The sequence below is a fragment of the Coregonus lavaretus genome (assembly GCF_964263955.1).
Source record: "Coregonus lavaretus genome assembly, chromosome: 27".
Lineage (NCBI taxonomy): Eukaryota > Metazoa > Chordata > Actinopteri > Salmoniformes > Salmonidae > Coregonus > Coregonus lavaretus.
This window is the reverse complement of record NC_140014.1, coordinates 3,005,120-3,077,208: the sequence shown is the minus strand read 5'-3', so window position 1 is coordinate 3,077,208 and position 72,089 is coordinate 3,005,120. Positions and strand designations below refer to the sequence as shown.

The window sequence follows — 72,089 nt, the reverse complement described above, 5'->3', positions numbered from 1 at the left end:
ATAAACTCTAATATGGGTATGGGTGTTTTGAATTAATCATCACCTTAGAAAGCGCTGTCCATTTTGTTGTGTTAGGCTTTGAAACAACATCCACAATGACCATGTTTTACACTCAGTTTCAACCTGCTGTTGAACTTCTTTCTTCAGATTGATCATCACAGTGAGGTGAGTTTTAAAAGCAGGATACTCTTTTGATGATGTGTTTGATGTGGTTTTCAATTGTATTTGCATTGATATCAGAGTGGTTAGGGACAATAGAGCCCTGGGTACCAGGCCATTAGGAGCTGATGGACATTAGCAACTTGGGTACTACTAAAGCATGTCTAGAGTGCGTAAAGGGAGATTATTGTGACTCAACAGTCATGTGGAATTTTACTGCAGCCATGACTCATGACTGCTGGTTTGGCGGTAATACGGTCACCGCAACAGCCCTAGTATGTATGCTTTTGGATACTTATATAATGTGCCACTGAGGGACACGTTTGGATTCAGTTGCTTCAGTTTCTCAGATGAACTCAATTTAAGCATTCATTGACATTAGGGATTATTTAGAGAGGGGAAAATTAATCACAGCTATTAGCTACCATCCACCAGTCTCACTGGGGAACCAATCATAGAAGGGCACATCTGGAAGAAACAAACACACAAAAACAAATACATTCTCTGGCACAACAGTCAACAGGCACCACAAATTGTAGACACACCAAAGGTCAATCAAAGGTTAATCAACCAGAAAACGTTTATTTTTAACCTCTGCTTGTGTGTGTGTAATTTAATAGATATCACCGTGTGAGATTGAGCCTCCCCCGTGTTGGCCTTTCATATTGTATGGAGAAGCTTTTGTCATGCACCAGTAAGGCTGCGTGTAAAAGGTGGTGCAGTCAAATTAATCACAGTTGGTGGGGGGAGGGGAGTGAGGATAGTGTTTGTCAAGGAGGACTGGTTAGCAGGAGAAGACGATAAACTAGAGGGAAGGAGGGAAGAGCTGTTAATAAAGCTGACCTTTTCCATTGCGGGGGCTTGTTATGAGAACTGCTGTCATAAGCCCTATACGCATGGGACTAGTAATTACTATAGAACATCATTATGCAATTATTACCTCAGCATGTCTGTTTTTCCAGTGGATGATTCGGACGGGATTAGTTTTACCAAACTGCCCCTGTAATATATTTTTTTCCTCATTCAAAATTGACCATTATGACAGAAGCCTGGAGTCTCTTCTAGGCATGAAGATATTTCAAATGTCTAGGGATAGCCTAATATTGGCCTAATGGCCTTCAGTTCGGAGAAAGTTAAAATAGTAATGCATATCAACAAGAACCATGAACTATGCAGACATTTATTTGGTAATATATCAATTCATTGGCACAGTATAGTCCACTTCATATTTTAAAAGAGAAGTATGGCACTAAGAAAGTTGATATGTGACAAAACAGATTATTCATCTGTAGGCTACGTGTATAGCAATTTGTTTTAAGCATCAATTTGTTCCCATGTTCTTACCCAAACTGGGTGCAGCACCTGTTAAACTTTGTAATGTCCCTCAAAACACAGGGATGACGATTCCCGACAGGATAAGTATAATCAGAGGACCTGGGAGTTTGCAGAAAAACTGTAGGTTTCTAGGGCTGGGATAATAACCTTTCTGCCAGGAAAAAATTACTGACATGGCAGATTCGGACGGGACTAAAATTACAGATGTGGTGATTTGTGCTTGTGCACATACTGTAATTACATTACCTGAGCTCCCCCAGTAAAACGTATCCTGTCCAAATAGGGCTATAGCTGATAAATGGAAATCACCAGGATTTTTTTTTACAGTGTTCATAATATGGACAGTCAGACATCCATGGACTTTCGTGACTCTCTCCTAATATGGACACCGTAAACTTTGGTTTGGTGGAAATGTGTGATATAGTACACTGTGGTTGTTGACTATTTTGAAGAACCAAGACATGATAGACTGGTTTGCACTCCATGCTAGCTTGAGGTCAGACATTTTGAATCAACACTTTGAATCAACAATCCATTTATTCTAAACTCAACCTTTAGCTCGAACATGCTCTCAAAAAAAAGTATACCAGTTTCATTTAAGGACCCAAAACTTGACAGCTGTTCCATACAGATTGCATAATAGTTGGGAAGAGATTTTCGATGTACCGATTCCGTGGCACATGGTTTATGAACTGATACACAAAAATGATGGCAAGAACAGCTCAAATAAGCAAAGAGAAATTACAGTCCATCATTACTTTAAGATATGAAGGTCAGTCAATCCGAAAAATTTCAAGAACTTTGAAAGTTTCTTCAAGTGCAGCAAAAACCATCTTCTTGCATTTAAGAATGATGAAGGTGCTATAAATCAAATCAAATCAAATTGTATTGGCCACATGCGCCGAATACAACAGGTGCAGACATTACAGTGAAATGCTTACTTACAGCCCTTAACCAACAGTGCATTTATTTTTAATAAAAAAGTAAAGTAAAACAACAAGAACATTTTTATTGAGAAAAAAAGAGCAGAAGTAAAATAAAATAACAGTAGGGATGCTATATATACAGGGGGGTACCAGTGCAGAGTCAATGTGCAGGGGCACTGGCTAGTTGAGGTAGTTTAAGTAATATGTACATGTGGGTAAAGTGACTATGCATAAATAATTAACAGAATAGCAGCAGCATAAAAAGATGGGGTGGGGGGGCAGTGCAAATAGTCCGGGTAGCCATCATTAGCTGTTCAGGACTGTTATGGCTTGGGGGTAGAAGCTGTTGAGAAGTATTTTGGACTTAGACTTGGCACTCCGGTACCGCTTGCCATGCGGTAGCAGAGAGAACAGTCTATGACTAGGGTGGCTGGACTCTTTGACAATTTTGAGGGCCTACCTCTGACACTGCCTAGTATAGAGGTCCTGGATGGCAGGAAACTTGGCCCCAGTAATGTACTGGGCTGTACGCACTACCCTCTGTAGTGCCTTGCGGTTGGAGGCCGAACAGTTGCCATACCGGGCGGTGATGCAACTAGTCAGGATGCTTTCGATGGTGCAACTGTAGAATTTTTTGAGGATCTGAGGACCCATGCCAAATCTTTTCAATCTCCTGAGGGAGAATAGGCTTTGTCGTGTCCTCTTCACGACTGTCTTGGTATGTTTGGACCATGATAGTTTGTTGGTGATGTGGACACCAAGGAACTTGAAGCTCTCAACCTGTTCCACTACAGCCCGTCGATGAGAATGGGGGCGTGCTCATTCATAAATGAACCATCCAGCGCTATGATGAAACTGGCTCTCATGAGGACCGCCACAGGAATGGAAGACCCAGAGTTACCTCTGACGCAGACGATAAGTTCATTAGAGGTAACTGTACTTCAGATTGCAGCCCAAATAAATGCTTCACAGAGTTCAAGTAACAGACACATCTTAACATCAACTGTTCAGAGGAGACTGCGTGAATTAGGCTGTCATGGTTGAATTGCAGAAAAGAAACTACTACTAAAGGACACCAATAAGAAGAAGAGCCTTGTTGGGCCAAGAAACACGAGCAATGGACATTAGACCGGCGGACATTTGTCCTTTGGTCTGATGAGTCCAAATTTGAGATTTTTGGTTCCAACCGCCATGTCTTTGTGAGACGCAAAGTAGGTGAACGGATGATCTCTGCATGTGTGGTTCCCACAGTGAAGCATGGAGGAGGAGGTGTGATGGTGTGGGGGTGCTTTGCTGTTGACACTCAGATTTATTTAGAATTCAAGGCACACTTAACCAGCATGGCTACAACAGCATTCTGCGATACAGTGCCTTGCAAAAGTATTCATCCCCCTTTGCATTTTTCCTATTTTGTTGCATTACAACCTGTAATTTAAATGGATTTTTATTTGGATTTCATGTAATGGTGAAGTGAAATGAAAAAAAATAACTTATTTCAAAGAATTCTAAAAAATAAATAACCGAAAATTGGTACATGGATATGTATTCGCCCCCTTTGCTATGAAGCACCTAAATAAGATCTGGTGCAACCAATTACCTTCAGAAGTCACATAATTCGTTAAATAAAGTCCACCTGTGTGCAATCTAAGTGTCACATGATCTGTCCCATGATCTCAGTATATATACACCTGTCAAGGCCCCAGAGTCTGCAACACCACTAAGCAAGTGGCACCATGAAGACCAAGGAGCTCTCCAAACAGGTCAGGGACAAAGTTGTGGAGAAGTACAGATCAGGGTTGGGTTATAAAAAAATATCAGAAAATTTGAACATTCCACGGAGCACCATTTAATCCATTATTAAAAAATGGAAAGAATATGGCCTGCAACAACAAACCTGCCAAGAGAGGGCCGCCCACCAAAACTCACGGACCAGGCTGTCAGGTCGTGCTGTAGGTGTTGTGTAGGAATCAAACGCAGGAAGCAGACTGATATTCCAAAAGGCTGTATTACTGCCTAAACACAGGCAACAGGACAAAATAAGCCTGACAGCAAAATACGCACGAAGGCGAAAGAAAATGCGCACACACAGGTGCGACAAAACGAATAAGTGCACATACAAGTGCAACGTAACGCTCCAGCAAACAGTGGAGAAATAACGCTCAACCGAGCAATACACAAACTGACGGTAACAATCACACACAACACAAGACAAACACAACGATAAACTTATAGGACACTAATTACTACAAAACAGAAACAGGTGTAGAAACAAACAGACAAAAGCAAACGAACATGAAACATCTATCGGTGGCAGCTAGAATTCCGGAGACGACGAACGCCGAAGCCTGCCCGAACAAGGGAGAGAGGCAGCCTCGGCCGAAACCGTGACAGTACCCCCCCCTTGACGCGCGGCTCCAGACGCGCACCGACTCCGGCCTTGGGGACGACCCGGAGGCCGCGGCGCAGGGCGCGTCGGATACCCCCGATGGAATTCCGTCAGGAGCGACGGGTCCAAAATGTCTCTCCTCGGCACCCAGCACCGCTCCTCCGGACCGTACCCCTCCCACTCCACTAGATACTGAAGACCCCCTCTCCGACGTCTAGAATCCAAGATGGATCTCACGGTGTACGCCGGTGCCCCCTCGATGTCCAACGGGGGCGGAGGGGTCTCCAAGATCTCATGTTCTTGGAGTGGGCCTGCTACCACCGGCCTGAGAAGGGACACATGGAACGAGGGGTTAATACACTTATACTCAACTGGTAACTGTAATCTATAACATACCTCGTTCAACCTTCTCAGGACTTTAAATGGCCCTACAAACCGCCGACCCAGCTTCCGGCAGGGCAGGCGGAGGGGCAGGTTTCTGGCAGAGAGCCAGACTCGATCTCCAGGTGCGTACACTGGCCCCTCACTGCGGTGTAGGTCGGCGCTCGTCTTCTGTCGACGTATGGCACGCTGCAGATGGACGTGTGCAGCGTCCCACGTCTCCTCCGAGCGCCGCACCCACTCATCCACAGCGGGGGCCTCGATCTGGCTCTCATGCCATGGTGCCAGAACCGGCTGGTACCCTAAAACACACTGAAAAGGGGTTAGTTGGGTGGAGGAGTGGCGGAGAGAGTTCTGTGCCATCTCGGCCCAGGGCACATATCTCGCCCACTCCTCCGGCCGGTCCCGGCAGTATGTTCTGAGAAACCTGCCCACATCCTGGTTTACGCGTTCCACCTGCCCATTACTCTCCGGGTGGTAACCCGAGGTGAGACTCACCGAGACCCCCAACCGCTCCATAAAAGCTCTCCAGACTCTGGAGGTGAATTGGGGACCCCGGTCAGCCACAATGTCCTCGGGCACCCCGTAGTGCCGGAACACATGAGTGAATAGTGCTTCGGCGGTCTGTAGGGCAGTAGGAAGACCCGGCATGGGGAGCAAACGACAGGCCTTAGAGAACCGGTCCACAACGACCAGGAGTGTAGTATTCCCTTGAGAGAGGGGAAGGTCAGTTATAAAATCCACCGAGAGGTGGGACCATGGTCGTTGTGGAACGGGCAGGGGCAGTAACTTACCCCTAGGCAGATGTCTAGGCGCCTTACACTGGGCGCACACCGAGCAGGAGGAAACATAAACCCTCACATCCCTGGCCAACGTGGGCCACCAATATTTGGCACTAAGACAGTGCACTGTCCGGCCGATACCCGGATGTCCAGAGGAGGGTGACGTGTGAGCCCAATAGATCAATCGATCCCGACACTCGAGCGGAACATACCTCCGACCCTCCGGGCATTGTGGTGGACTAGGGTCGGTGCGTAATGCCCGCTCGAGCTCAGAATCGAGCTCCCACACCACCGGTGCCACTAGACACGACTCCGGCAGTATGGGAGTGGGCTCCACGGACCTCTCCTCCCCGTCATACCGCCGAGACAGTGCATCTGCCTTACCGTTTTGTGACCCAGGGATGTAGGTGATCTTAAAAGAGAAACGGGTCAAAAACATACTCCATCTAGCCTGTCGAGGGTTCAGCCTCCTCGCTGCCCGGATGTACTCCAGGTTACGGTGGTCCGTCAAAATGAGGAAAGGGTGTTGAGCCCCCTCAAGCCAGTGCCTCCACACCTTTAGGGCCTGTACCACAGCTAACAGCTCCCTGTCCCCTACGTCATAATTTCGCTCCGCCGGGCTGAGCTTCTTGGAATAGAAGGCACAGGGGCGGAGTTTAGGTGGCGCGCCTGACCGTTGTGAAAGCACGGCGCCAATACCGGCTTCAGACGCGTCCACCTCTACCTGAAATGGTAAAGAGGGATCCGGATGCGCCAGCACCGGAGCCGAGGTGAACAGGTCCTTCAGCTTCTCAAACGCCCTGTCCGCCTCGACTGACCACTGCAGACGCACCGGGCCCCCCCTTAAGAGAGACGTAATGGGAGCTGCCACTTGCCCAAAACCCCGGATAAACCTCCGGTAGTAATTCGCAAACCCCAAAAACTGCTGCACCTCTTTCACAGTGGTTGGTGTTTGCCAATTACGCACGGCTGACACTCGGTCTACCTCCATCTTCACCCCTGACGCAGACAACTGATACCCCAAAAAGGAAATCGACTCCTGGAAAAACAGACACTTCTCTGCCTTCACATACAGGTCGTGCTCCACCAGCCTCCGCAACACCCGGCGCACCAGGGCCACATGCTCGACACGGGTAGGTGAGTACACGAGAATGTCATCTATGTACACAACGACTCCCTGTCCCTGCATGTCCCTGAAGATCTCATCCACGAATGATTGGAAAACCGATGGAGCATTCATCAACCCATATGGCATGACTAGATACTCGTAATGGCCCGAGGTGGTACTAAAGGCTGTTTTCCATTCATCATCCTTCCTGATGCGCACCAAGTTGTACGCGCTCCTGAGATCTAATTTCGTGAAGAAGCGCGCCCCATGCAACGACTCAGTCATGGTCGCAATCAGCGGGAGTGGATAACTATACTTCACCGTAATCTGATTGAGATCACGGTAATCGATGCACGGACGCAAACCACCATCCTTCTTCTTCACGAAAAAGAAACTCGAGGACGCGGGGGAAGTGGACGGCCGTATGTATCCTTGTCTCAGTGATTCGTCTATGTAAATCTCCATAGCTTTCTTCTCCTCCTGAGACAGAGGATACACATGACTCCGTGGGAGCGCAGCTCCTGCCTGAAGGTCTATCGCACAATCCCCCTGCCTATGGGGTGGCAACCGCGTCGCCCTCGCCTTACTAAACGCAATAGCCAAATCCCCATACTCAGGTGGAATGTGCAATGCGGGCACCTGGTTTGGACTCTCCACCGAGGTAGCCCCTAAGGAAACGCCCAAACATCTACCCACACACTGAGCAGACCACTCCATCAGAGCCCTCTCCTGCCACGAAATAGCGGGGTTATGGGTACTCAACCAAGGTAGACCCAGCACCACCGGATACGCAGGAGAGTCAATCAGGAACAGCTGAATCATCTCCTGATGACTCCCCTGCGCACACATCCTAAGTGGCGCCGTGACCTCCCTGATCAAGCCCGTACCCAACGGACGACTATCTAGGGCATGAACGGGAAAAGGAACGTCAACAGGAATACGGGGAATCCCTAACCTTAAACAAAACTTTCTATCAATAAAATTCCCAGCCGCGCCTGAATCTACCAGCGCCTTATGCTGGGATTGAGGTGCTACCTGTGGAAAACTGACAGGTATACAAAAATGGGCAACAGTGAGCTCTGGGTGAGTGGGGCGCCTACTCACCTGGAGGGAATCCCCAGTGCGGGACCTGTCGTCATCTCCCCTAGGAGGCCATCCCCAGCACCTAGCCGCGGTGTGTCCTCCCCGACCACAGTTGGTGCAGTGGATGGACCCCCTAGTCTGCCGACTCCTCCTATCTCTAGCGCCAGCGCCCCCGAGCTCCATAGGACACGGCTCGGATGCGCTGGAGGATGGAATGGACGGACCCCCCTCAGGACGTCCGCGGGTAGCCAATAGGTTATCTAACCTGATTGACATGTCGACCAGCTGGTCGAAAGTGAGACTGGTGTCCCTACAGGCCAGCTCCCGACGGACGTCCTCTCTGAGGCTACATCGGTATAGATCGACGAGGGCCCGCTCATTCCACCCTGCATCTGCCGCTAGAGTACGGAATTCGAGTGCGAATTCCTGGGCACTCCTCCTCCCCTGCCTGAGGAAGACCAGACGCTCCCCCGCCGCTTTCCCCTCCGGGGGATGGTCGAACACCGCCCTAAAGCGGCGGGAGAATTCGGTGTACGTAATCGTCGTGGCGTCGATCTTCCTCCACTCCGCGTTGGCCCACTCCAACGCTTTACCGGCCAGGCAGGAGATCAGGGCGGACACGCTCTCATGCCCTGAAGGTGCCGGATGTACTGTGGCCAGGTACAGGTCTACCTGGAGCAGAAATCCCTGACATCCAGCTGCGGTCCCGTCGTAGGACCTCGGGAGAGACAGTCGGACTCCGCGAGGTTCCGGTGCTGGACTGGGTGGGCTGGCCAATGGTGCTGGCAGGGCGGCTGGCGGTGGAGGCGGACCCCAGCCTCGGATGGTGGTCATCACCTCCTGCAGGGCGGCCCCCATCTGCAGGAGCTGCTCTTGCTGGTCCCGAACCTGGGCTTCCAGTCTTGTCGGTGCTGCTTCGGCTCCTGCTGATTCCATATTGTGGTGTGTGATTCTGTCAGTTCGTGCTGTAGGTGTTGTGTAGGAATCAAACGCAGGAAGCAGACTGATATTCCAAAAGGCTGTATTACTGCCTAAACACAGGCAACAGGACAAGATAAGCCTGACAGCAAAATACGCACGAAGGCGAAAGAAAATGCGCACACACAGGTGCGACAAAACGAATAAGTGCACATACAAGTGCAACGTAACGCTCCAGCAAACAGTGGAGAAATAACGCTCAACCGAGCAATACACAAACTGACGGTAACAATCACACACAACACAAGACAAACACAACGAGAAACTTATAGGACACTAATTACTACAAAACAGAAACAGGTGTAGAAACAAACAGACAAAAGCAAACGAACATGAAACATCTATCGGTGGCAGCTAGAATTCCGGAGACGACGAACGCCGAAGCCTGCCCGAACAAGGGAGAGAGGCAGCCTCGGCCGAAACCGTGACACAGGCAAGGAGGGCATTCATCAGAGAGGCAACAAAGAGACCAAAGATAACCCTGAAGGAGCTGCAAAGCTCCACAGCGGAGATTGGAGTATCTGTCCATAGGACCACTTTAAGCCTTATACTCCACAGAGCTGGGCTTTACAGAAGAGTGGCCAGAAAAAAGCCATTGCTTAAAGAAAAAAATAGGCAAACACGCTTGGTGTTCGCCAAAAGGCATGTGGGAGACTCCCCAAACACATGGGTTAAAGGTACTCTGGTCAGATGAAACTAAAAGTGAGCTTTTTGGCCATCAAGGAAAACACCATCCCCACAGTGAAGCATGGTGGTGGCAGCAACATGCTGTGGGGATGTTTTTCATGGGAAACTGGTCAGAATTGAAGGAATGATGGATGGCGCTAAATACAGGGAAATTCTTGAGAGAAACCTGTTTCAGTCTTTCAGAGATTTGAGACTAGGATGGATGTTCACCTTCCAGCAGGACATTGACCCTAAGCATACTGCTAAAGCAAAACTCGAGTGGCTTAAGGGGAAACATTTAAATGTCTTGGAATGGCCCAGACCTCAATCCAATTGAGAATATGTGGTATGACTTAAAGATTGCTGTACACCAGTTATGCACGCTCAAGTTTTCTGTTTTTTTCTCTTGTTTCTTGTTTGTTTCACAATAAAAATTATTTTTCATCGTCAAATTGGTAGGCATGCTGTGTAAATAAAATGATACAATCCCCCCAAAAATATATTGTAATTCCAGGTTGTAAGGCAACAAAATAGGAAAAATGCCAAGGGTGGTGAATTCTTTCGCAGGCCACTGTATATATGGGGGAAACAACCATCCCAGCTCTGCAGATTTTGCTGCTAGGAGACAGAATCCTTAGGTAATTTGTTTTGTTACTGTCGATATGTAGCTTGCTTTTGGTCGAAGCTTCAGGAATGGCTGAAGAATTGCAACATTTACCTGGAGATAACTCTGCAAACAGCACTGCTGGTAGATTTGAATATTAATAGTCAATCGATCAATAATATAATAAAACTCTTAGCAAAAATTTTTATCTGTAGAAACTTTGAGAATAGAAAGGTTCAGAACTTTTGTGAAACATCACAGCACAGTTGGAAAAAAATATATCAAATATAAATCAAAACTGGATAGTCTTCAAAGATAGATGAGATGGATTGAGGGTATCTGAAGGATGGGACTAAAAATAAACAAAAGATAACTAATATAAAATATACTGTGTCCGTAAAATGTGTATAGTATGTATAAGCTGGAAGATGAAGCCTAAGTGTTGTTGTCCATTAGTTTACTCCAATTAGGGAAGGGGTGGTAGGGTTATGGGAAAATATCTATAAATATTTTTTAAATTATGTATATAATTTTAAAATTATATATATATTTATACAGTGCATTCGGAAAGTATTCAGACGGCTTGACTTTTTCCCCATTTTATTACGTTATTCTTAAATTGATTAAATAGTTTTTTCCCCCTCATCAATATACACACAATACCCCATAATGACAAAGCAAAAACAGTTTTTTTTTTTTTTTTTGCTAATTTCTTAAAAATAAAAAACTGAAGTATGATATTTACATAAGTATTCAGACACTTTACTCAGTACTTTGTTGAAGCACCTTCGGCAGCGATCACAGCCTTGAGTCGTCTTGAGTATGACGCTACAAGCTTGTCACACTTGTATTTGGGGAGTTTCTCCCATTCTTCTCTGCAGATCCTCTCAAGCTCTGTCAGGTTGGATGGGGAGAGTTGCTGCACAGCTAATTTCAGGTCTCTCCAGAGATGTTCGATCAGCTTTAAGTCCGGGCTCTTGCTGGGCCGTTCAAGGACATTCAGAGACTTGTCCCGAAGCCACTCCTGTGTTGTCTTAGCTGTGTGCTTAGGGTCATTGTCCTGTTGGAAGGTGAACCTTTGCCCCAGTCTGAGGTCCTGAGATCTCTTGAGCAGGTTTTCATCTCTCTGTACTTTGCTCCGTTCACTTTTGCCTCGATCCTGACTAGTCTCCCAGTCCCTGCCGCTGAAAAACATCCCACAGCATGTTGCTGCCACCACCATGCTTCACCGTAGGGATGGTGCCAGGTTTCCTCCACACGTGACGCTTGGCATTCAGGCCAAAGAGTTCAATCTTGGTTTCATCAGACCAGAGAATCTTGTTTCTCATGGTCTGAGAGTCTGTAGGTGCGGGCTGTCATGTGCCTTTTACTGAGGAGTGGCTTCCATCTGGCCACTCTACCACAAAGGCCTGATTGGTGTAGTGCTGCAGAGATGGTTGTCCTTCTGGAAGGTTCTCCCATCTCCACAGAGGAACTCTAGAACTTTGTCAGAGTGACCATTGGGTTCTTGGTCACCTCCCTGACCAAGGCCCTTTTCGCCAATTTCTCAGTTTGTCCGGGCGGCCAGCTCTAGGAAGAGTCTTGGTGGTTCCAAACTTCTTCCATTTAAGAGTGATGGAGGCCACTGTGTTCTTGGGGACCTTCAATGCTGCAGAAATGTTTTTGCACCCTTCCCCAGATCTTTGCCTTGACAGAATCCTGTCTCGGGGGTCTACAGACAATTCCTTTGACCTCATGGCTTGGTTTTTGCTCTGACATGCATTGTCAACTGTGGGACCTGATATAGACAGGTCTGTGCCTTTCCAAATCATGTCCAATCAATTGAACTTACCACAGGTGGACTCCAATCAAGTTGTAGAAACATCTCAAGGATGATCAATGGAAACAGGATACACCTGAACTCAATTTCGAGTCTCATAGCAAAGGGTCTGAATTCTTATGTATATAAGTTTATTTATATACACTACCAGTCAAAAGTTTGGACAAACGTATTCATTCAAGTTTTATACAAAAATACATTGTAGAATAATAGAGAAGACATCACAACTATGGAATAACACATATGGAATCATGTAGTAACCAAAAAAGTGTTAAACAAATAAAAATACAGTGGGGAGAACAAGTATTTGATACACTGCAGATTTTGCAGGTTTTCCTACTTACAAAGCATGTAGAGGTCTGTAATTTTTATCATAGGTACACTTCAACTGTGAGAGACGGAATCTAAAACAAAAATCCAGAAAATCACATTGTATGATTTTTAAGTAATTAATTTGCATTTTATTGCATGACATAAGTATTTGATCACCTACCAACCAGTAAGAATTCCGGGCTCTCACAGACCTGTTAGTTTTTCTTTAAGAAGCCCTCCTGTTCTCCACTCATTACCTGTATTAACTGCACCTGTTTGAACTCGTTACCTGTATAAAAGACACCTGTCCACACTCAATCAAACAGACTCCAACCTCTCCACAATGGCCAAGACCAGAGAGCTGTGTAAGGACATCAGGGATAAAATTGTAGACCTGCACAAGGCTGGGATGGGCTAGAGGACAATAGGCAAGCAGCTTGGTGAGAAGGCAACAACTGTTAGCGCAATTATTAGAAAATGGAAGAAGTTCAAGATGACGGTCAATCACCCTCAGTCTGGGGCTCCATGCAAGATCTCACCTCGTGGGGCATCAATGATCATGAGGAAGGTGAGGGATCAGCCCAGAACTACACGGCAGGACCTGGTCAATGACCTGAAGAGAGCTGGGACCACAGTCTCAAAGAAAACCATTAGTAACACACTACGCCGTCATGGATTAAAATCCTGCAGCGCACGCAAGGTCCCCCTGCTCAAGCCAGCGCATGTCCAGGCCCGTCTGAAGTTTGCCAATGACCATCTGGATGATCCAGAGGAGGAATGGGAGAAGGTCATGTGGTCTGATGAGACAAAAAGAGAGCTTTTTGGTCTAAACTCCACTCACCGTGTTTGGAGGAAGAAGAAGGATGAGTACAACCCCAAGAACACCATCCCAACCGTGAAGCATGGAGGTGGAAACATCATTCTTTGGGGATGCTTTTCTGCAAAGGAGACAGGACGACTGCACCGTATTGAGGGGAGGATGGATGGGGCCATGTATCGCGAGATCTTGTAAGGGACGACTGCACCCTCAGTAAGAGCATTGAAGATGGGTCGTGGCTGAGTCTTCCAGCATGACAACGACCCGAAACACACAGCCAGGACAACTAAGGAGTGGCTCCGTAAGAAGCATCTCATGGTCCTGGAGTGGCCTAGCCAGTCTCCAGACCTGAACCCAATAGAAAATCTTTGGAGGGAGCTGAAAGTCCGTATTGCCCAGCAACAGCCCCAAAACCTGAAGGATCTGGAGAAGGTCTGTATGGAGGAGTGGGCCAAAATCCCTGCTGCAGTGTGTGCAAACCTGGTCAAGAACTACAGGAAACGTATGATCTCTGTAATTGCAAACAAAGGTTTCTGTACCAAATATTAAGTTCTGCTTTTCTGATGTATCACATACTTATGTCGTGCAATAAAATGCAAATTAATTACTTAAAAATCATACAATGTGATTTTCTGGATTTTTGTTTTAGATTCCATCTCTCACAGTTGAAGTGTACCTATGATAAAAATTACAGACCTCTACATGCTTTGTAAGTAGGAAAACCTGCAAAATCGGCAGTGTATCAAATACTTGTTCTCCCCACTGTATATATAGACATTTGCATACATTTCATCAAAAAAGTTTTCACTTTGTTATTATGGGGTATTGTGTATTGGTTGTTGAGGAAAGAAAATAATTTATTCAATTTTAGAGTAAGGCTGTAACATAATTTTTTTTGGAAAAAGTCAAGTTGTCTGAATATTTTTACTGAATACTTGGAAATTATGCAGATAATTACATTAATAGAAGCAACAATCTATCTGCAAAATTAAACCAAAAACCAGCAAATGCTAGGCCCTCCATGGAATGAGTGACACCCTGCTTTAGTTGAAATTCATTCATGGGTTTTGTTACTATCTCAAAGAAAGTGGACAGTCAAAGAAAGGGTAAAAAGGAAAATGATAGGTGTTTTGAGCACTGAATGGCTGAAAAGTCTTGGCTGTCAACAGTAAGCGACATACTGTGCTTTGCTAAAACGCCAGAAGTGGAAACACATTATTTCAGTTTCCCCCTAGGAATAGATTGTCTTAGCTGCGATTGAACCTGATCCTCCTGTATTTCTCCAACAAATGCTTGTCAGAAACATGACATTTAATCACTTTTCTGAGAATGTGTCTGGGAGTTGATCGCCTGCCTCATATCACACTAGATGGCAATCCAGTAACTACATGGCTCAGACTGAGCTTGTACCTACTGATGCATAAATGCAGACATATTCTTCTCAGATTAATCAGATACAGTGGCTTCAGCGCAGACCTTGTGTGTATGTGTGTGTGTGTGTGCGTGCGCGTGTGTGAGTTAATGAAAGAGATGATAGCTCTTCTCTCTTCTTGAACAATGTAGAGTTTGCTGTTGTTTCCACATTTGCATGGTCAGTGGTTCCACCCAAAAGTTATCCATGTGATCATTGATGCAATCAAGGTTTCATATATCGAAATGAAGTTTACCATCTCTCATACACCCAACAAAATGATTCATGGGAGAGAGAAGAACGTGAGGGCTGTTGGAAAGAGATAAGGGAAGAGGGATTGGTAAAGTTTAGCACCTCAAATGGTTCACCAGTGTTTGGCGTTGTTCTAGGTGTACTAGTGTGTTTGCAAATCAATGGCTTTGGCCTTGATTGATGGGTGCCACTGATTGGGTGGTGCCAGGGCAGGATGGAACTGTCACTCAATGGCTACCTGAGCCAGAGCTTCATCTAACAGATGGCAATACAGCTGTGCTCAAATGCTCTTCTGAAGGTTACGCTTGGCAAACAAACTCCCTCTCCCTCTCTGGCGGTATTGTTCTCACTCCCTCGCTTCCTTGTTACGGCTCTCTTTCTTTCATTCTCTTTCTCTCTCCGTCTCCCTTTCCTATACTGTCTGTTAGTGACCGTGAGTATTTGTCTGCTGCTTTGCTTTCAAAGCTGCAACCTTCCATCCAAAATAGCAAATACTTCCTTGTTAATGCACTTTTCGCACACAGACATATATTACAATTTGGTGGCTTGTGTGTTGAGATTGCACTGTATGTTTTCAGAGATTTGTATCATTGTTTTAACAAGGGGTAAGCAATGTACACTACCGTTCAAAAGTTTGGGGTCACTTTAGAAATGTCTTTTTTTTTTTAAGAAAAGCCATTTTTGTTTTTGTTAATGATGTAAATGGCTATTGTAGCTGGAAACGGCAGATTTTTTAAACGGATAATCTACATAGGCGTACAGAGGCCCATTATCAGCAACCATCAGTCCTGTGTTTCAACTGGCAGCTTCATTAAATAGTACCCGCAAAACACCAGTCTTAACGTCAACAGTGAAGAGGCAACTCCGGGATGCTGACCTTCTAGGCAGAGTTGCAAAGAAAAAGCCATATCTCAGACTGCCCATCTTAAACTTTTATTTTTATTGGCCAGTGAGTTATGGCTTTTTCTTTGCAACTCTGCCTAGAAGGTCAGCAACCCGGAGTCGCCTCTTCACTGTTGACGTTGAGACTGGTGTTTTGCGGGTACTATTTAATGAAGCTGCCAATTGAGGACCTGTGAGCCGCCTGTTTATCAAACTAGACACTCTAATGTATTTGTCCTCTTGCTCAGTTGTGCACCGGGGCCTCCCACTTCTCTTTCTATTCTGGTTAGAGCCAGTTTGCGCTGTTCTGTGAAGGAAGTAGTACACAGCGTTGTACGTGATTTTCAGTTTCTTGGCAATTTCTCGCATGGAATAGCCTTCATTTCTCAGAACAAGAATAGACTAACGAGTTTCAGAAGAAAGTTATTTGTTTCTGGCCCTTTTGAGCCTGTAATCGAACCCACAATTGCTGATGCTCCAGATACTCAACTAGTCTCAAGAAGGCTAGTGTTATTGCTTCTTTAATCAGCACAACAGTTTTCAGTTGTGCCAACATAATTGCAAAAGGGTTTTCTAATGATCAATTAGCCCTTTAAAATGATAAACTTGGATTAGCAAACACAACGTGCCATTGGAACACAGGACTGATGGTTGCTGATAATGGGCCTCTGTACGACTATGTATATATTCCATTAAAAATCAGCAGTTTCCAGCTACAATAGCCATTTATAACATTAACAATGTCTATACTGTATTTCGGATCAATTTGATGTTATTTTAATGGACAAAAAAAATGCTTTTCTTTCGAAAACAAGGACATTTCCAAGTGACCCCAAACTTTTGAACGGTAGTGTATATTGTAAATATGTGGCTTTGAAATAACATATTTTATGTATAGCGTATTGGCATTCTATAGAACTATAAACCATGAATTCATATTTTCATCAAATGGATAGAAAGGAAATGCATTTGACCTGTAAACCTCCTTGTGTATAACGTTTCATTATTCCCACTGATTAGATACCATTAGATCCTCCAAAGAACTGACCCAGGGTCCCTCATAATAACACAAGATCCAAGAAGTGCAGCCCTCTCACATTTCAGATCCTGTTATCATCCGAGGATGAGACGGTTAGCTAAATGTGTCAGCTAAAAATGGTTGACGGTATTTAAGGGCTACTTTCATTTCACCTTGAATCCAGACATTCACACTGGTTTCAATTAAGGCCTGCGTCTGGCTCTCTCCCGCTCCGGTTCGTTAGACCCTTTGTTCTGAAGGTCCATTTAGGGGTCGCTATAGGGAGCCTGGTGACTCTCTAGGTCTTCAGTAAATTGACTTTGATACCAGGGGCTCCTACTTACCTTCATCCTGTCTCAATGCCTCTGTGATTGTACCCCCTGGCTTTTGCCTCTCTCCTGAAAGGTCACTCTCTCCCTTTCTCTCGCCTGGCTTTCTCTCTATCGGTCTTTCTCCTTCTCTCTTCCTCACTCCCTCCTCTCTTTACTTTACCTCCTATAGTCCTCTTCACCTCCACAGATGAAGGACACTTTTACGGTAATCTGCTTTTCCACTCCTTAGTTCATCAGGGCCACAGCATTATATTTTTCTGCACTTACATCATCACTTTACACCAAGCCAGCCCTCTCCATCCTCCATCTCTTCCTCAGCTCCTTTCACCTTCTGTACTTCAGAGGCTGCCGGATGTACGTATGTTGCAAGCAAACCTGGGTCAAAATAGTATTTATTTTCTTTCAAATACTGAAGGTGCACTTGATTTAGCTCACCCAGTACATTTGAATAGTGCAAACCGCATCAAGCAAGCACATTTAAGTGCACCCAAAGTAATTGAAATAAGAGTATAACTTTCGCTGGTGTGGCACATTGGTTACAAGTGTCATTTGTTTTACTACAGCAGAGAAAGCAAAACAAATGGGCCTCCTTATACCAAAGGGGATAGCAGAGTCATTTCATTGATTTATCATTTACACTCATTTAGCAGACGCTCTTATCCAGAGCAATTAGGGTTAAGTGCCTTGCTCAAGGGCACATCAACACATTTTTCACCTAGTCAGCTCAGGGATTAGAACCAGCGACCTTTCGGTTACTGGCACAATGCTCTTAACCACTAAGCTACCTGCCGAACTGAGAATGAAGGATCAACCCCCCCGGTCAATAATTTTGTTTAGTCATTTCCATCTTTCGTTCTTTCCCTCAGTCTTTTCTGACAACTCTTCATTCTGCAATTGCACCGTGCCAAAATAAAAAGATCAAAGTCAAAATCTTCTCAGTTTTATATAATCTGTTGCAGGCAGATACTGCACGCATCAAACTGACTACTCCAGGTGAGAAGAGGTGTCTGTCATCACAACTGACAGCTCTCACAGCGGGAACCAGTGGGGGGTGAACTACGGTGTTCTGAGAGGGTCACATAGCACGGAGTGGAGTAGGCAATTATCCTGCTAATATTTCTCCAGATTAATGTAGTACCACTAGAATTTAAAATGAGTGCGAAGCGAAAACCCTAATAGGGAACGTGATTGACGGCTGGAGAGGAAAAGGGCTGCCTACTGGGTAAATGGAGGGATTGAGTTAACTTTGATTGGATACATTTTTCCTTGCACATGACAGTCTTGTTAATGAAGGTTCACATACTGTAGAGTTAATGAAGGTTCACATACTGTTCACATACTGTAGACATACCATAGAACGAAATATCTGTATCTGAAAGGCATTTTAGATATTTTAAACCTAATGCTGGATAACACAAGACGTTTTAGATATGGAGAGAGTACTGCACCTTACATCTGTCTGCAGAGATGTGAGTGCCGAAATATTCTACAATGTCAATTTGGAAAAGTGTTCTGGAATGTAAAGTGTAGTAGGAAATATGAGGTCTGAAATGCATTGGTTTATGCAAGTTTAACATTTGTATTTTATGAAGTTACATCTCAAATGTGCTGCCAATTGATTTTATTGAATCTCAAATGCACTTTCTCCCCTTTAGGGTCATCATCAGCTGTATAGTTTAATCATGCAGGTGCCATATGGAGATATGTGAAAACTGCATTCATATAATCTAGCTGTCTACTTGTATATTTCATGTTGGAAACCTTGGCATGCTGGTAGTTGTCATGCTCATTTAAAGGGGGGCTGAACTTCCTGATTTGGCCACATTTTTCATATTGCTCATTAAGAACGCTAGCGGCCATGACTGAAGCAAAATCGGGAGAGACACTTAAGTGTTTTAGTACTATATCTCTTGACACAATGATGAAAATAATCATGGCCTCTAAACCTTCAAGCTGCATACTGGATCCTATTCCTACTAAACTGCTGAAGGAGCTGCTTCCTGTGCTTGGCCCTCCTATGTTGAACATAATAAACAGCTCTCTATCCACCGGATGTGTACCAAACTCACTAAAAGTGGCAGTGATAAAGCCTCTCTTGAAAAAGCCAAACCTTGACCCGGAAAATATAAAAAACTATCGGCCTATATCGAATCTTCCATTCCTCTCAAAAATTTTAGAAAAAGCTGTTGCGCAGCAACTCACTGCCTTTCTGAAGACAAACAATGTATACGAAATGCTTCAGTCTGGTTTTAGACCCCATCATAGCACTGAGACTGCACTTGTGAAGGTGGTAAATGAGCTTTTAATGGCATCAGACCGAGGCTCTGCATCTGTCCTCGTGCTACTAGACCTTAGTGCTGCCTTTGACACCATCGATCACCACATTCTTTTGGAGAGACTGGAAACCCAAATTGGTCTACACGGACAAGTTCTGGCCTGGTTTAGATCTTACCTGTCGGAAAGATATCAGTTTGTCTCTGTGAATGGTCTGTCCTCCGACAAATCAACTGTATATTTCGGTGTTCCTCAAGGTTCCGTTTTAGGACCACTATTGTTTTCACTATATATTTTACCTCTTGGGGATGTTATTCGAAAACATAATGTTAACTTTCACTGCTATGCGGATGACACACAGCTGTACATTTCAATGAAACATGGTGAAGCCCCAAAATTGCCCTCGCTAGAAGCCTGTGTTTCAGACATAAGGAAGTGGATGGCTGAAAGCTTTCTACTTTTAAACTCGGACAAAACAGAGATGCTTGTTCTAGGTCCCAAGAAACAAAGAGATCTTCTGTTAAATCTGACAATTCATCTTGATGGTTGTAAAGTCGTCTCAAATAAAACTGTGAAGGACCTCAGCGTTACTCTTGACCCTGATCTCTCTTTTGACGAACATATCAAGACTGTTTCAAGGACAGCTTTTTTCCATCTACGTAACATTGCAAAAATCAGAAATTTTCTGTCCAAAAATGATGCAGAAAAATTAATCCATGCATTTGTTACTTCTAGGTTAGACTACTGCAATGCTCTACTTTCCGGCTACCCGGATAAAGCACTAAATAAACTTCAGTTAGTGCTAAATACGGCTGCTAGAATCCTGACTAGAACCAAGAAATTTGATCATATTACTCCAGTGCTAGCTTCCCTACACTGGCTTCCTGTTAAGGCAAGGGCTGATTTCAAGGTTTTACTGTTAACCTATAAAGCGTTACATGGGCTTGCTCCTACCTATCTTTCCGAGTTGGTCCTGCCGTACATACCAATACGTACGCTACGGTCACAAGACGCAGGCCTCCTAATTGTCCCTAGAATTTCTAAGCAAACAGCGGGAGGCAGGGCTTTCTCCTATAGATCTCCATTTTTATGGAACAGTCTGCCTACCCATGTGAGAGACGCAGACTCGGTCTCAACCTTTAAGTCTTTACTGAAGACTTATCTCTTCAATAGGTCATATGATTGAGTGTAGTCTGGCCCAGGAGTGTGAAGGTGAACGGAAAGGCTCTGGAGCAACGAACAGCCCTTGCTGTCTCTGCCAGGCCGGTTCCCCTCTCTCCACTGGGGTTCTCTGCCTCTAACCCTGTTACAGGGGCTGAGTCACTGGCTTGCTGGTGCTCTTTCATGCCGTCCCTAGGAGGGGTGCGTCACTTGAGTGGGTTGAGTTACTTACGTGATCTTCCTGTCTGGGTTGGCGCCCCCCCTTGGTTTGTGCTGTGGTGGAGACCTCTGTGGGCTATACTCGGCCTTGTCTCAGGATTGTAAGTTGGTGGTTGAGGATATCCCTCTAGTGGTGCGGGGGCTGTGCTTTGGCAGAGTGGGTGGGGTTATATCCTTCCTGTTTGGCCCTGTCCGGGGGTTTCTTCGGATGGGGCCACAGTGTCTCCGGACCGCTCCTGTCTCAGCCTCCAGTATTTATGCTGCAGTAGTTTATGTGTCGGGGGGCTGGGGTTAGTTGGTTATACCTGGAGTACTTCTCCTGTCTTATCCAGTGTCCTGTGTGAATTTAAGTATGCTCTCTCTAATTCTCTCGTTCTCTCTTTCTCTCTGAGAACCTGAGCCCTAGGACCATACGTCAGGACTACCGGGCATGATGACACCTTGCTGTCCCCAGTCCGCCTGGCCTTGCTGCTATTCCAGTTTCAACTGTTCTGCCTGCGGTTACGAAACCCCTACCTGTCCCAGACCTGCTGTTTTCAACTCTTAATGATCGGCTATGAAAAGCCAACTGAGAGACCTGAGCCCTAGGACCATACGTCGGGACTACCGGCCATGGTGACTCCTTGCTGTCCCCAGTCCGCCTGGCCTTGCTGCTATTCCAGTTTCAACTGTTCTGCCTGCGGTTATGGAACTCCTACCTGTCCCAGACCTGCTGTTTTCAACTCTTAATGATCGGCTATGAAAAGCCAACTGAGATTTATTCCTGATTATTATTTGACCATGCTTGTCACTTATGAACATTTTTGAACATCTTGGCATGGTTCTGTTATAATCTCCACCCGGCACAGCCAGAAGAGGACTGGCCACCCCTCATAGCCTGGTTCCTCTCTAGGTTTCTTCCTAGGTTTTGGCCTTTCTAGGGAGTTTTTCCTAGCCACCGTGCTTCTACACCTGCATTACTAGCTGTTTGGGGTTTTAGGCTGGGTTTCTGTACAGCACTTCGAGATATTAGCTGATGTAAGAAGGGCTATATAAAATAAAATTGATTGATTGAAAACAAGAGTTGTGTTGGGGGTGTGGTTTGATGTGAGTACTGTACACACAGCACTGATTACATTATCAATAGTGGTTAGATGAATTAGAGGACAGATAATATTTTGACCATTAAACCAACCTGATTCAAGTGGCCTCCATTAATCTGAAGCAGGACTGGTGTCTGGCCACTGCCTCACCCTTCTGTAACAGCTCCTGATATGGTAGAGGGTTCGCACGACTTTGCTAAACAACAAATCCGCCAGGTTTTGTACGTAGCCTGTGAATCAAAAATAAATATCAACACTCAATAAACATAGCTATATTTGTAGTAGACAAGTACCATCCTTCATTTATTTTTGCCCTAAAAAATACACGATAACCTTTTATGAGAACAAGCATGTTGTTTTGGGTTAGCAGACGAAGCCCCTGACTGCTAGCTAGCTAGCTAGCTACCTAACGTGCAAATCCAGGTTAGTTATCATCAAAATCTTTGTCCGAGCTGAATTGAGTTGGCTAGCTAGCTAACGTTAGCTAGCCAGTTCGAGTTGAAACATTATTGAACGCAAGCTGGCCATCTATATCTTATGATTGGCTAGCTAGCAAGCAAGTATCCAAATGCATGCCCTCTATTGACCCTAAATGCCAATGGGCTTCAGTTAACTGTTGTTAGCTGGTATCTAGCTAACGTGAGCTAACGTTATGCACATCTTCCTCTGACATGCTACATCTCATTACATGTTAGCTTGATGTATTTAGCTAGCTACAGTATCACTCCCCTTTCATCTGTGGTATCATAGCTAGCCTGGCTTGCTAGCATTATCCCCTGTTGCTCAGTTGGTAGAGCATGGCGCTTGCAACACCAGGGTTGTGGGTCCGTTTCCCACGGGGGGCCAGCATGAAAAATGTATGCACTCACTAACTGTAAGTCGCTCTGGATAAGTGTCTGCTAAAATGACTAAATTATAAAATAATGTTGTATAACCAAAAGTAGCTACTAGCTATCTACTTAGCTAATGTGCTCACCAACACCAGTCACAGTAGTGAACGTGTCAGATGTATTCCATATTGTTGAAATGCATTGGAAGTTGGTACCAACTTTATGGAAGCCCATTTTCACTCATATTTGCCGAGCAAAAAGTTCATGCGTTGCACCCATTTGCAGACTTTACAACATAATGTCCACATGGCAGCTGGGGGCGGACCACAACATGTTGTCTCTGGGCAATTGGGCATCATTGGCAAAAGTGGGCATGTAAGTAATCCATACCCAACCCTCAAGTAAGTCGTGACGAACTCAATTTTGGACAAGACTGACTTTATGACCAAATTATCCTATTTACACTTTGTAGTCAATTTTGACACTAGAATAAATGTTTCTGACTCATCGATGCCACATAGGCTGTTTTCAAAGGGAGACTTTTTGGGTAGTTTCTCTTTTAACAGCTCTCTTCAAAGCTTTTAACTGAAAAAATCAGAGGAAAATATTGGCCAAAAAAGAACCCGTTGCCTAAGCAAGAACCATTTTGAATCCTGTCATTTCTTTGTTTCAAAATAATTGGGCTTGATTACATAGTGTTGCAATAACCATGCCAGCTCTGGCGCATTACTTTGGTGTGAGACAAATCATAGGCTAATGATACTCTTTAGCCAATAGAATTAAAGCTCTGGCATTGCTCCCCTTCTAACAGGATTCTAACAACTGCCTTGTCTTTCCTCTGTGGTTTTCTCTTTGGTAACTGTGGATTCCCCATAATTGAAATGCTCATTCCTTCCTGCTGTCTGCCTCCAATTACCTCCGTGTGACACTCAGTCCAAATGTGGCAGTGCTAAATGGTATAATTTAAAAACTGGTATTGGCAAGAAGCGCGGTTGTCACATATAATGCATCATAATTATGAGTTATGGAAAACCACAGTATACAGGCAAAGGGGGTATTGCAAGAGGTAGATGATAAGGAGTGGTTGTTTGGTGCATAAAAAAATAATAATGGAATAACAGATGATAGTAATGAGTTATGATTTATGCCTTGAATCTAGCAAATTAAGACGACTATCCCTTGTGCCAGAAACTCGAGGCAGGCGACCATGGCAGGCCCCCCTATATGTTCCTCCGAGGGCTGGGCTTGGCAGTAACGAATGGCCCTATTAAAACATATTTAAAGTTTTGCGTGTATTTTGAATTAATTATACAAATGTCAGCGGGAATTAAATGGCGTCAGAGGAAGCTGAATGCGGCCTTACATTTGCTCGAGACTTGGAAGAGTCAGCCCAACAAACTGGGAACATTCCCAGAACATTAGCTAAGATTCCCATTAAGTTCTAGTTAGGGTTTTATCTAACATTAGGATGATAACAAATAGATAAAATGTTTTAGATGAAATATAATTAGAATGTTATCCTAACATTCACTAAAATGTTGTGCACAACATCTGTAAAACATTATCCTGATGTTACAAGAACTTTCCCAGAACATATTTAGTCTGTTCTTTAAAGGTTCCCAGAATGTTTAATTAGGTTGTGGTAACATTGTGAGAACAAACACATGATGAAGAAAGAAAATCATAAAATACAGTGTTACAAGTACACAGCATATGAAGAGGATGGGAACATTTTATTAACTGTTCTGTGTTCTGTGTCCTGATTGACCATATTTGACTGAAAAAAACCCACAAGGCCACAACTATCTCCTGGTGGCGCAGAGGGTTAATGATCCGTCTACAGAATCAAACACTGCAGGTTCACTCCCCACGTGTGCAGATTGACAACATATGAAGTGTAAAATATATGGTTATGTTCGTATGAATAAATGCTGTTCAAATGTCCTGAGAATGAAATTAAAATGCCATATAATATGTTTCTATATCACCTACAAAACAGTCCTCAAATGCAAATTGCCATTACATCTGGAGAGAAACATAATGATTGAGGAACAGTGTTAGGAGAGAGAGATTTGCTATTTGACTCCTGCTGGGTGGAGTAATATTCTAATATTATGCTCCTCAATATTTGACTAGTGTGACCAGTGCAGTTAAAGCTAGAACTACTGTAGTTTCTCCTGCTCAACAACTGTAATTTTAAGACTGATAGATTCGTTTTAAGTGCCTAAACAACATCATATTAGCAATTGGGTCATTGTAAATGTATAAGCCGAACTTAAAACTACTTTGAAAAAGCAATTCACAACGCATCCGGGGGAGAGCATATTGTGACTAGAGACCCGGTTGGTTACCAGGTTTCCAAAGTGAATTAAAAACGCAGTTGTCTTTGCACTGCAAGAATGTACATTAATTGAATGGACTAAATTATGAAATGCTATAATTGTGAAACAAAAGGAGACTTACAGTAACAGTGTATTTATTCAAACATGCTTTCAAACATGTAGGAAGAATATACATTTGTATGTCCTGGTTACTGATTTTGTTTAAATATTCTCTAGGTATGATGTGACTGGGACTCATGCACAGTACATACTGTAAGTTAATAACTATGATGGCCACAGATAAAGCAAATTGCCCATAAACCTGCTTACTAACATAATGCTATTGCAAATTGTCACCAACTGCACATGGTTCCTCACATATTGGTGGTCCTAATGTGTCTTTATTTTACTGAATAAAGGGCTGAGTGTGATGAACTTTCGACCACTGATGAAAGTATGTAATTTAATCATCTGTGCCTCCTTTCTCTGTAAGGTCTTTCGTCATTACTTGGACAAAATTATCTTACCATGCTCTTCTCTTCTCTGTCTTTCGTAGGTCCCTGCATATGATCTATCATGGACAAAGTGCTCAGCAGCCTCCTGCTTCTGGGAACCGCAGTGATGATGGCCCACGCATGCCCCAAGTACTGTGTCTGCCAGAACCTGTCTGAGTCCCTGGGTACCCTCTGCCCATCCAAAGGACTGCTCTTTGTGCCTCTGGACATAGACCGGCGGACCGTGGAGCTCCGCCTGGGCGGAAACTTCATCCTCAAGGTCACACCGCAGGACTTTGCCAACATGACGGGCCTGGTGGACCTCACCTTGTCCCGCAACACCATCAGCGCCATCCAGCCTTTCTCCTTCCTCGACCTGGAGACCCTGCGCTCTTTGCACCTGGACAGTAACCGCCTGACCGAGCTGGGTCCGGATGACCTGCGTGGCCTTGTCAACCTGCAGCACCTCATCCTCAACAACAACCAGCTCAACCGCATCTCCAAGGTGGCCTTTGACGATCTGATGCTGACACTGGAAGACCTGGACCTGTCCTACAATAACTTGCGGGGCGTACCTTGGGAGTCCATCCGCAAGATGGTCAACCTCCACCAGTTGAGTCTTGATCATAACCTCATCTCGCACATCGCAGAGGGGACGTTTACAGACCTGGACAAGCTGGCGCGCCTGGACCTCACATCCAACCGGCTCCAGAAGCTCCCGCCGGACCCTATCTTCGCCCGTTCCCAGACTAACGTAATACTGACCACTCCCTACGCCCCTCAGCTTTCCCTGAGCTTCGGGGGAAACCCACTGCATTGCAACTGTGAAGTGCTTTGGCTCCGGAGGCTGGACCGAGAGGACGATATGGAGACCTGCGCTTCCCCTTCCAATCTAAAGGGACGCTACTTCTGGTATGTGCGGGAAGAGGAGTTTGTTTGTGAACCGCCCCTGATCACCCAACATACGCACAAGTTGTTAGTGCTGGAGGGCCAAACGGCTAGCCTGCGCTGCAAAGCTATCGGTGACCCAATGCCGATCATACACTGGGTCGCCCCAGACGACCGTATGATTAGCAATTCGTCTCGAGCGACTGTGTACGATAATGGCACCCTGGATATTACCATCACCACGTCCAAGGATTACGGCACCTTCACTTGCATCGCAGCCAACGCAGCAGGGGAATCGACCGCCTCTATAGAACTGTCCATCATTCAACTGCCCCACCTCAGCAATGGTACCAACCGCACCGCACAGCCCAAGTCCCGGCTCTCGGACATCACCAGCTCTACCAAGACCAGTAAGGGGGAGTCCAAGCCTGCACCGGAAAAGGTGGTATCCGTATCTGAGGTGTCCGCATCCTCTGCTCTGGTCAAGTGGACTGTTAGCAAAACAGCACCCAAGGTCAAGATGTACCAGCTCCAGTACAACTGCTCCGAAGATGAAGTCCTGATTTACAGGTAAATAACATTACGTGTGACTTTGTTTTTATAGACTTGATGGTTTGATCAGAGGTGGTTGCAAGATCACAATACAGCTTAACAAGTCTCTAGGGTCCCCATTTGTCTTTAGAACTTTAGAACACTTCAGTTGTTCGTAACCAGTCTGTCGCCAATGAATTGCTAAATACATCCGACATGTAGCCTACTGCTCTTAGGTGTTACCCAAACAGTATTGACAGCATGTCCTCTTGACACTTTCCTAAACGTTTGCTTTTGATAACCCAATGCAGACAAGAGATTCTTCAGAGAATAACAATACCTACGCCTGCAATTAACAAGCACTGAGCCAGGCACTTCACCTCACACTTGCAGTGCAAATGTTTCATCAAAGTGAAACCAACCACAACTATTATCCCAATCCTAATGCCCTAGACAATTAGGAATAAATATAATACTTTTTTAGAAATAAATCTGTAGGCTTTGTGACATTCACTCTGTAAAATATCCCTGCCATCCAAACATTTTCCAGCTTAAAAAAAATAAGCACTTGCTTTAGTGATGGAAGAGGTCCAAACAACCACAAATGTTCCCACTACAACAAATGAACAGAAAACACACATGAGTATAATGATAATTAGCCTGGCAGTACAACACTTTACATTTAGGTTGCCTGTGTAGTAACGTTGTAATTACACTAGTAACAGCATGTTCAAACCTAATAGCATTAGAATTGCACTAGGAACAGTTACCCGCCCCTGTATCTGACTCCATCGCTATAAGAAGTTAAGGGAAACACATTTGCAGATCTAGACTAGCAGGCCTGGGAATAAACCATATATCTCCCCTGCCTCCCTATAGCTTGATGTGGTTAAGTATGCTGAGGGACTGTCCCTGGATATTTACTACCGTTATATTAATAAAATAATTGTGCGGGAATTGGTAAAGCGGCCACTGGGCTGTTGCTGAATGCAGTTACAGTAAGTTATGTATAGATCGTAAAACCTTCGTAAACACTTGAAATTGAATACCAATGTACCCCCTTAGCAATACTTTACCTTTTAATGGCCGACGTGCCATAGCCCTGTGAGATTTACCTCTTATGCAAGTCCCGGATTCTGAATTGTTTAACAACGGAGAGTGGACACTATGGAGATCTGCTGTTGCTTATTGGTTTGCTTGGGGAATGCGATATTGAAATCATGCACAGATATTACTTTGCTCAAAAGACTGAATAGAACTCATCGTCTCTTAAGAATACAATAATATAATATAATATGTTTATCTGATTTGCTTACCAGGCACATTCAGTGCTCGTTTTTTCACAGTGCTCTCTTACAGACCAAGAAGTAATATAATTTCCTCAATATAGCTACATCTTTTCTCTGTCCAATGAATGTGGCGGGCGGGTGACTCAACTGTTTTTCCACCCACCCACAATTTATATGAATGCATTCTTATCCCAGCATTTCTGCAAACGTGTTTACATAGACTGGCGCTGAACATATTGCAGTTCCAAGTTATGAATACTGTATACAGTGCCTTCAGAAAGTATTCATACCCCTTGACTTATTCCACATTTTGTTGTGTTACAGCCTGAATTCAAAATTGATTACATTCAATACCCAATAATGACAAACTGAAAACATGTTTTTAGAAATATGTGCACATTGATTGAAAAATTAAATACATAAATGTCAAATGTACATACTGTAAGTATTCACACCCCTGAGTCAATACTTTATAGAAACACCTTTGACACCTTACAGCTGTGAATCTTTCTGGTTAAGTCTAAGAGCTTTGCACACCTGGATTGTAAAATATTTGCCCATTCAATTATTCAAGCTCTGTCAAGCTAGACAGCCATTTTCAAGTCTTGCCATAGATTCTTAAGCCGATTTTAAGTCAAAACTGTAACTAGGCCACTCAGGAACATTCTATGTCATCTTGGTAAGCAACTGCAGTGCAGATTTATCCTTGTGCTTTAGGGTATTGTCCTGCTGAAAGGTGAATTAGTCTCCCAGTGTCTGGTGGAAAGCAGACTGAACCAGGTTTTCCTGTAGGATTATGCCTGTGCTTATAGCTGTATTCTGACCCCTTGACTTTTTCCACATTTTGTTACTTTACAGCCTTATTCTAAAATGTATTCAATTGTTTTTTCCCCTGATCAATCTACACACAATACCACATAATGACAAAGCAAAAACATACATTTTTGCAAATGTATTATAAAATAAAAAATGGAAATATCACTCCCGAGGGCTCCTGAGTGGCGCAGCATCTCAGTGCTTGAGGCGTCACTACAGACCCCCGGTTCGATTCCAGGCTGTATCACAACCGGCCGTGATTGGGAGTCCCATAGGGCGGCGCACAATTGGCCCAGCGTCATCCAGGTTTGGCCGGTGTAGGCCGTCATTGTAAATAAGAATTTGTTCTTAACTGACTTGCCTAGTTAAATAAAGGTAAAATAAAATTAAAATAAAAACAATTACATAAGTATTCAGACCCTTTACTCAGTACTTTGTTGAAGCACCTTTGGCAGTGATTACAGCCTAGAGTCTTCTTGGGTATGACGTTACAAGCTTGGCACACCTGTATTTGGGGAGTTTCTCCCGTTCTTCTCTGCAGATCTTCTCAAGCTCTGTCAGGTTGGATGGGGAGCGTCACTGCACAGCTATTTTCAGGTCTCTCCAGAGATGTTCGATCGGGTTCAAGTCCGGGCTCTGGCTGGGCCACTCAAGGATATTCAGAGACTTGTCCCGAAGCCACTCCTGCCTTGTCTTGGCTGTGTGCAAACATTTCTAAAAACCTGTTTTCGCTTTGTCATTATGGGGTATTGTGTGTATTTCAATTTTATCCATTTTATAATAAGGCTGTAACGTACCAAAATGTGGAAAAGGTCAAGGGGTCTGAATACTTTCCGAATGCACTGTATATACAAGGAGTACCGGTTCTGAATCAATGTGCAGGGGTATGGGTTAGTCGAGGTAATGGAGGTAATATGTGCGTGTAGGTAGGGGTAAAGTGACTATGCATACATAATAAACAGAGAGGAGCAGCAGCCTGTGTGAAGGAATGTGAATGTATGTTTGTGAGTGTGTGTGTGTGTGTGTATGCAAAATGTTTTAATATAATCATAATAAAATAAGGGGGTCAATGTAAATAGTCTGGGTAGCATTTTGATTATCTGTTCAGCAGTCTTATGGCTTGAGGGTATTAGTTGATAAGAGCCTTTTGGTCCCAGACTTGGTGCTCCGGTACCACTTGCCATGCAGTACCACAGAGAACAGCCTATGACTTGGGTGGCTGGAGTCTTTGAAAAGATGTTGGGCCTTCCTCTGACACTGCCTGGTATAGAGGTCCTGGATAGAGGTCCTGGTAGCGTGTTAGTATTTTTCGAGGATCTGAGTACCCATGCCATATCTTTTCAGCCTCCTGAGGGGAAATAGGCATTGACGTGTACTCTTCACGACTGTCTTGGTGTGTTTGGAACATGATGTGGACACCAAGGAACTTGAAGCTCTCGACCTGCTCCACGACAGCCCCGTCGATGTGAATGGGGGTGTGCTCAGTGCGGATGTTGCCTGTAATCCATGGCTTCTGGTTGGGATATGTACGTACGGTCACTGTGGGGACGACGTCGTCAATGCACTTATTAATGAAGCCGGTAACTGATGTGGTATACTCCTCAATGCCATCGGATGAATCTCTGGAACATATTCCAGTCTGTACTAGCAAAACAGTCCTGTAGCTTAGCATCCGCTTCATCGGACCACTTCCATATTGAGCACGTCACTGGTACTTCCTGTTTGAGTTTTTGCTTGTAAGCAGGACTCAGGAGGATAGAGTCATGGTCAGCTTTAGCAAATCTGTGTGTGGAGTAAAGATGATCTAGATTATTATTTTTTTCTAGTTGCTGGTAGAAATGAGGTCAAATGGATTTCAGTTTTCCTGCATTATAGTCCCTGGCCACTAGGAGAGCCGCTTCTGGATGAGCATTTTCTTGTTTGCTCATGGCCTCGTTGAGTGCGGTCTTAGTGCATGCATCGGTTTGTGGTGGTAAATAGACAGCTACGCAGAATATAGATGAAAACTCTCTTGGTAAATAGTGTGGTCTACAGCTTATCACGAGGTACTCTAACTCAGGCGAGCAAAACCTCAAGACTTCCTTAATATTAGAGATTGTGCACCAGCTGTTGTTGACAAAGGGACACACACCACCCCCCTGATCTTACCGGAGGATGCTGTTCTCTCTTGCCAAGGTACGGAAAACCCAGCTAACTGTATATTATCAATTTCCTTGTTCAGTCACGACTTGGTGAAACATATGATATTACAGTTTTTAATGTCCCATTGATAGGATAGTCTCGAACGGAGCTCATCCAGTTTATTCTCCAGTAGAACAGAGGGTAAAGGCGGATTATCCACTCGCCAACGCAGTCTCGCCAGGCATCAGGCTCTACGACCTCTGTAACGGTGTCTCTTCTTCATGCGAATGACGGGGATTTGGGCCTGGTCTGGGAGGAGCAGTATATTCTTTGTGTCCGATTCATTAAAGAAAAAATCCTCATCCAGTTTGAGGTGAGTAATCGCTGTTCTGATGTCCAGAAGTCCTTTTCGGTCACAAGAAACGATGGCGGAAACATGATGTACAGAAAACGAAATATCTGCAAAAAAACACACAAAATAGCACAATTGGTCAGGAGCCCGTAAAACGGCGGCCATCCCCTACGGCACCATTATCTACTTGCCAATTAGAAGCATACCCATAACATGATGCAGCCACCAGCATGCTTGAAAATATGAAGAGTGGTACTCAGTGATGTGTTGTGTTGTGTTGGATTTGCCCCAAACATGTAATGCTTTGTATTATTTGCCACATTATTTGCAGGATTACTTAAGTGCCTTGTTGCAAACAGGATGAATGTTTTGGAATATTTTTACTCTGTACAAGCTTCCTTCTTTTCAGTCTGTCATTTAGGTTAGTATTGTGCTGTAACTACAATATTGTTGATCCATCCTCAGTTTTCTCCTATCACAACAATTAAACTCTGTAACTGTTTTAAAATCACCATTGGCCTCATGGTGAAATACCTGCACAGTTTCCTTCCTCTCCGGCAACTGAGTTAGGAAGGACACCTGTATCTTTGTAGTGACATCCAAAGCCTAATAAATAACTTCAGCATGATCAAAGGGATGTTCAGCATCTGTTTATTTTTATTTTTACACAACTACCAATCTGTGCCCTTCTTTGCGAGGCATTTATGGTTGAATCTGTGCTTGATATTCACTACTCGATTGAGGGACCTTACAGATAATTGTATGTGCGGGGTACAGAGATGGGGTAGTCATTCAGAAATCATGTTAACCACTATTATTGAACACAGAATGAGTCCATGCAACAACTATGCGATTTGTTATGCACATTTTTACTCCTGAACTTGACTCAAGACATTTCAGCTTTTCATTTTTCCTTAATTTCGAAAATGTTCTACAAACATAATTCCACTTTGACATTATGGGGTATTGTGTATAGATCAATGACACAAAATCTAAATGTAATCAATTTTAAATTCAGGCTGTAACACAACAAAATGTGGAAAAAGTAAAGGGGTGTGAATACTTTCTGAAGGCACTGTATAAAGCTCTGGACTTATTCATCTGGAGCAGTGTTGTTGTAAAATGACTGGTTCTTCCATATCTCAGTCGGACAGCTTACATTTCCATTGCTCATTAATTTGCAACAGCAAAGTAATTACCCAGGGAGGATAAATGAATAACATTGAGTATTATTAAGGACTTGTCTTAATGACTTTGCTGTGTTAAAATCTGCTTACCAATATCCATTAAATGATAGTGAAATACAATATCAATGAATTTGAATTTGAACTTGATTGTGTTAAGATTAAGATATGTTCTGATTTGTTGTTTGTGACTTCATGTCCTTTTCCAATGGCCAGTGTTTTCAAAAATACATTTGAGGTGATTCCAGGATGACATTGAGCCCACCAGTGTAGTGTTATCACCAGTAACATGCTTCTAGGAACCGCATCATCTGAGCCACAACTGTCATAGTGAACATTTATTTATTTTCCAACGCACATGAGCCCTCAGCATGTGATGTAAAGCTCTCAACCCTACGGTTTTCATCAGATGCTAATTTTCTTCCTTTCTCAGCTAATAATCCCATAGAGGAAAAAACACACAACCAAATAGACAAGACCCCATGCTTAATTACGCAGTGTGTCGGTCTGTCTCAGGAGGTACCACAGCTCAAACACAAGCAGCCCACACAATGTTATTATATTAATGTGGCCTTTTGTAGCATGAGCCATTTTGAGTCTCTCCTTGGAATTACTATAATGTATTTATTTTTCTATCAGACTACAGAAATGTGTGGATTTATGTGACTAACGTCTCAGCTAAAGAGCCTTAATCAGGGTATGAAATAAGAGATTATTCTTCTATAGTAGCTTTTCATGTGGATATTCCATAATTACTTGGATAAGGAGATTATAGCTTTAGTACTCTTCAGTGATTCACCTTGTTACACATAGGTAATACGTGTATCGTGTTATATGAGCATGGCACATCTATTGTGCAATAGACTAATCAAAGATCTTTCATTACTACCCCGTCTTTATTGATCCCATGATTATTTGTGGTCTATGGAAGGAGATACAGACCATGAAATTCTTGGGTTGCATCTCAATAATATCTATTTTCTCCTGAAGTGTACACTTGGTCGCTACTTTGCACAAATCTAAACGTATTGGATTGGTGGAGGCATGGGCTAGTGGGAGTTTCCACCATATTTCTTATACCAGTTATTTCCTTTCAGATCAGTGAAGGAATGTGAACAAGTGCACACTTTGGGAAGAAGGAAATATAATTGGGAAATAGCCAATGACTATTTATTACCAAAGTTAGCAATCAACCCCCGTTTCTGATCCCAATACCTTTTAGTGTGAAATCCTCATGACATACATTTGACACGTCATTAGTTTGCGGCATGTAGAATGTTTTGTGGAAACTGGCCAACATTCAACTCTTAAATTTAAATCTTGTTTTTGAGTACATCCATAAAACAACCCATTATTTTTATATTGAGCAGGGCCCCTTGGAAAATGACCTCCGTCACCTGAAAAAAACATCTCACTAGTCCCAGAATGGCGTCTCTTAGTTAACTGACATTTCTAGAACGTTCAATTTCTCAGAGAATATCCAAAGTGATGTGTTAACCCGAGGTAGCGCATGATTAAACATTTGATCAGTATATTGTGTGTTGAAAGCCCCTCGTATAGATCTCACGAAGCAACGTGCTGTCCTCCCGGTTATGGAAAAGGCCATTAAGAATGAATAATGAAGTACACCACCAGTGGTGCCTAGTGAAAACGCAAGCCTTCTGCGGTGGAGGTAAACTCTCTGCACTGTATGATCAAAGCTATTTATTTATGTACGGTCACAGTGGGGAAGTATTAAAGTTATTGATGATTGGGGTCTTAGAAAAAGGACAAATAATAACCATGTTTGATTATTAAAGGTGCTTCAACACTTTGAGTATGTGTTTTCTCTCTCTCTCATGTAAAGATGTACCTTTTTTCTGCTATGTTATAATAATTGAATAATATTTGATTGGATTTATTTAGTCCAGTAGCTCAAAGCACTTTGCATGGTAAGAGAGAAGTCACTTCATCCACAACCAATGTGTAGCACCCACCTGGGTGAACCACAGGGATGATTAGGTGGCCATGATGGAATGAGGCCAGGTTGGGAATACAGCCAGGACAACCTTACTGTTACGATAAGTGCCATGGGATCCTAAATGATCAAAGAGAATCAGGAAATCAGTTTAACACTAGCAAGCTGTGATGGTCAATTTCAAGACACTTCTGTGCCATTGGTGAACATTGGAATCAAATATCAGTAGTGCTTGCTTTGTGCTCTTTGAGTCATGATTGTCATTCCATGAACACACAGATCCTCCTAGCTAACTAAGGCGATGAGGCTGAAACAATCAATAATCAATATCATCAATGAACACATCAAATAGAGGGATTTCGAAGTACTCCAACTTCAACAGGGATATTGGGTAATGAAGGTCATCATATACACTACCGGTCAAACATTTTAGAACACCTTTATTTTTACTATTTTCTACATTGTAGAATAATAGTGAAGGCATCAAAACTATGAAATAACACTTATGGAATCATGTAGTAACCAAAAAAGTGTTAAAGAAATCAAAATATATTATATATTTGAGATTCTTCAAATAGCCACTCTTTGCGTTGATGACAGCTTTGCATACTCTTGTCATTCTCTCAACCAGCTTCACCTGGAATGCTTTTCCAACAGTCTTGAAGGAGTTCCCACATATGACCCGATCCTGCAGGTCAGGGGCGGTGTGTTCATTAGGGCGATATGGGCGATGCACTGCCAAACGGGAAAAGGAAGGGATTTTTTTTCTAATCAATTATATCACGGCAACAGTAGTTATCAGTGTTGTAATCTAGACGTCTGATCTGCCACTAAATGTCCAATCAGGCTAAAGTCGTGCTTCAAATGGCCCCGCCCCTTTTGGGGCGATTTCAGTCAGGTTGAAAATCGCCCCAGAAGTCTCTCATAGACTCTCATGTAAAATCTTTTTTTTTTCAAATATCAGCGCTTTCAATACAATCTCTATGGGTTCCGGGAGGGCTTGCACTTACGCGCTTTCGTCATACGTAACATAACCATGAACGTAACTAAGAAAAGAGCGGGTAGCAGCGTCAATCAATTCACGTACAACTGTCAAGATGGCTAGCGTTCAGTGCAACTCAATTGTCTCTTTGAAAGAAGTTCCTTTTTGTCGGCGAACAAATCAAGATAAATTGGCAACGAAACAATTAGGACCTCCCAGACCAAATTTAATAATTCAACAGGTTTCTACTAAAGGGGGAAAGTCCTACACCCGAGGATTTTCCAAAAATTGGTACGAACGAAAAACCTGGCAAGCAGGCTGCGATGTAGCTAATGCAGTCTTTTGCTACCCCTGCTTACTCTTTCACCCTGAAGGCGGCACGGCAGACAGCACCGCTTGGACAGCGACTGGTGTAACGGACATGCACCATCTTTCAGAAAAGATTAAGAAACATGAGCTGTCAAAGACCCACATGGATAGCTGTTTGAGATTGTCTGCTTTGGGGAGAGTGAACATTGCCACTCAACTGGATGAGGGATACAGGCTAGCTCTCCGCCACCACAACGATGAGGTTAGCAAGAACCGCCACATCCTCAGCCGGCTAATCCAGTGTGTGAAGTTTTGCGGAGTGTTTGAGTTAGCTTTGCGAGGCAATGATGAAACTGAGGGCTCCAACAACCCTGGTATTTTTCTTGGACTTTGTGGCACAATTAGATGAGGTGTTTTATGGAAATGCATATTGTTTATGCAGTGTTGAGGAATGTGAAAGAACACCCTTGATTATTTTTACTGTGATAACTTATTTTGCTTTTGTAAGCCAACACTTTTGAGATCAGTCAATAAATGCTTCTGGTATTGACTTATATGCTGCCCCTGTCTTCATGTTGTTGTTGTTGGACATATATTTTTTAAAATGTGTGTAGGTCACCTAAATCATCAGAAAAATTGCCCCCCCTGAGAATTTTTTCAGGAGCCGCCACTGCTGCAGGTTCATGCTCTACAACATTCGTAGATTACGACCCTACCTTACACAGAAAGCGCCACAGGTCCTAATCCAGGCACTTGTCATCTCCCATCTGGATTACTGCAACTCGCTGTTGGCTGGGCTCCCTGCCTGTGCCATTAAACCCCTACAACTTATCCAGAACGCTGCAGCCCGTCTGGTGTTCAACCTTCCCAAGTTCTCGCATGTCACCCCGCTCCTCCGCACACTCCACTGGCTTCCAGTTGAGGCTCGCATCTACTACAAGACCATGGTGCTTGCCTACGGAGCTGTGAGGGGAACGGCACCTCCTTATCGTCAGGCTCTGATCAGACCCTACACCCAAACGAGGGCACTACGTTCATCCACCTCTGGCCTGCTAGCTCCCCTACCTCTACGGAAGCACAGTTCCCGCTCAGCCCAGTGAAAGCTATTCGCTGCTCTGGCACCCCAATGGTGGAACAAGCTCCCCCACCACGCAAGGATAGCGGAGTCACTGACCACCTTCCGGAGACACTTGAAACCCTACCTCTTTAAGGAATACCTGGAATAGTATAAAGTAATCCTTCTTCCCCCACCCCCCCATAAAAAAAAAAAAAAAAAGTGGTTGTCCCACTGGCTATCATAATTTGAATGCACCGATTTGTAAGTCGCTCTGGATAAGAGCGTCTGCTAAATGATGTAAATGTAATGCTGAGCACTTGTTGGCTGCTTTTCCTTCACTCTGCGGTCCGACTCATCCCAAACCATCTCAATTTGTTTGAGGTCGGGGGATTGTGGAGGCCAGGTCATCTGATGCAGCACTCCATCACTCTCCTTCTTGGTAAAATAGCCCTTACACAGCCTGGAGGTGTGTTGGGTCATTGTCCTGTTGAAAAACAAATGATAGTCCCACTAAGCCCAAACCAGATGGGATGGCGTATCTCTGCAGAATGCTGTGGTAGCCAGGCTGGTTAAGTGTGCCTTGAATTCTAAATAAATCACAGACAGTGTCACCAGCAAAGCACCCCCACACCATAACACCTCCTACTCCATGTTTTATGGTGGGAAATACACATGCAGAGATCATCCGTTCACACACACCGCGTCTCACAAAGACTGCAGTTGGAACCAAACATCTCCAATTTGGACTCCAGACCAAAGGACACATTTCCACCGTTCTAATGTCCATTGCTCGTGTTTCTTGGCCCAAGCAACTCTCTTCTTCTTATTGGTGTCCTTTAGTATTGGTTTCTTTGCAGCAATTTGACCATGAAGGCCTGATTCACGCAGTCTCCTCTGAACTGTTGATGTTGAGATGTGTCTGTTACTTCAACTCTGTGAAGCATTTCTTTGGGCTGAAATTTCTGAGGCTGGTAACTCCAATAAACATATCCTCTGCAGCAGAGGTAACTCTGGGTCTTCCATTCCTGTGACGGTCCTCATGAGAGCCAGTTTCATCATAGCGCTTGATGGTTTTTGCGACTGCACTTGAAGAAACTTTCAAAGTTCTTGACATTTTCCGTATTGACTGACTTTCATGTCTTAAAGTAATGATGGACTGTCGTTTCTCTTTGCTTATTTGAGCTGTTCCTGCCATAATAAGGACTTGGTCTTTTACCAAATAGGGCTATCTTCTGTATACCTCCCCTACCTTGTCACAACACAACTGATTGGCTCAAACGCATTAAGAAGGAAAGAAATTCCACAAATTAACTTTTAAGAAGGCACACATGTTAATTGAAATGCATTCCAAGTGACTACCTCATGAAGCTGGTTGAGAGAATGCCAAGAGTGTGCAAAGCTGTCATCAAGGCAAAGGGTGGCTATTTGAAGAATCTCAAATATAATATATATTTTGATTTGTTTAATACTTTTTTGGTTACTACATGATTCCATATGTGTTATTTCATAGTTTTGATGTCTACACTATTATTCTACAATGTAGAAAATAGTAAAAAAAAAAAAAAAAAACCCTTGAATGAGTAGGTATTCTAAAACGTTTTACCGGTAGTGTACTATAGATACACTACATGACCAAAAGTATGGTATGTGGACACCTGCTCGTCGTACATCTCATTCCAAAATCATGGTTATTAATATGGAGTTGGTCACCCCTTTGCTGCTATAACAGCCTCCACTCTTCTGGGAAGGCTTTTCACTAGATGTTGGAACATTGCTACAGGGACTTGCTTCCATTCAGCCACAAGAGCATCAGTGAGGTCGGACACTGATGTTGGGCGATTAGGCTTGGCTCGCAGTCGGCATTCCAATTCATCCCAAAGGTGTTCGATTGGGTTGAGGTCTGTGCTCTGTGCAGGCCATCCACACCGATATCGACAAACCATTTCTGTATGGATCTTGCTTTGTGCACGGGGGCATTGTCATGCTGAAACAGGAAAGGGCCTTCCCCAAACTGTTGCCATAAAGTTGGAAGCACAGAATCGGCTAGAATGTCATTGTATGCTGTAGCGTTAAGATTTCCCTTCACTGGAACTAAGGGGCCTAGCCCGAACCATGAAAAATAGCCTCAGACCATTATTCCTTCTCCACCAAACTTTACAGTTGGCACTATGCTTTCGAGCAGGTAGTGTTCTCCTGGCATCTACCAAACCCAGATTCGTCTGTCAGACTGCCAGATGGTGAAGTGTGATTAATCACTCCAGAGAACGAGTTTCCACTGCTCCAGATTCCAATCGCGGCGAGCTTTACACCAGTCCAGCCAACGCCTGGCATTGCGCATGGTGATCTTAGGCTTTTGTGCGACTGCTCGGCCATGGAAACCCATTTCATGAAGCTCCCGACGAACAGTTCTTGTGCTGAGGTTGCTTCCAGAGGCAGTTTGGAACTCGGTAGTGAGTGTTGCTACTGAGGACAGACGACTTTTAAACGCTACGCACTTCAGCACTCAACGGTCCCATTCTGTGTGGCCTACCACTTTGCGGCTGAGCCGTTGTTGCACCTTGACGTTTCCACTTCACAATAACAGCACTTACAGTTGACCGGGGCAGCTCTAGCAGGGCAGATATTTGACGAACTGACTTGTTGGAAAGGTGGCATCCTCACAGGTGCCACATTGGAAGTCATTGAGGCTTCAGTAAGGCCATTCTACTGCCAATGTTTGTCTCTGGAGATTGCATGACTGTGTGCTTGATTTTATACACCTGTCAGCAACGGGTGTGGCTGAAATAGCCGAATTCACTAATTTGAAGGGGTGTCCACATACCTTTGTATATACAGTGCATTCGGAAAGTATTCAGACCCTTTACCTTTTTCCATATTTCGTTACATAACAGCCTTATTCTAAAATGAATTAAATAAATAAGAATCCTCATCAATCTACACACAATACCCCATAATGACAAAGCGAAAACAGGTTTTTGAAATGTTTGCAAATGTTTTAAAAATAAAAAACAGAAATACCTTATTTACATAAGTATTCAGACCTTTTGCTATGAGACTCGCGATGAGCTCAGGTGCATCCTGTTTCCATTCATCATCCTTGAGATGATTCTACAACTTAATTGGAGTCCACCTGTGGTAAATTCAATTGATTGGACATGATTTGGAAAGGCACAGACCTGTCTATATAAGGTCCCACAGTTGCCAGTGCATGTCAGATTAAAAACCAAGCCATGAGGTCGAAGGAATTGTCTGTAGAGCTCAGAGACAGGATTCTGTTGAGGCACAGATCTAGAGAAGGGTACCAAAAAAGTTCTGCAGCATTGAAGGTCCCCAAGAACACAGTGGCCTCCATCACTCTTAAACGTAAGAAGTTTGGAACCACCAAGACTCTTCCTAGAGCTGTCCGCCCGGCCAAACTGAGCAATCGGGGGAGAAGGGCCTTGGTCAGGGAGGTGACCAAGAACCTGATGGTCACTCTGACAGAGCTCCAGAGTTCCTCTGTGGAGATGGGAGAACCTTCCAGAAGGACAACCATCTCTGCAGTGCTCCACCAATCAGGCCTTTATGGTAGAGTGGCCAGACGGAAGCCACTTCTCAGTAAAAGGCACAACACAGCCCGCTTGGATTTTATCAAAAGTCACCTAAAGGACTCTCGGACCATGAGAAACTAGATTCTTTGGTGTGATGAAACCAAGATTGAACTCTTTGTTCTGAATGCCAAGCGTCACATCTAGAAGAAACCTGTCACAATCCCTACGGTGAAGCATGGTGGTGGCAGCATCATGCTGTGGGGATATCGTTCAGCGGCAGGGACTGGGAAACTAGTCAGGATTGAGGGAAAGATGAACCGAGCGAAGTACAGAGAGATCCTTGATGAAAACATGCTATAGAGCGCTCAGGACCTCAGACTGGGGCGAAGGTTCACCTTCCAACAGGACAACAACCCTAAGCACACAGCCAAGACAACGCATGAGTGGCTTTGGGACAAGGCTCTGAATGTCCTTGAGTGGCCCAGTCACAGCCCGGACTTGAACCCGATCAAACATCTCTGGAGAGAACTGAAAATAGCTGTCCAGCGATGCTCCCCATCCAACCTGACAGAGCTTGAGAGAATCTGCAGAGAAGAATGGGAGAAACTCCCAAAATACAGGTGTGCCAAGCTTGTAGCGTCATACCCAAGAAGACTCTAGGCTGTAATTACTGCCAAAGGTGCTTCAACAAAGTACTGATTAAAGGGTCTGATTACTTATGTAAATGTTATATTAAAGTTTTTTATTTTTTAATATATTTCAAAAAATATATAAAAACCTTTTTCTGCTTGGTCATAAAAAATATATATATAAAGTTTTATATATTTAAAATCCATTTTAGAATATGGCTGTAACGAAACAAAATTTGGAAAAAGTCAAGGGGTCTGAATACTTTCCGAATGCACTGTATATTTAAAGGATACAATTAGACAGAATACCATACAGAAAGAGATCTCATCTGGATCCATTGGAGCCCCTAGCTTTCCCTTGGCTTTGATACACATTTGGCAAGTCTCGTATAATTACAAATCCAACTGGGGAAGTTTTGGGGAAGAAAAGGGAGCATCAGTGACCATGGATTGGAACATGTGTGGCTAGGGAGTTGCTGCTTGAATGAGTGTTTTTTCCGTCTGCAATACAATGCAGGTGTACTGTACGCTAGTCGGTTGCTTTTAGTACGACTGCATTTTTCCGTCTGCAATACAATTCAGGTGTCCTGTAGATACAAATGGCTTGTTTGTGAGATGGTGCGAGTTGATGAATTGCCCGTTGTAATTATAATGGTTTATTCAGCCACCATGTTTCATTACCGATTCCCACACTAGCGTCACATGGTCTTGTCCTTTGGGCATTAGTACAAGGTCAAACCGAATAAAGATTGCTCTACCATGGCTTTCCAATCTCTCCCTAACCTTTGGGATTTAATTAGGAGAGGGAAATGTATTGATATTGTCAGACACATTTGAATATCAACATGGCTTTATATATTTTCAGCCTGTGTTTACAAATTAAATCTGCCTGTGTGATCCACATTCTGGGGACAGATGGTTTTTGCGGAATGAATGCTTCTATTACAGGCTGTCAACATTACACAAACAGTGATTATTTTTATGGTTTGATTGATTGGCAGTGAATCTGGTGGAATGAACACAGGCATTGACTTTAGTGTTTGGTCTAAAAAGACTCAAATATTTTTGTGTGATTTTTGGGGGGGCAAATATTTCTGGGGGAAATAATCAGTTTCTCTCTTTAATCTTGAAGCCACTCTGTAATAATCATTGCATACACCCCAAAAAATAAAAATAACACTTTGCGAAATTGGATTGGGATGGTTTTGTTACACCATGAAATAGGAAAAAGTCAGACTCAATTGGAATCGAAGCACAAGGACCATTGAATAGTTCACTTTAAAAGCTATGGGCCTTCGCATTTTTAATCACTCATATTGTGGCCTTATGAAGTAATCTTTCTAAATGACTCTGTGCATTTAAATAGCTAATTTGCCTGATTTTGGCTTTTGCTTTGATCTGTCCTGGGCCAGTAGAATGACTCATTGTTATTTACCACTCAAAAGTGCCTTAGCCTCTTCTTGAACTCCCCTTGCAGTGGGACAAATTAATAACGCTAAATTATGCTAATCTAACTTGACACTATTGTTTCCCCTCTTGTCTTTCCTATATAGGATGATTCCCGTGGCCAGCAAAGCCTTCTTACTCACCAACCTGGTCCAAGACATGCAGTACGACCTATGTGTCCTGGCTATCTGGGACGACACCGCCACCACCCTAACTGCCACCAACGTAGTGGGCTGTGTCCAGTTCATCACCCGTGACGACTACCCGCAGTGCCAGTCCCTCCACAGCCAGTTCCTGGGCGGCACTATGATCCTGGTGATCGGTGGCATCATCGTGGCCACGCTCCTCGTCTTCATCATCATCCTCATGGTTCGGTACAATGTGTGCAGCAGCACCCAGTCCAGCAAGCTGCCAGTGGTTAGCAACACATACTCCCAGACCAACGGTGACTTGAACCGGCTCAACAGTGCCCCACCACTGCAGGTCAAACCTCAGATCACGACCACAGTGGTGGTGATACGGGATGAGGTGGTGGAATGCAAATGTGGCTCGCTCCAGAGCAGCCTCTCCTCGTCTTCATCTGACTCGTTGGACAGTCGCAACGCTAGAGGCAGGTTAGGAAATGGGGACCGGTACAGTCTTCGGGACAGCGAGTTCATCACACTCCCCAGCACCAGTAATTGGAGGAGGCACGGGGGGCCATCATCGGCCAAGGCTAGGCCCAACTTGGACAACCTTTTAGGGGCCTTTGCTTCACTGGAGCTCCGGAGCTCGGCTACGACTAGGGACCAGGGGGCATCTTGTTCCTCCACCACCACCTCCAGTTCATTGGTGGCCGTGACCATGGCCCCTCTGTCTGACAAGGAGCCCTTGCTGGGCCGAGCCGAGTCCACCACCATGCTGGGGCGTTTTCTAGGCCTGCCCCAGGAAGGGAAGCCCAAGAGGAGCCACTCATTCGACTACGGCCACGTGGGTAGCAGCGGCGGCGCACAGAGCCTCAGCAACTACCCCTGTCACATCAGCAACATCTGGACTAAGAGGAGCCTGTCGGTAAATGGGTTGCTACTGCAGTACGACGACAGCGAAGACAGTGAGGGCGAAAAGGCGCCGTTCGAGAGTTCAGAGTGGGTGATGGAGAGCACTGTTTGAGCACGGGTTTCGGTCGGACCATGAGGTCAAAGGTCAAAAGAGAAACAGACTTTACAGAAAAAAAACAAGGGACCGAAGAGTGATTTGGAATAATACCTCTGGGGCATCCACAGTGCTGTACTGCATGAAGTTCATCCATTTGAATACTATTTATTGTCCTTCTGTCCGTGAGATTCTACCGAAACAAACACTCAGGTTGGTTGTTCCTAAGACTGTACAAATCAATCGCCAGGGTTGGCCACGCTCTCAATTCGCTGGCAGGGAAGACTCCTGTCCTCAACCGCATTTGAAAAAATATATGCATTACGGAACAAAGCCCCTATGGAATTGTGCAGATACAGTATATGGAATAATGCCCGATCCCTCTGAATTAATGTGGGAGTATCTTTGAGAAACAGGGGAAATAAAAGCGAGGAATTCAAAGTGGATTTCCCATGTCTTTATCTTTCGAGCTCTATGCCAAGGGGATTTACCGAGACTGGCAAAGTGGATGTGCATCACAATGCTTTAGACTAGGGCTCTCCAACCTTGTTCCTGGAGAGCTACCCTCCTGTTGGTTTTCAATCCCACCCAATTTGTAACTAACCTGATTCAGCTTATCAACCAGCTAATTATTAATCAGATGCGCTAGATTAGGGTTGGATTGAAAACCTACAGGACGGTAGCTCTCCAGGAACAGCGTTGGAGAGCCCTGCTTCAGACTCGCAGCATGAAAATGGCACTTCAGTAGAGCAATGGGAGAGCAAATATGTAACAAAATGAATAATTTTTCATGTTTCCTTTTGTTTTTTATGTAATTTTTACTATCAATTTTAGATGTCACTATTGAGAGTTCTACTTAATGCGTAAATAAACAAAACAATATAAATTATGGTAAATCAAGAATAATATACTAAATATTTACCCAGTCCCCTCAGAAAGACATTTCATAACAGCCTGGTTTCTATTTTGGCACAAACATAAAGGAAATCTTAGATGTACACTATCTGATAACCCTGGTCATTTATTTCAAAACATCAATGGTTGGTTCATTAAGGGCATTGTGATAATAAAATATGTAGAGGTTGACTTTCAAAATAGTCACATTTTCTACCTCAGGTTCTAAATAATATGAAATATATAGCCTGAATACAGTGGATTATTTCAGAAATAGTATATCATATGAAAATAATCTTCCTTATTTGTCAATTTCCTGGAGAATCACTCAATGCAATTATCAATCAAAATCCCTTTTGGTGTATAGGCCATTGATTTGTTTTGCCCCAGAATGATACACAAGCCATGTGTTTCACAGTAGAGACTTATTGAGAACCCTCGACAATTTAAATTAATGTCATCATGCTGCTGTAATCCAATTTATGAAAAATGAATTTAATACGAAAGGGAAGGAGAAGGATATTTATCTACAAATGTATAAATAATTATACAGTGTCTGTCTGAATACACAGAACCATGTTGGTTTGTTTGTTAAGATATCAAACGTCTATTGGTTTATTTTCTCATTTCATCCTCTTATATTAGTCTATTGTCTCCACGTTACAGTAACAGACTGTGAATGCGTATGTATGAAGTTGCATAGGAACGTGATGAATTATAAAATGTGTTTCTATCTGAACTACTGCCAATGTGATCAGCTCATAACGATGAGTCCTCTCTAGAATGGTGTGCAGATTCAGATGCCTTTTAATGTTCTCTTTGACTCTCTGCTGCATTACAATATAGTTTTTTTCATATTTTTTTTATTTGTTACTTCTCTTGGTGTATACTGTTCTGTATATATGAAATTTTTTGTACAATAACTATGGGTGAGAATGTAAAAAGGGGAAACTGTGCAGTAGTACTTTTTATTTTGTTGTTCAGCAAAAGTGAGAAGGTGCTTTACTGTGGTTTTACAACATGGAATGTGTTTAGTTGGCGCAATGGAAGGTGACGCTGTATAACGGCGCAAATAGAAATCTGTAATAAAGCTGTGTCTGTTCTAGATATTATATTTCTACATTCAATGTTGCGTGGTCATCTTCCATTTTGTTAATCAACAACAACCCTATAAGTATGTACTTGATGTGAGAAAGTCACGATTCTGACCTGAGGTTGTAGAAAAGAGAAAAAAAATGAATATGTGTTTAAACATTTTTGCTACAAAAGAAGATAAAATATGAAGAATTCCTATGAACCAAATTGTGTATATTCTTGTGTTTGCATTGCATCCGGTACAGTTTGAAAGTTGTTTTTTCCTCAAAAGTCTAATCGAGTCATGCAATGACTTTCCTTGGTGTCACGTTCGTTGAGTACAGGATTGGACCAAGGTGCAGCGTGGAATGCATACATGTTTATTCACTAAGTTAACACACGACAAAACAACAAAAGCAACGTAACGCTCACAATGGCTACACTAAAACAAGAGTCAAGATCCCACAACATAGGTAGGCGAAATGGCTACCTTAGTATGATCCCCAATCAGAGACAACGATCGACAGCTGCCTTTGATTGGGAACCACACCCAGCCAACATAGATCTACAAACATAGAATGTCCACATAGAAATACACACCCTGACCAAACCAACTAAAGAAAACCGGTCTCTCAAGGCCAGGGCGTGACACTTGGGCTACATTATATTGTGCCTAAACAATTAACACGGTAAGACATTTTTCTAACATCACTCTCGAAGCTTTAGGCTGGGCAACAAACTATATTGCACTGTCATGTCAGTTATGATAGCTAGCAATTTAGCCACAGGGAAATTGTTTGCAAGTGAACCTTGTGGTGTGTTCAGTGCTATGACCATGACAAGTGAAAGGATTTTGTGTGCAAGAGATTGTAGCAATTGCTAAATTGAAACGTATTAAATTAATTAATTCATTGTAGATACAGCAGACAGCTCTGGTCTATGATTATTGTTGCCATTATTACAGTGGTAACTTATTACAGTACAATGTGCAACTAAACATTATTCTTCACTGCTAACTAGCAACCCTGCTAGTCAACTGGCCACTTCAACAAACGTGTCACATAATGAAATACATTGTCCTGGGTTAATATCACTGGATAGAAGAGTTAATCAGGATAACGTTAATCATATCTCTGGTAAGAGAAATACATTGATTTATTTTCAACAACCATCTTGTAATCACTTCATATCCAAATTCGTCGTGGCATGGACTATAAGGTGTCGAAAGCTTTCCACAGGGATGCTTGCCCATGTTGCCTCCAATGCTTCCCACAGTTGTGTCAAGTTTGCTGGATGTCCTTTAGGTGATGGACCATTCTTGATACACACGGGAAACTGTTGAGCGTGAAAAACCCAGCAGCGATGCAGTTCTTGACACACTCAAACCGGTGCGCCTGGCACCTACTACCATACCCCTTTCAAAGGCACTTCAATCTTTTGTCTTGCCTATTCACCCTCTGAATGGCACACATAAACAATCCATATCTGAAATGTCTCAAGGCTTAAAAATCTTTCTTTAACCTGTCTCATCCCATTCAGTGGATATGAAGTGAATTTAATAGGAGACGTCAATAAGGCATCATAGCTTTCACCTGGATGCACCTGGATAGTCTATGTCATGGAAAGAGTTCCTAATGTTTTGTACACTCAGTATAGTGCCTAAAGCTGACCGTTACATAGATATAGTGGCACATGCTAGCCATGAGCAAGGGCGCAAGTTTGTGTTGCACATTGGTGGGTTTGGGGTCAATGGGTTCCAGGGTCAACACCCTTCTGGTTGTTACACCCCTCCCCCCAGTGGTTGTTACTGGTGAATTTTGAAGAGAAAATACATCCCAAACCTTCCTGAAAATATGGTCAATATACCAATAAATACTTTGGAAGAAGATCTGGTAAAGCAGTTACTAAAACAGCTGTACCATAGGTTCTGTAGTGAATATTTTGATTCAGCGAACAGATATGAATAGCAGAGAAGTAGACGAATATTCCAAATGCTTTTTGTCTAACTTGTTGGGGTAGTGGTCAAAACGGCAGTTGTTTGCATAAATGTTACAGAAAATGTTGTTGATGCGTTTACTTAAACTGCTGTAAACTGCATATCATTTTTGGTTCAAACGCCAGATTTGAGTTGCAGAGAAGTAGACGAAGATGTGAATGCTCTAAATTATTGTCTACCTTGTTGCAAAGTGGAATAATTAGCTGATTTGTGTCAAAAGTTGCATGATTTCACTTAGAGAATGGCAGTTGGAAGTGATGATGACACAATGGGGATCTTTAGAATCTTGATGAAATGCCATGAAAGCGGATGTAGGCCAAATAATTGAATAAAAGTTTCATAACGTAAAAAGTATAACAGATATCAAAAAGTTGTATACAAGCAACTCGAGTGAGACCATTCCGGACATTTTGAACTTTCAACAGCGTTTCTAGCTTAAAGAGTGTAGGAGGAGTAGCATGTGGAATAATAATAATATAAAGAAGAAGTATGTCGAATATCTAAGATGGGGCTCTTGCCGCGCAAGCCCCACAATAAAACAAGTATTCCAATTTAGTTAATAAATTAGCCTTTTACTAATCAAGAAACAGTACATACAAACACCAGTACCTGATGTCCCTTCCATATTAAAATCAAGAAGAAAAAACATTTGTGAAGGAGAAATAAACCAGCTTAATGATGTGCAATGTCACATGCATTCCTATCAATGAAGACTAGGGTGGGCCAATTTCTATTGTAGACTTTCTGAAATTAAAATACAAATAAAGCTGGTTCTTGAAGTTTTCTAAGGGTGATAATTAGATTGCATAAAAATGATTAGAAGCACTAAACATACATTACATGACCAAAAGTATGTGGACACCTGCTTGTCGAACATCTCATTCCAAAATCATGGGTATTGATATGGAGTTGGTCCCCCCTGCTGCTATAAGAGCCTCCACTCTTCTGGGAAGACTTTCCACTAGATGTTGGAACATTGCTGGGGGAACTTCCTACCATTCAGCCACAAGAGCATTAGTGAGGTCTGGCACTGATGTTGGGCGATTAGGCCTGGCTCGCAGTCGGTGTTCCAATTCAATTCCCAAAGGTGTTTGATGGGGTTGAGGTCAGGGCTCTGTACAGGCCAGTCAAGTTCTTCCACACCAACCTCGATAAACCATTTCTGTATGGACCTCGCTTTATGGACCCCACTGTGTGCTTAGGGTTGTTGTCCTGTTTTTTTTCTTCAGTATATATACTGTATACACTACATTACCAAAAGTATGTGGACACCTGCTTGTCATTCCAAAATCATGGCCATTAATATGGAGTTGGTCCCTGTTCTGTTGCCACAAAGTTGGAAGCAATGAATTGTCTAGAATGTCATTGTATGCTGTAGCATTAAGATTTCCCTTCACTGGAACCAAGGGGCCTAGCCTGAACCATGAAAAACAGCCCCAGGCCATTATTCTTCCTCCACCAAACTGTACAGTTGGCACCATGCATTCGGGCAGGTAGCGTTCTCCTGGCATCCGCCAAACCCAGATTTGTCCGTCGGACTGCCAGATGGTGAAGTGTGGTTCAACACTCCACAGAACGCGTTTCCACTGCTCCAGATTCCAATGGTGGCGAAGCTTTACACCACTCCAGCCGACGCTTGGCATTGCACATGGTGATCTTAGGCTTGTGTGCGGCTGCTCGGCCATGGAAACCCATTTCATGAAGCTCCCGACGAACATTTATTGTGCTGACGTTGCTTCCAGAGGCAGTTTGGAACTCAGTAGTGAGTGTTGCAACCGAGGACAGACAATTTTTACGTGCTGCACATTTCAGCACTCGGCTCACCCCTGAGTTCACACTGACTGAATAGCAATGAAGAAAACCATCATGGAGATTGCGGCACATGCTAGCTCAAAAATCTAAATCTAAATGTAATTTTATTTGTAACTTGCTTGGTAAATGACAGGTGTAGACTAACAGTGAAATGCTTACTTACGGGCCCTTACCAACAATGCAGAGAGAAAAAAAGAGAAATAAAACAAAAATAATAACACAAGGAATAAATACACAATGAGTAACAGTAACTTGCCTATATACACAGGGTACCAGTGCCGATTCGATGTGCAGGGGTACGAGGCAATTGAAGTAGATATGTACATATAGGTAGGGATAAAGTGACTAGGCAACAGGATAGAAAATAAACAGTAGCAGCAGTGTATATGATGAGTCAAAAGAGTTTGTGCAAAAAGGGCCAATGCAGTCCTGTTGGTTCCAGACTTGTTGCATCAGTACCGCTTGCCATGCGGTAGTAGAGAGAACAGTCGATGACTTGGGTGGCTGGAGTCTTTCACAATATTTTGGACCTTCCTCTGACGCTTCCCTGGTATAGAGGTCCTGGACGGCAGGGAGCTTGGCCCCAGTGATATACTGGGCCGTACACACTACCCTCTGTAGCGCCTTGCGGTCGGATGTCAAGCAGTTGCCATACCAAGAAGTGATGCAGCCAGTCAAGATGCTCTCAGTGGTGCAGCTGTATACATTTTTCAGGATCTGAGGGCCCATGCTGAATCCTTTCAGCCTCCTGAGGGGGAAGAGGCATTGTTGTGCCTTCTTCATGACTGTGTTGGTGTGTGGAGCATGATAATTCCTTAGTGATGTGGACACAGAGGAACTTGAAGTTCTCGACCCGCTCCACTACAGCCCCGTCAATGTGGATGGGGGCGTTCTCGGGCCCTCTGTTTCCTGTAGTCCACGATCAGCTCCTTTGTCTTGCTGATGTTGAGGGAGAGGTTGTTGTTCTGGCACCACACTGCCAGGTCACTGATCTCCTCCCTATAGGCTGTCATATCATCATCTGTGATCAGCCCAACCACTTTTGTGTCTTCAGAAAACGGAATGATGGTGTTGAAGTCGTGTTTGGCCACGGAGTCGTGGGTGAACAGGGAGTACAGGAGGGGACTAAGAATGAACCCCTGAGGGGCCCCCGTGTTGAGGATCAGCGTAGTGGATGTGTTGTTGCCTACCCTCACCACCTGGGGGCGGCCCGTCAGGAAGTCCAGGATCCAGTTGCAGAGGGAGGTGTTAAGTCCGAGGGTCCTGAGCTTAGGGATGAGCTTAGAGGGCACTATGGTGTTGAACGCTGAGCTGTAGTCAATGAACAGTATTCTCACATAGGTGTTCCTCTTGTCCAGGTGGGAGAGGGCAGTGTGGAGTGCAATAGAGATTGCATTATCTGTGGATCTGTTGGGGCAGTATGCGAATTGGAGTAGGTCCAGGGTATCTGGGAGGATGGTGTTGATGTGAACAACCAGCCTTTCAAAGCATTTCATGGCTACAGATGTGAGTGCGACGGGGTGGTAGTCATTTAGACAGGTTACCTTGCGTTCTTGGGCACAGGGACTATGGTGGTCTGCTTGAAACACGTAGGTATTACAGACTGGGTCAGGGAGAGGTTGAAAATGTCAGTGAAGACAATTGCCAGCTGGCCAACGCATACTCTGAGTACACGTCTTGGTAATCCATCTGGCCTCGCGGCCTTGTGAATGCCAACCTGTTTAGGTCTTACATCAGCTACTGCGAGCTAGATCACACAGTCGTCCGGAAGAGCTGGTGCTCTCATGCATGGTACAGTGTTGCTTGTCTCAGAGAGAACATAGAAGTCATTTAGCTTGTCTGGGCAGCTCGCAGCTTGGATTTCCTTCGTAATCTGTGATAGTTTGCAAGCCCTGCCACATCCGACGAGCGTCAGAGCCGGTGTAGTAGGATTCCATCTTAGTCCTGTATTGATGTTTTGACCATTTGATGGCTCGTTGGAGGTCATAGGTGGATTTCTTATATCCCTCCAGATCAGTGTCCTGCTCCTTAAAAGCGGCAGCTCTAGCCTTTAGCTCAGTGCGGATGTTGCCTGTAGTCCATGGCTTCTGGTTAATAGAAGTCAAAAATAAATGTGCGCAACAAAGGGATGTGATATGTACAGTTGAAGTCGGAAGTTTACATACACCTTAGCCAAATACATTTAAACTCAGTTTTTCACAATTCCTGACATTTAATCCTAGTAAAAAATCCCTGTTGTAGGTCAGTTAGGATCACAACTTTATTTTAAGAATGTGAAATGTCAGAATAATAGTAGAGAGAATGATTTATTTCACCTTTTATTTATTTAATCACATTGCCAGTGGGTCAGAAGTTTACATACACACAATTAGTATATGGTAGCATTGCCTTTAAATTGTTTAACTTGGGTCAAACGTTTCGGGTAGCCTTCCACAAGCTTCCCACAAAAGGTTGGGTGAATTTTGGCCCATTCCTCCTGACAGAGATGGTGTAATTGAGTCAGGTTTGTAGGGCTCCTTGCTCACACACACTTTTTCAGTTCTGCCCACAAATGTTCTATAGGATTGAGGTCAGGGCTTTGTGATGGCCACCCCAATACCTTGACTTTGTTGTCCTTAAGCCATTTTGCCACAACTTTGGAAGTATGCTTGGGGTCATTGTCCATTTGGAAGACCCATTTGCAACCAACCTTTAACTTCCTGACTGATGTCTTGAGATGTTGCTTCAATATATCCACATAATTTTCCTTCTTCATGATGCCATCTATTTTGTGAAGTGCACCAGTCCCTCCTGCAGCAAAGCACCCTCACAGCATGATGCTGCTACCCCCGTGCTTCACGGTTGGGATGGTGTTCTTCGGCTTGCAAGCAGCCCCCTTTTTCCTCCAAACATAACGATGGTCATTATGGCCAAACAGTTCTATTTTTGTTTCATCAGACCAGAGGACATTTCTCCAAAAAGTACGATATATGTCCCCATGTGCAGTTGCAAACCGTAGTCTGGCTTTTTTATGGCGGTTTTGGAGCAGTGGCTTCTTCCTTGCTGAGCGGCCTTTCAGGTTATGTCGATATAAGACTAATTTTACTATGGATATAGATACTTTAGTACCTGTTTCCTCCAGCATCTTCACAAGGTCCTTTGCTGTTGTTCTGGGATTGATTTGCACTTTTCGCACCAAAGTACGTTCATCTCTAGGAGACAGAACCCGTCTCCTTCCTGAGCGGTATGACGCCTGCGTGTTCCCATGGTGTTTATACTTGCGTACTATTGTTTGTACAGATGAACGTGGTACCTTCAGGCATTTGGTAATTGCTCCCAAGGATGAACCAGACTTGTGTAGGTCTACAAAAAAAAATCTGAGGTCTTGGCTGATTTCTTTGAGTTTGAAGTTAGGCCTTGAAATACATCCACAGGTACACCTCCAATTGACTGAAATTATATCAATTAGCATATCAGAAGCTTCTAAAGCCAATACATCATTTTCTGGAATTTTCCAAGCTGTTTAAAGGCACAGTTACTTAGTGTATGTAAACTTCTGACCCACTGGAATTGTGATACAGTGAATTATAAGGGAAATAATCTGTCTGTAATCAATTGTTGGAAAAATTAGTTGTGTCATGCACAAAGTAGAAATGCATTCCAGGTGACTACCTCTTGAAGCTGGTTGAGATAATGCCAAGAGTGTGCAAAGCTGTCACCAAGGCAAATGGTGGCCACTTTGAAGAATCTCAAATATAAAATATATTTTGATTTGTTTAACACATTTCTGGTTACTACATGATTCCACGTGTTATTTCATAGTTTTGAGGTCTTCACTATTATTCTATAATGTATAAAATAGTAAAAATATTTAAAAACCCTGGGATGAGTAGGTGTGACCAATCTTTTGACAGGTACTGTATGTATACAGTGCATTCTGAAAGTATTCAGACCCCTTGACTTTGTACACATTTTGTTAGGTTACAGCCTTATTCTAAAATGTATTAAATTGTTATTTTCCCCCTCATCAATCTACACACAATACCAAATAATGACAAAGCAAAAACAGGTTTAAAAAAGACTCGAAATTGAGCTCAGGTGTATCATGTTTCCATTGAGCATCCTTGAGAAGTTTCTACAACTTGATTTGAGTCCACCTGTGGTAAATTAAATTGATTGGACATGATTTGGAAAGGCACACACCTGTCTATATAAGGTCCCACAGTTGACAGTGCATGTCAGAGCAAAAACCAAGCCATGACTTCAAAGGAGTTGTCTTTTGAGCTCCCAGACAGGATTGTGTCGAGGCACAGATATGGGGAAGGGTACCAAAACATCTTTGCACCATTGAAAGTCCCCAAGAACACAGTGGCCTCCATCATTCTTAAATGGAAGAAGTTTGCAACCACCAAGTCTCTTCCTAAAGCTGTTCGCCCGGCCAAACTGAGCAATCGGGGGAGAAGGGCCTTGGTCAGGGAGGTGACCAAGAACCCGATGGTCACTCTGACAGAGCTCCAGAGTTCCTCTGTGGAGATGGGAGAACCTTCCAGAAGGACAACCGTTTCCGCAGCACTCCACTAATCAGGCCTTTATGGTAGAGTGGCCGGCCGGAAGCCACTCCTCAGTAAAACACACATGACAACCCGCTTGGAGTTTGCCAAAAGTCACCTAAAGGACTCAGACCATGAGAAACAAGATTCTCTGGTGTGATAAAAACAAGATTGAACTCTTTGGCCTGAATGTCAAGCTTCACTTCTGGAGGAAGCCAGGCTCCGCTCATCACCTGGCCAATACCATCCCTACGGTGAAGCATGGGGGTGACTAGGAGACTAGTCAGGATCGAGGGAAAGATGAACGGAGTAAAGTACAGAGAGATCCTTGATGAAAACCTGCTCCAGAGCATTCAGGGTGTCAGACTGGGGCGAAGGTTCACCTTCCAACAGGACAACAACCCTAAGCACACAGCCAAGACAAGGCAGGAGTGGCTTCGGGACAAGTCTCTGATTGTCCTTGAGTGGCCCAGCCAGAGCCTGGACTTGAACCCAATCGTACATCTCTGGAGAGACCTGAAAATAGCTTTGCAGCGACGCTCCCCATCCAACCTGACAGAGCTTGAGACGACCTGCAGAGAAGAATGGGAGAAACTCCCCAAATACAGGTGTGCCAAATTTGTAGCGTCGTACCCAAGAAGACTCAAGGCTGTAATCGCTGCCAAAGGTGCTTCAACAAAGTACTGAGTAAAGGGTCTGAATACTTATGTAAATGTGATATAAAAAAATGGTATACATTATTTGTCATTATGGGGTATTGTGTGTAGATTGATTAGGGTGGGAAAAACAATTCAATCCATTTTAAAGTAAGTCTAATGTAACAGAATGTGGAAAAAGTAAAGGGGTCTGAATACTTTCCTAATGCACTGTATAGGGTAAAATCGAGCACACAGCCATGCAATGTATATAGACAAACATTGGCAGTATCCCTCATTTGCTCAAGTAATTCATTTATTTTGGCATTTACCTGTAGATGCTAAAATAATATATATTTTCTACCTTATAACAATAAGCACATTTTTATTGAAATTGGTTTAGTGGTTACGGAGGGAACATAGGGCTGAGGGAACATAGGGTTGAGGGAACATAGTAAGTAAGCATTCACTGTTAGTCTACACCTGTTGTTCATGAAGCATGTGACAAATACATTTTGATGTGATTTCATTTTGACATAGGGCTGAGGGAACATAAGGTTGAGCTATCACTAGCACATTAGAGGCTGCTGCCTATAGACATAGACTAGAAATCACTGGCCTCTTTAAGAAATGGCACACTAGCCACTTCAATAATATTTACATATCTTGCATTACTCACCTCATATGTACAGGATATACTGTATTCTATACTATTCTACTGTTTCTTATCCCATGCCGCTCTGACATCGCTTGTCCATATATGTATATATTCTTAATTCATTCCTTACTTAGATTTGTGTGTATTGGGTATATGTTGTGAAATTTTTCGATATTACTGCACTGTCGGAGCTAGAAGCAAAAGCATTTCGCTACACCCGCAGTAACATCTGCTAAACCCGTGTATGTGACCAATAAAATGTGATTTGATTTGAGGGTACATAGGGTGGACCCCCACAGATATGAAGACGTGACAAGTCAGACGAACTAGAAGAAAGATAAATGTTGGGACCAGCACCAATGTGGAAAATAGGAATATAGTGCATAACACTGAGTGGCAAAACACTGTAGCAAGCTATGGCCACATGACTTACATAAAACCTTTTGCGGCAGCATTTCTCCTACCAGTGAACATATTTTCCCGGGAGGTTCGCCACTGAATCAAATGTTTGGTATTGTCATCAGACCCTGCAACAGATGGTGGTAAGAAATCCATTGCACCATTCTGGGGGAGACAGAGAGCGGGGACCAGAGAAGGGTGGATTGCTGTGTGAATTTGTCTTGAAAAAACAAACAGAACAATCATTTCCTATCCTGGACCCGATCTCACGGTACACAGAGTAATGAATCTTCTCCTGGTAACATTCTACAATGTTTACTCTTGTTTCACGAGAGCAAAGAATCATGATAATGAAAATATTGCCCTTGCATTATGCGTGCATGCACAGAGCTTCCGATCACAATACAAACGTCCCTAGACACACACACACACTCAATTTCAATCTCTCTCACACACACCTGAACTCTCTATATGCAATTCCATACCTTTTTCTTGTTAAAGCATATAGCCAGGGGATTTTTTACTGGGCTACGGAAAGGGTCAGTGCAGTACTGCTGTTCTAAAGTGGGCCTGCAACTTAATCAAAGACTGAGGCCTCCAGGGTACCACTAGAGTCTGTAAAATGACTACTGAGAAGTACCATGGTTGTGTCCCAAATGGTACCCTATTTCCTAAAAAGTGCCCAGGTCAAAAGTAGTGTGCTATATAGGGTATAGGGTATCATTTGGGATGCAATCCATGTTATTAGAAATATTATTCTCATTCCTGGATATGGAAAAGGGGAATCAAAATTGTATTGAAATTAGTGGGAAGTTCAACTCTTTTTACTGACTCTTCAACTCGTCCAGTCAAAATAAAAAATATTTCAACTAATTTCGTTGATTTGATTCAGTAATGCCCAGAGCACGCATGACCCCCTCCTGGCGAACAATGAACTAAAAACTTGAAACAATCATGATTCTACAACCCTCTCGTCCACCATAGGGGGCTTTTTGAAGCTGTCATGCGAACTGCACATTACTAATTCAATTTGGGCCCATCTGCTAACCTGGACCGCAAATTGAAATTGGGCCCATCTGCTAACCTGGACCTTTCATATAGCCTTTCTTTGAATTAAATGCAACTTTGATCCCTGGGACATTGGCAAGTGGGCTAACAGCTGGGCTTTCACTTGGTGTAACAGTGATTGTTAGTTGAAAACATTCACCTTTATTTCACAAAATAACCTTTGTCAACATTTTTATAAGCCAAGGTGCAGTATTTCTCTGAAATTGTTAAGCATAAACTTGGCCAGAATCGTGGCAGAGATAAAAATGGCAGATGATAACGGGGGTGGGAAACTGACAAAGAACCCAGCAAACATGACCCCATTGGCCTCGTGTGATGACTTGGCATAGGGTGGGCAATACACATAGGGCTAATACCATGAGCTCATATTGGGGCACAAATAAGACCAATAACGGCAGCTGAGCCAAAGGGTGGGCTTATTTCAGGTGAAGTGAGGGCTGCACTCACCAGAAGTGGGCCGTCTACACTGGGCCAATAACTTGGGGCAATGAGCAAAGTCACATCAACCGAATGTGGGCAGCTCACATGGGGGCAATATTTTAACCTGCATGTTTGCTGGGAAAGACCATTTTTATCTCTTCTTGAGGTAAAGCAAGCTGTCTACAAAACATCATGCCTTTTTCACACTCCACTGATGTGCATAACCATTATTACATACAGTGTATTATGAAACAGCATATTCTTCTGTAACAACATGCTTCTGAACTGTCTTATATTCACATGTTGGTGCAACCCACACCCGAGTGTTATGGTCTACTAGTGTCAGAATACTACTAATAATAACTGAACTATACTAATTACTATTCGGCCAAGTGTGCTTAACATAGATCGTGATAATGCCTTACTTAGCGTCTGAATGGATCATACAGTAGAACCTATCACGTTTCAGGAGAAGACCCAGATGCAGACAGTGTTGAAGTAACAAAAGTTTATTACAAAAACAGGGTGCAGGCAAATGACAGGTCAAGGGCAGGCAGAGGTCAGTAATCCAGATCAGAGTCCAAAAGGTACAGAACGGCAGGCAGTCTCAAGGTCAGGGCAGGCAGAGGTCAATAATCCAGTGTGGTGTGACAAGGTACAGAATGGCAGGCAGGCTCAGGTTTGGTAGAATGGTCAAAACAAGAACTTGAAAAAGACAGGAGCAAGGGGAAAACTGCTGGTAGGCTTGACGAAACAAAACGGACTGGCAACAGACAACACAGGTATAAATACACTGGGGATAATGGGGAATATGGACACCACCTAGCGTCCTACTAGGGCGCATACCTGGTTGATCGGGGGCCGGCGTCGAAACTCAGCGATGTGGCCTGGGTCTAGGATGTCCATAGCGGGGACCAAGCACCTCTCCTCCGGACCATAACCCTCCCAGTCAACCGGGTACTGGAATCCCCTGGAACCTTCAGGAGACTTCTCACCATGTACGCCGGTTGGCCGTCGATGAGACAGGGGAGAGGGGTGGGCCTGGAAACAGGGAGCAAAGGGCTGTGAGACATGGGTTTGATCCTAGACACGAGAAGTGGGATGTATACGGAGGGTACGGGGCAACAGAAGATGAACAGCAGAGGGGCTGCAGCCAGTGCCTCCCTCCAGCCAGTGCCTCCACCAGTGCCTCCACTCCTCCAACGCCATCTTCACCGCGAGCTCATGATTCCCCACATCGTAATTCCTCTCTGTGGTGTTGAGGCAATGGGAGAAGAAGGCGCAGGGATGTCACTTGAGGTCCAGGGCCGAACGCTGGGACAGGACCGCCCCCACTTCGACATCCAAAGCGTCGGCCTCCACCACGAACTGGCGGGACGGGTCAGGATGAACCAACATGGGAGCAGTGGTGAAACGGTGTTTGAGGTCCCGGAACGCCCAGTCAGCAGCTGGGAACCATGTGAACGGAACTTTGGGAGAGGTGAGTGCAGACAGGTGGCAAGCTAGGGTGCTTTAACCCCGGATAAAGCGGCGATAAAAGTTGGTGAATCCCAGAAAACGTTGCAGCTGCACTCTGGGCTTAGGCTGGGGACAATCCACCACCGCTCTCACCTTCCCGGGATCCATCTGTACACTCCCTGCAGCGATGACGTAGCCCAGGAAGGGGATGGTGGAGCGATGGAATTCGCATTGACTGGCAACAGACAAACAGAGAACACAGGTATAAATATACTGGGGATAATGGGGAAGAAGGGCGACACCTGGAGGGGGGTGGAGACAATCACCTTGCCAGGTGAAACAGATTAGGGTGTGACAGAACCGTAGAATTTATTCAAAGGATCTGCAGGCAATTTGGGATAATGGAGATCTTACAGCCAAGATCAAATCCAAACTTGATCCCAGATCATTTGAACTGCAAACAATTGCAACTTACAGTAATTAGAAAGCAATCATTACACCATTTCTCATATCTAGAATTAAAAATCCCAACGAAGCTACAATGGTTTATGGGGTGCAGAGTATGAAACAGATAACAGAACACATACATTTAATATAGAGATTAGTATCATAATGAGTGGAATAGGTCATATTTAAGTCAGGAATCTTTAAATTATCATAGTGTCATCATTTCCACATTAGAAACAAGTTATGATATTGATTGGTTGTCGGCCCCGTGTAGCTCAGTTGGTAGAGCATGGCGCTTGCAACGCCAGGGTTGTGGGTTCGTTTCCCACAGGGGGCCAGTGTTAAAAAAACAACAACAAAAAAACATGTATGCACTCACTAACTGTAAGTCGCTCTGGATAAGAGCGTCTACTAAAATGTAAATGTATTCGTTTATTTGGCTCCATGTCATTGTCCATTCATTGTACCTCGATCAGGGCACCGGGTGGGGAAATGTGCACATTTTTGCCATTGGTCCATTTCCACCTACCCAGGCCGCCGCTGGAGATAAAACAAATGCACCCATTGGCCCCCGAGTTAGGTTGGTTGGGCCTGTTGCACTTCCTTTTTGAGGTAGAGATTTCCGTATTTTTCAAACCAAGGTATCACCTGCACAGTATACCCCCGAAAAGGTTAAATAATAATAAGTCCTACATTATAACCCAAAGAGTTCTAGTCATTATGATGACAATCATTCTGCCAAACTACAAAAATTATATGTGATATTCTGCCACACATAATAAAACAGGTAGTCATGTTTCTTAAATCCTAACAAGCTTGTCTGTACTGCTAAAATCCCGCTGGTGCCAAATCTGTAGTCGATACACTTCATGGGGGCAGTCCATTTTTGTTACCACACAAACATTCCTTGAAACTGTAGATTAAGGGCTTTTGTAGGTCTTCTCTCTTCTCCTCTCTTGCCATCTCTCTTTCCTTCCCTTTAATTCAGAGACAACATTACCGGGGGAAGCAATTAGATATGGTAAGATTTCACCGGACTCGTTTTTATTGAGTTCCCATGAGTCTTTGCTGCATCAAATGAGCCAATAAGAAGCTGCAGTCACCACTTCGGCCTTGCGTGGGTGCTCTGCTTACGTCGGATTGGACAGTACAGTGGGAGGTTGGGGTATGGACACGTGTTCACCAAAGATGTTGGATAAATGAAGATGGTTTACCATTGAAACAAATGTGTCAGTCATTTCAACTGCTCATGAATTTAATAAGTCTATATAACACACTGCCATTGTTAGAATCTTAATAATCACAAACAGAACTGGAGTTATAACCAGTTTTAGGATGGCATTTTTATGCTTTTTCCCGTTGCCCCTCCTTCTCCCGACAGTAGGGCCTGCTCCGCTCCATCTCCCAGCAGTGGAAGGTGCCATGCCCAGTTGATAATCACCTCGAAACTGAACCTAAACTTTACCTAAACTAATTTCACACATATAACAACAAATACAAAAAATTTAAATAAGCAATGAATGATGGGGGAGAAAGAGGGAGAATAGGTGAGTTGATGAGCGAAGGGAAGCGAACAATGCATAATTATTTAATCTCCAATTGTGATTACATAAGAACAGGGCGGGCCATTCTATTGTATTGCTACAGTATATTTTAATTATAATCTCAAAATGCAATGTCCCTATATCAGTCCACCAAATCAAAGCAGTCTTATCAGTGTACTCTGTCCTACTTGGAGTACACAGTTAGAGCGTGCACCTAATTTACAAAGGCAAGAAGTCCAAGACGAATGGAGGCACATGCTGCATTAGCGCTGCTACAAGATCTGAATGAAACCGACTCAGATGGTGGGGAAGAAATTAATCATGATATCTCTGATTATTCTTCTGATTCTGAGCCTCAGCCTGAACCTACACCTCCGAGGTCTAAGCGCAAAAAAGCCAGACAGTGCGCACTGAGCACGCAACCATGAACTGCAACGGTGAAAATGAAAGGGATGGCACCATTTGGATAGAAGAAGCTGGTGACAATGCTATGGGCCGATTATCAGAACAAAATGTCATCACTGAGAGAGCAGGCTCTACTAGGGTTGCAAAGGTATACTATATATGAAAAAAAAATTACAAAGTTGTTCAACTATAAATTACCTGAATTACGATAGATTGCCATAGATTTTCTGTGAATTACCAAAATGGAAGATTCCAGTAACTTTGGTAAACTACCGGTAGCTTTGCAACTCTACGCCCTACATCTCGATCAAAAAACATCAGCAACGCACTCACCAGCTTTCGTTGTTTATGTGACATGGACATGCTACAGCACATCAGGGACTGTACTGTGGCTGGGGCGCACGGGGAGGAAGAAGACACTGTCTGGGATCTGTCTGTTGATGTGCTGGAAGTGTTCATTTCAATCCTGTATGTCTGTGGAGCATTCGTTGGGAAGAGCGTGTATATGGAGAGTTTCTGGTCAGACATGCTTTCTTTGGCGAAACCATGTCACGGAATCGCTTCAGAGAGATCATGCGTTACCTCTGTTTTGATGACAAAGAAACGAGAACACGATGCCTGGAAACAGACATTCACCATGGTATCCGACGTTTAAATAATTGACTATTTTTGACTGATGTCATATAGACACATTTATTATAATGCCATTATTGCTTTGGTGCTGATTTTCCCTATTTATCAAGGACACTTGATGTTTAGGCTACTGATGTTTTCATAATTTGAACACGTCTTGCTGAACCTGCACTGTAAACCCCAAGACATTTTTTACTCAAATACCTTTAGTAAGTTGAACTCAGTCAATGAAAAGTAATTTATTACTTAACATTTTTATGTGGTATTGACTAAAAACTAAATGAGAAGTTCTAGTGTTAAGCCAGCGCAATTGTCAAACGCACGCTAGTTTGCAATTTCGACCTGTAAAGTCAGCCCTCTTCTGTTTTCAATGAGCTTGCTTGCACTGAGGTGGGAGGGGTGGCAATATCTAAGGTGCGTCGTTAAAAACCTGCAACGTGTGCCAAAGTGCCAATTTCAGGCAGCGGTGGGGATATTTAAGACCAACCAAAAGCTGGTCTTAGCAGTAATGCAGTTGATTATGGCATGGATTTTAAAAGCGGAAGCGCAGCCTATCCAGCCTTGACGCACAGTGCCCATATGCACATGGATCAAGTGAGATGTGCTTTTTGTGGCTGTAAACCTTGTATTAAGAAACTTTTTTTCCCCATTTTGTTACATTTGATTAAAAACCAAGCATAGCCTCCCCTCCTCTCAATGAAGGCTGTTTTTTTGTCCTTTACAATGCATTTGCCAAGTAGAGAGACTGCTTTAAATAAATCCTAATGACCAAATCTTTATTATAAAAGGAGCATCATTATTGGGAGCATCCCCTTTTTTATCTGTAGGCTATTGTACATTACATTTACATTTACGTCATTTAGCAGACGCTCTTATCCAGAGCGACTTACAAATAGGTGCATTCACCTTATAGCCAGTGGGATAACCACTTTACAATGTGTTTTTTTGTGTGGTTTTTTTTGGGGGGGGGGGGGTGGGGGTTGGAGTAAAGGGGCGGTGGGGGTTAGAAGGATTACTTTATCCTATCCCAGGTATTCCTTAAAGAGGTGGGGTTTCAAATGTCTCCGGAAGGTGGTGAGTGACTCCGCTGTCCTGGCGTCGTGAGGGAGCTTGTTCCACCATTGGGGTGCCAGAGCAGCGAACAGTTTTGACTGGGCTGAGCGGGAACTATGCTTCCGCAGAGGTAGGGGGGCCAGCATTATTTTAGCCAGCTACTGTTATTATTTTGGTGTGCGTAAAAACCCTCCATGTAGGCTATGCCCATCATGGAACGAGAGATGAGATGATCCGGTGAAACAAGTTATTTTCCTGTAATTTTCCCATTTCGTTTGATTAAAAAACAAGCTTACATGCTGACTAGACCAGGCGTGCGCGCATGTTGATTTTGTACATCCACACCAGATGCGATCAGCATTCAGGATTAGACCCACCCGTTGTATACATTTTGGATAATGTTTTGTCATTGTACTTTTTATTTTAAAGTGATCTTATTTAATTGTCATATATTTTACATGTGATAAGGCCAAACGTAGGGCCAGAGATCATTACAGACGCCTGTAGAAATCTGAAGTACCCAAAAGTGCCACTAGATGTCTTGTGATAGATTACATTACATTTTTGAAAGATACCAAAATTCTGGTAATCTACTAGTAAAGCTAGAAAGTTTCCAGTAATAAACTCTCCCTTTGCAACACTAGTCTTGTGTCTTAATTTACTATTCTTATTTTGTATTATTATTTTCCCAATTTCGATCTTGTCTCATCGCTGCAATTCCCCAACGGGCTCGGGAGGTGAAGGTTGAGTCATGCGTCCTCCGAAACATGACCCGCCTAACCACGCTTCTTAACACCCGCCCGCTTAACCCGGAAGCCAGCCACACCAATGTGTCGGAGGAAACACTGTTCACCTGACGACCGAGGTCAGCCTGCAGGCGCCCGGCCCGCCACAAGGAGTTGCTCGAGCGTGTTGAGCCAGGTAAAGCCCCCCCGGCCAAACCCTCCCCTAACCTGGATGACACTGGGCCAATTGTGCGCCGCCCTATGGGACTCCCGATCACGGCCGGTTGTGATACAGCTCGGGATCAAACCCGGGTCTGTAGTGATGCCTTAGATAGCTGCGCCACTCGAGAGGCTGTATTTTTGTTTTTCTTATCCTGGCCATGCATTAGCCAAGTAACCTATCCATAAAAGGTTTCTAAATGTGACTAGTTTCAGGAAGCTAGGCGTATGTCGCGTGTCACTACTTCACAGGAGAGGCATTTGAACGTAAACATTTATGTTGTATCAAAATTCGTTTTGGGGCAGAAATGCCTTCTGGAACATATGAACTTTCATGTGCCTTAATAACAAACTTGTATGCCGTCTGTGAATGTAAAAAAAAATGTTAAATTACAAGCCTAGTTGGTCTAGCCTTCCCACTAGCCGGATTGGCTAAGATAATGGATGGGCTGGACATGCCGAGAGATGAGTTCGGATTGATCTGCCATGTAGCATGCTTCTGTCTATAACATGAGCTGCTCAGTATGTTTACATAATCCTTTTTCTAACGCTGCTTTTTTGATAGATATCACAAAGAACTGCATAAGTGTTGCTAATGCTCTCCACTTTCTGGAGGACCGAGTTTTGAAATCAGTGGAATGCCCGGTGGAACCAGAGTATGATAGCTAAGGAGATGGAAAAATTATCGTGCTTGATTGGAAATAATGCGGAGGGAGTCGAAAAGAGAACACACAGAAGAAGGCTGTTGTATTAAACACCTGTATTCCGGATTACATCTTCAAACTAAGGACAACCATGGCATCCGTGACAGAGAGGGAGAAGCGTTCATCCATGTATACGGGTAAGAGAGTCTAGCTAGCTACATTTTCAGATATTATAAGTTTCAAATTGAGTCAGAAAGTCATTTTTATTGCAAGTTAGCTAACATTACATGTATGATCTGTGTAGTAATATTATTTGTATCTCAGCACCATTTGCTTTGCTAGTTATAGCCAAATAGCTAGCTAACATTGAACCTAGCTAGTTGGTTAGCTTTAGCTACCAGCAGATTCTTGCAGGGTAGTAATGTTATGAGTTGGGATTATGGTTAATTGTTTAGCTAGCTGATTAGATTTTTGTTTTGATATAGTGTTTGTTTACCAGGGACGGAAATGTGAAGACCAACATGACCTGCACCAAAGTCAAATTAGGATATAACGTTAGGCCAACAAGATAGTGTCCAAGTTCTAAAATTCTCCGGTAGAATGCCCTGCTTTTATTTCGTCACAATCACAACCATAAGCTATTTTCTGTAATTAGCTCACCATTAACTTGTAAATAATGATCTTGTTGTGATTTTATTTTCCTGTAATAACAAATTCAAATTAGCTAAAGTTAAGACGTTGTCAGTTATATGATGGTCATTTTTTGAACTGGCTAGCCAGCTAATTTAATGTTAGCTAGCTAGCTAGCTAACAAGCTAGATAGAAAGCAAAACATTGTTTAGAAAGTTGCTTTTAGTTGTCTAGTTTGATTGGCATATAATAAATTAATTTTTCCCACGGGGGCCAGTATGAAAAAAAAATGTATGCACTCACTAACTGTAAGTCGCTCTGGATAAGAGCGTCTGCTGAAGGACTAAAATGTAAAAAAAAAATGTGATTTTTTTTTACGGATGGGTTATTGGTGTTAAATACACCAGGTGTGATATTTTGGACCACCAGGCTGCTGATGTCATGCAGCCTAACGTGTTTTTTGTGTTTATACTTTTTCATAATGACAATGACAAGTTTGATGTCAGACGGCAATAGAACGTTCATGATGTCACTGCGACAACTGTCTACAGACATGATGATAGACGTAGTATAAACCAGCCTTTAGTCTTGAAATCTTTGGTGGTTTACTACACTACCTTACTCACTCTGTTTAGCACATGGCCTCACATGTGAATCCTTAAAGAGAAGGGTGGGGCTAAGTCTTAAGAGGGTGTGAACGATGCTGAATGAGTGTAGACAAAGAAGAGCTCTCCAGTAGGTGTAACAAAACATTCAAGGGTATTTTCTCAAAAGTGGGGTTACAAATGTATCAACTTTCAAAGCAGAATTTCTAACCCATTGTTCTTCAACTGTAGTGTATGATATACCATTTTCTAGCTCTACTTTTATCCAATGTAAAAAACACCATTTCAAATTTTGCTACATAAGACCGAATCGAGCCGGGCGGTCACAAATGGTCTTTTTCCATCATGCTTGTATCCATTCCCATTTCCAAAGAGTGCCTCTTGTCCAATTACCAAAGACGCACACCTCCAAACATTTTCAAATTATTGAGTCCTATAATGACATATCAACTGTAGGCCTAGGCTATATTTTGCTCATTGAGAACATACCTCACACATACAATACAATTTACGTGAGCCTGGTATTTTTTTATTTGTGGAGAAATGCGATGCGTAAAGGCCTATATTCGTTGAAGCCAATTACAACAATGTTGACTGTCAAGACTCCAAACACTGGATGTTTTTTTCTACCGTTGCTGTTACTCGTTACTGTAGCCTATGCAATTTAATAAACTGTATCAATCCACACTAGACTAGGAATAGAATATTCCGTACCCCCAGCTGAATTGGAGTTGATGACAATCCAAATACCATCAATAACATACAGAACTTGAGACAACGGCATGCAGTATTAAGCCATGAAACGCTCCTCACACCTATCATTTATCTATTCATCAAAACACAGCCTTTTCACGCCACCGGCACTTATTGCGCTCATAATTCCCGCAGTGAAAATAGCAAAAATATTCCTGACACACCCCCAACCTATAGCTCTACCGCCAGTGCTAAGATTTACCATTGCATTAGGTTTATTAAAATAGAGCTCTAAGTCTCTTCTCTGACTGATTTATCTTGCCTCTGTTTCGAATACTTCCAAAGCCTATGGTTCAGTACACGGTATTGAACAATACGATGTATGCAACGTTAATCTGGGGCTCTGTTCGCCCTCCCATTCCCATCATGTTAATCATAATGCTTTCAGTGATGTCTTCCTCGTGTGCCATTATGCTTACGTGTATGAGAAATCCCCAGTCTATTTCTGTCTGGGAATTCAATAGAGCATGGTCTGCCGCCTGATTAAGATGGATGTGTCAGGGGATAAGGAAGAAATAACCACATCACCACCAGAACTTTACTGAGGGGAATTCATTTTGTTGGATTATTTTTAAAAAATTTTACCTACCACACATTTGGGCTGCATTGAGCCTTGAAGCCAAATATTCAGTCAAAAACTTTTTTGGGGTTACTTTATAATAATCTCTGAATTTGGTTTTAGTAGCTGTCAATTGATACAAATATGGCAACATTATACCTGGTGTAATGATTTGAAAACAATAACCAATAATGTTAAAATAGGGTAAATACTAAGGGCTCTATTTTAACAAACCTAACGAAATGGTCAATCTAAGCGCTATAGGTCTGTGGGTGTGTCAGAAATATTTTTGCTATTTTCACAGCTGTTATTACGAGCGAAATAGCTGGTGGTGGCGCGAAAGGGCTGGGTTTTGATGAATAAACAAGTTGTAGGTGTAACAAGGGCTTAGCTACTCAATGGCCAATCAAGGCGTTCCATGGCTTAATACTTCATGCGTTTGTCTCGTTCTATAGGATATTGAACATCTTTGCATTGTCATCAACTCCAATTCGGCTGGGGGCATGGAATATTCTATTCCTAGTCCATTGTGGACTAGAATATTAAATATATAAATAACATAGGCTACATACTAGTAATGAGTAATAATAACAGTAAAATAGAGCTCTGCAGGTAGGCCTACAGCATGTAGGCAAAAGCATCACAAGTAGACCATTGAGAAACCCTTCATGGATAGGCTACTTGGATAAGGATAAGAAAGACACCAGATGCATTGCTGCTGAACCAGCTTTTATTATAGTAGGCTAAGGTTTTTTTTTTATAAAATGAAATGAAAAACTTGTCTCCATGCTGCTGTGCTGTTTCTTGCTACTTGGCTACCTGCCACACTTTTCGTTTAATCAATCTGCATTTAACAGATTTACCAACGTCTTAGTTTTGTCCTCGCTCAACTTTTGTCATTCAACTTTTTCACCCCTGACGCTTTATCTGGACATGGTTCTACAGGACCTCCACCGGCCAAAAAAGCAAAGTAGTAACATTAACACTATGCCATCTAATTGCAGTTGCTGTACTCATAATATACAGGAGAACTATTGCTTATGGTGAGGATAGCCGTGTTGCAAGCCCAGCCTCAGATGCAATCGTTAGGCAAGGGCAATTTAAGTGTAGGAAAGGATCTGGAAAGAAATTCTCAACAGGTGTCGCTCATTCAGCCACCAGAAACGTTCAACCGGTTGTTCCCACTAAGCAACGAGTCAGAGGCCGAGCCTTCTCAGGTCTCTCCTCCACCCGTTAAGGGGTCTAAGCCTCCGAAGCCTCCCACCATTAGCTCTGATAAATTGAAAACCCTATTTATTGGCGACTCAATTAGGCACAATATTAGACTTTAAAATAATAATCCAGTGATCATACACTGTTGACCAGGAGGCAGGGCTACCGACGTAAAGGCTAATCTGAAGAGGGTGCTGGCTAAGGCTAAAACTGGCGAGCGTAGAGAGTATAGGGATATTGTTATCCACGTCGGCACCAACGATGTTAGGATGAAACAGTCAGAGGTCACCAAGCGCAACATAGCTTCAGCGTGTAAATTAGCTAGAAAGATGTGTCGGCATCGAGTAATTGTCTCTTGCCCCCTCCCAGTTAAGGGGAGTGATGAGCTCTACAGCAGAGTCTCACAACTCAATCGCTGGTTGAAAACTGTTGTCTGCCCCTCCCAAAATATAGAATATGTAGATAATTGGCCATCTTTCTAGGACTCACCCACAAACAGGACCAAGCCTGGCCTGCTGAGGAGTGATGGACTCCATCCTAGCTGGAGGGGTGCTCTCATCTTATCTATCAACATAGACAGGGCTCTAACTCCTCTAGCTCCACAATGAGACAGGGTGCAGGCCAGGCAGCAGGCTGTTAGCCAGCCTGCCAGTTTAGTGGAGTCTGCCACTAGCACAGTCAGTGTAGTCAGCACAGCTATCCCCATTGAGACCGTGTCTGTGCCTCGATCCAGGTTGGGCAAAACTAAACATGGCGGTGTTTACCTTAGCAATCTCACTGGAAAGAGAACCTCCTCAATTCCTTTCATTATTGAAAGAGATTGTGATATCTCACATCTCAGAATAGGGCTACATCATGTTAGATCCCTCACTTCCAAGGCAGTCATAGTCATTGAAATAATCACTGATCATAATCTTGATGTGATTGGCCTGACTGAAACATGGCTCAAGCCTGATGAATTTACTGTGTTAAATGAGGCCTCTCCTCCTGGTTACACTAGTGACCATATCCTCCGCGCATCCCGCGAAGGCAGAGATGTTGCTAACATTTACGACAGCAAATTAACATTAAAATAAAATAAAGACTTGAGCTTCTAGTCATTAAATCTATGCAGCCTACTCAATCACTTTTTATAGCTACTGTTTACAGGCCTCCTGGGCCATATACAACGTTCCTCACTGAGTTTCCTGAATTCCTATCCGACCTTGTAGTCATAGCAGATCATTTCAAATTTTTGGTGACTTCAATATTCACATGGAAAAGTCCACTGACCCACTCCAAAAGGCTTTCGGAGCCATCATAGACTCTGTGGGTTTTGCCTAAATGATTACCGCCCTGTAACACTCACGTTAGTAGCCATTAAGTGCTTTGAAAGGCTGGTCATGGCTCACATCAACAGCATCATCCTGGATACCATGACCCACTTCAATTCACATATCACCCCAACAGATCCACAGATGAAGCAATCTCAATCGCACTCCACACTGCCCTTTCCCACCTGGACAAAAGGAACACCTATGTGAGAATGCTGTTCATTGACTACAGCTCAGCGTTGCCCACAATACTCATCACTAAGCTAAGGACCCTGGGACTAAACACCTCCCTCTGAATCTGGATCCTGGGCTTCCTGATGGGCCGTCCCAAGGTGGTAAGTGTAGGCAACAACACATCTGTCACGCTGATCCTCAACACTGGGTCCCCTCAGGGGTGCGTGCTTAGGCCCCTCCTGTACTCCCTGTTCACCCACGACTCCGTGGCCAAACATGACTCCAACACCATCATTAAGTTTGCTGACGACACAACAGTGGTAGGCCTGATCACCGACAACGATGAGACAGTCTATAGGGAGGAGGTCAGAGACCTGGCAGTGTGGTGCCAGGACAACAACTTCTCCCTCAATGTGAGCAAGACAAAGGAGCTGATCGTGGACTATAGGAAAAGGCGGGCCGAACAGGAACCCATTAACATCGATAGGGCTGTAGAGGAGAGGGTCGAGAGTTCCTTGGTGTCCACATCATCAACAAACTATCATGGTCCAAACACACCAAGACAGTCCTGAAGAGGGCACGACAACACCTTTTCCCACTCAGGAGACTGAAATGATTTGGCATGGGTCTCCAGATCCTCAAAAAGATATACAGCTGCACCATCGAGAGTATCCTGACCGGTTGCATCACCGCCTGGTATGGCAACTGCTCGGTATCTGAATGTAAGGTGCTACAGAGGGTAGTGCGTATGGCCCAGTACTTCACTGGGGCCAAGCTTCCTGCCATCCAGGACCTATATACACTAGGCGGTGTCAGAGGAAAGCCCAAAAGATTGTCAAAGACTCCAGTCACCCAAGTCATAGACTGTTCTCTCTGCTACGGCACGGCAAGCGGTACCGGAGCGCCAAGTCTAGGACCAAAAGGCTCCTTAAAAGCTTCTACCCCCAAGCCATAAGACTGCTGAACAATTAATCAAATGGCCACCCGGACTAATTACATTGACACCCCCCCCCCCCCCTCCATTTGTTTTTACACTGCTGCTACCCGCTGTCTATTATCTATGCATAGTCACTTTACCACTACCTATGTCACGCCCTGGCTCTGGGGACTCTTGTATGTTGAGCCAGGGTGTGAGTTTTCATTGTATTGTGTTCTAGTTTGGTATTTCTATGTTGGCCAGGGTGGTTCCCAATCAGAGACGGCTGTAGCTCGTTGTCTCTGATTGGGAGCCATACTTAGGTAGCCATTTGGCATTGTTTTGGTGTGGTATCTTGTTCCGTTTGGTTTGTGTAACCGTAGGACTTCACGTTTCGTATCGTTTGTTGTTTTGTTCGTTGTGTTGTACATTCAATAAATATTATGTACGCATATCACGCTGCGCCTTGGCCCGCTTCTTCTCAGGACGATCGTGACAACCTACATGTACAAATTACTTCGACTGACCTGTACCACTGCACATTGACTCGGTACCGGTACCCCCTGTATATAGCCTCGTTATTTTTATTGTGTTAATTATTTAATTTTTTTACTTTTGTTTATTTAGTAAATATTTTCTTAACTCTTTCTTGAACTGCATTGTTGGTCAAGGGCTTGTAATTAAGCATTTCACGGTGTCACGGTTTCGGCCGAGGCTGCTTCTCTCCCTTGTGCGGGCAGGTTTCGGCGTGCGTCGTCTCCGGAATTCTAGCTGCCACCGTTCTATGTTCTTTGTTTCCTGTTTGATTAGTTTTGTCTGTTAGCCACACCTGTCTAGTGTTAGGTCTCATTAAGCACCCTATTTAGTTTCCTTGTTGTTTGTATAGTGTTGTGTGTAATTGTTTGGTCAAGTGTCTTGCGTACCTTTGCCTTGTTTGCCAGTACGCCATTTATTCAGTAGTTCCTCCGCTGTTAGGAGAGTTTTGCGCACTGTGTTTCGTGCGATAGTTTGTGGACGCCTGTGCGCGTCTGTTTGGCTTTCAGCCGCTTTTTGGATTATTGTTCATAGTAAAGTCTTGTTGGACTGTACCTCTGCTTCTGCGCCTGATTCCCCACCACACCAATACAACAACACTGACAGAATTACACACCTTAAATGGAATCAGCAGGAGCCGAAGCAGCGCCGACGAGACTGGAGGTCCAGGTTCGGGAGCAACAAGAACAGATCCTCCAGATGGGAACCGCCCTGCAGGAGGTAATCACCACGCTCCGAGGCTGGGGCGCACCTCCAACACCTTCCTCACCGCCAGCACAGCCAGCACCATCGGCCAGCCCGCCCATTCCAGCGCCAGAACACCGAGGGATCCGACTCGCTCTCCCGAGGGCCTATGACGGAACCGCGGCTGGGTGCCAGGGATTCCTCCTCCAGGTGGAACTGTACCTGGCCACCGTACACCCGGC

At 43.7% G+C, this 72,089-nt stretch overlaps 1 protein-coding gene across 1 annotated transcript; it reads left to right on the top strand.

The window, feature by feature from the left end:
• Positions 1 to 25,714: 25,714 nt before the first annotated feature.
• LOC311102548 (leucine-rich repeat and fibronectin type-III domain-containing protein 2) lies at positions 25,715 to 43,872 on the top strand (the record flags this gene model as incomplete). The annotated part of the gene is made up of 2 exons (XM_084143920.1): positions 25,715 to 27,090; positions 42,831 to 43,872. The coding sequence occupies 2 exons, from the start codon at positions 25,715 to 25,717 to the stop codon at positions 43,870 to 43,872; spliced, it is 2,418 nt and encodes an 805-aa protein (XP_084000046.1).
• Between the last annotated feature and the right edge of the window lie 28,217 nt (positions 43,873 to 72,089).